The sequence below is a fragment of the Apodemus sylvaticus genome, chromosome 10, assembly GCF_947179515.1.
Source record: "Apodemus sylvaticus chromosome 10, mApoSyl1.1, whole genome shotgun sequence".
Lineage (NCBI taxonomy): Eukaryota > Metazoa > Chordata > Mammalia > Rodentia > Muridae > Apodemus > Apodemus sylvaticus.
Window position 1 is genome coordinate 38389131 of NC_067481.1, and position 64850 is coordinate 38453980.

Sequence of the window (64850 nt, forward strand, 5' to 3'; positions counted from 1 at the left end):
AGAGGAGTAAGACTCAATTCCTTGCACCTATGTGGGGGTAGCTCATAGTCACCTCTGGTAACTCCAGTTCCAGAGGATCAGACATCCTCTTATGGCCTATATATACAAATACATATAATACAAATAATACAAATACACATATAATATAAATGCATAATTAAATTTAAAGGACCAGTTAATGGGGCCAGAGGTTGGATCAGTGGTTAAGCGTCCCCATTGCTCTTATAGAGAACCTGGGTTTGATTCCCAGCACCCACATGGCAGCACATACATGCAGGTAAGACACTCAAACACATAAAATTTAATTTTTTTTGTAAAATAAATGAGTTCCTATCCAGCCATCCACACTCCAACTGGGGACAGTTTGTTACTTTGTTTCCATTCCTCTTTTCATCTTATCAATTTATATAAAGAAACAAAAACCTTGACTGTTGTTATTGTGTAGTTTGGCGAGGAAGGACATTTTTGGCAGTAAAACACAGTTGTTGAAACTACCTTTTTGTTGTTGTTGTTGTTGTTTGTTTTTAACTAGAAGCCAGGAATATTTTAAATGCTATTTTGTACAAAATAAAAAACAATACACAACAGAGTGCGTTGGTCACAGTGCTGAGAGCATGGCTCAGGTCCTCTTCCTGTCTGCCCAGTGTCTCCACAAAGCCTGTGTTAGTCAGGGTTTCTGTTCCTGCACAAACATCATGGCCAAGAAGCAAGTTGGGGAGGAAAGAGTTTATTCAGCTTACACTTCCACATTGCAGTTCATCACCAAAGGAAGTCAGGACTGGAACTCAAGCAGGTCAGGAAGCAGGAGCTGATGCAGAGGCCATGGAGGGATGTTTCTTACTGGCTTGCTTCCCCTGGCTTGCTCAACCTGCTCTCTTATAGAACCCAAGAGCACCATCTCTGTTTCAGGGTCAAAAACCTTCCATGAAGCTGGGTCAGATGAAAGGCTTAGAGTGGAGAATCCACTAAGAAGCTCTTTCCTTTTTTCTTTCTTTCTTTTCTTTCTTTTCTTTCTTTTCTTTCCTTTCTTTCTTTCTTTCTTTCTTTCTTTCTTTCTTTCTTTCTTTCTTTCTTTCTTTCTTTCTTTCTTTCTTTCTTTCTTTCTTTCTCGAGGCAGGGTCTCTCTACATAGCCCTGGCTGTCCTCTGACTCACCATGTAGACCAGGCTGGCCTCAAACTCACAGATATCTGCTTGCCTCTGCCTCCCAAGTGCTGAGATTAAAGGTGTGCATCACAACATCCAGCTTATTTTCATTATTTTATTTATTGTTTTATTTAGTGAAGCAACTTCTTAGAGATAATGATATCTGGAGGCTTTGCACTGATACCTTTTCCACAGCTGACCTTTGCTTGGGAAAAACAGAAGACTGATATTGTATAAATTTTAGGGTACCCAAAGAGAGAAGCCAGAAACTTTTTCTTTTTTTTCTTTTTTTTTCTTTTTTTTTTTTTTTTTTTTTTTTGGAGACAGGGTTTCTCTGTGTAGCCCTGGAACTCACTCTGTAGACCAAGCTGGCCTCGAACTCAGAGATCTGCCTGCCTCTGCTTCCCAGAGTGCTGGGATTACAGGCGTGCACCACCACCGCCCGGCAAGAAGCCAGGAACTTAAATAGCATTAGTAGTCTTGATATTAGTGTCAGAGGTACCTGTATGCTCTGTTAACTCAGCTCAGCACATGCTTACTGAGACATTCCATACTGGGACTCTTCTACTCACTGGATACTGAGAAGTAAATCAAAAAAAGGTAAAACTCGGGGCTGGAGAGATGGCTCAGTGGTTAAGAGCACTGACTGCTCTTCCAGAGGACCTGAGTTCAATTCCCAGCAACCATATAGTGGCTCACAACCATCTTTAATGGGATCTGATGCCCTCTTCTGGTGTGTCTGAAGACAGCTACAGTGTACTCATATAAATAAAAATAAATAAATCTTTAAAAAAACAAAAAAAGGCAAAACTCCCTACTGTTGGGGAACCTCTGTGAGAGCTGTGGAGAGGCAGTAAAATAAACAGCTGGGGGTGTATCTTAGTGGGACAGTGCCTGTCTCCCAGGTATGAAGTCCTGGGTTCAAGTCTTCCCAGCACTGCAAGAAGAAGAAGAAGAAGAAGAAGAAGAAGAAGAAGAAGAAGAACAACAACAACAACAACAACAACAACAACAACAACAGCTAGTTTATTTGAAATGTTAGAAAGTGGTATGTGCTACAGGAAAAAAATAAGGCAGAAAAAGACTCAGAGAAAGTGGTCCCTTACAATGCTCTTGAGGAAAATCAGAGGAAGTCTCCTTGGGAGGTACCACTTAAGCAAGATGAGGTGATAGAGAGGCCTAATGGTTAAGGTAAGTGAGGGAAGAACACCAAGAAGAAAGGGCGGAAGAGCATGGTGACACAGTGCTGGGGACAGAGTGGAGGGAGTGGGACAGGAATTAGTTCTCTGCATGGTAAAGGGAACAGGCCTAGAGTAAAATATGCAAGCTCCCCACATATGTTGGGACCGGGACAGAGGCTGGGGTGAAAAGGAAGCTTAAGGGTTAAAACAGCAGCGTTTGAAACTCTGAGGAGACTGAGTGAGAGAGCTTGGAGCTAGACAGGAAGAGGGGCAGGGCTTGGAGGCTGAAGCCCTCGAGGAAGAAACCTAAGGTACTAGCGACCTTTCTGGTAGTACTGACTCAAATTCAGGAAACTGTGGCAGACTAAATTGTAAGAAGGCTTCTAATAGGAGACCACCCTATGAACAAGGAGCCAAAAGTGAAGTAACTAAAAAACTCCTCAGCCTCCTCTTGGCGTCTGAGATGGAGCTAACTGTCCCGTGTGTAGTGGCTACAAACTGTCCTATAGATGTGAGAATGGAGAACTTAGTGCAATAGCCAGCACTTGTGATACCTGCAAGGATGGGGGTAGAAACACTGGCCAGCGAGTAACGGTCAGCAGACGGTCAAGGTTAAAGCTAGAGTCAGGGATGGACAGAGACCAAAGTACTTGTTCATCTCCTGGGTGGGACTAGGGACAGGCATAGAACATGCGGGTTCTCCCTTGGGTCAGCCCACAGCAGCCCAGAGAATTAAGTCACCTCAATAGAAGTCACCTAAGCCTTTGCTCAGTGCCTGCCATTGTTCTAAAATGTCCTCCACACAGTGGTTTCCTCCCCCTCCCCTCTCTCAGAAACCCCTTCCCAACTTCCCAAGTCTCCTTTCACTTTTCCTTAATTTCTCACTTTTCCTCAATTTGTATTATATTTTTATATATGTGTGTGTGTATGTGTGTGTATGTATGTATATATATGTGTATACATATATATGTATATATATATATATATATATATTGAGAGAGAGAGAGAGAGAGAAGAGGGAGAGAGAGTCTTATTTTGGGTCACTATTAGAGCGAACTAAAATCACTAAAAACCCTAAAAAAAAGGGGTTTTTTTTTGTCTTACACTTCCATGTTACTGTTTATCATCCCTGGGCAAGGGACCTGTCAGCAGGAGCTGATGCAGAGGCTGTGGAGGGTAATTCTTCCTGACTTGCTCGTCATAGCTGGCTCAGTTTGCTTTCTTATAGAATCCAGGACCAGTGCCCAGGGGCAGCATCTCTCAGTGGACTGTGCCCGCCTCCTTCAGTCACTAATTAGGAAAATGTCCTCCAGGATTGCCTTCAGCCCAGTCTTATGGAAACATTGTTTTTAACTGAGCTTCTCTCAGGGCAGATAACTTTAGCTTGTGTCAACTTGGCATAAAATTACCCAGCATGATAGTCGCTGCATTGTCGACTTGACACAAACATATCACAATAAAGGTACAGCATTTCCCTTCCCATCATCCCCAAGATCTCACATTAAAACATAAATAACATCAAAAGTCCCACAGTCTTTGCACATCTAAACACATTAGAAATTTAGTTTCTTTAAAATACCAGTCTCTTAAAATCCAAATTCAGCCCCAGTTATCCAGAACCACATTATCTTTTTTTTTGTTTTTTTGAGACAAGGTTTCTCCAGGCTGTTTTGGAACTCACTCTGTAGACCAGGCTGACCTCGAACTCAGAAATCACTGTCTGTCAAAGGAAGTCAGGAGCTCAAGCAGGGCAGGCTGCAGACGCCACGGAGAGTGCTGCTTACTGGCTTGCTTCCCCTGCTTTCTCATAAAGATTTCCTCTCCCTCTCTCATGGGCCCTCTTTGACACCCTAACATTGTCAGCCGTTGTGACAGAGTGCCAAACTAAAGTCCTTAGACATAGGAATCATTCTGTTGTTCTGAAAACTCCAAGGCTGTCACAGAAATGTCACAGAGGCTGGTTACCTGCCAGTCTTCAATAGTCTATGTACCATGTTATCAACACCACGCTGTGGAGTCTGGGCTGTTGTCTAAGGCTCTATACCTTGCTATCTCACTAGCTCTGCTCTGTGCTCTGATTTCCTATCACCCTATCTGAGCTATGAAAGTGGACCCTGTGTGCAGGCTTCTCTCAAAGCTCTATTTCCCTCATTTTTACTCTGCCCCCTCAGGACAGAGACTGTGTTGAGATAAGGGAATAAGATGATTGCATACACTTCCTGTATAGTTTTCTTTTTTCTTTTTTCTTTTTTTTCTGTGAGAGCTTTGCCCCATAATCCTTCTCTGCAGGGAAACTGGCTGGTCTCAAAAAATGGGAAAACTCTGTTCCAGTTCTAGGTCTACTGTGCTGTCTGTTCCCATTCATACTGTTATTCCTTCAGAACAGAGGTTTTGACATGGGAAAGCAAGGAAAAATCTACTCATTTCTTTCACTTAAAACATAGTCATATCTTTTAACATAGAATCATAACCAGGCCTTAGTTGGATGTGAGTTCAAGGCCCTCCTGGTCTCTGGCTAGGGGCTGGGGAGATGCTTGGTGGTTAACAACCTTTAAGTTCTTGCCAAGGGAGGCCCTGAGCTTGGCTGCTGGCACTCACATGAAGGGGCTCACAAATTGCCTGTAACTCCATCCTGAGGGATCTGACACCTTCTTACTGCCTCCATGGGCACTGCAGGAACATGATACACAGACAAACATACAGGCAAAACATCCACACACATAAAAATAGAGGAAAATTTGAAAAAAAAAATAGTAGAATAAATCTTGAATAAACAAAACAAAAAGAACCCCACTAGCTGCTGCCTCTTTAGGAGGAAGGGTTACTGAACAAGGACTGTGCCTAGCTGAAGCCAAAGCTGGTATCTTAACACAAAAACAAGCAGTATAAATGTCCCTATCTGGATAGTTACCTGAACACATAAAGAAATATGTAAATCAAATTGGAATTTGCACATTTTGAGTTCCTAAAATGTTTGCCTCAGGGATTTCTATAATAACTATATTTAGTATATTGTACTTATGAACTAGCTCCCTACTCACTTCGGTGGTAAATGTATTCATTCATTTATTTATTGATGTGTTTATTCAATTTTGGGAAAGGGTCTTGGTATATAAGCTTGCCTGGCCTGGAGCTTATTATGTAGACCAGGCTGGCCTTGAACTCAGAGATCTGCTCACCTCTGCCTCTTGAGTGCTGGGAATACAGGTCTGTGCCACCATGTCCAGATCCTCTAAAGTAAAATTTTATGATATACTGAAATATTTCCAAAGCCCTTCACACACACTAGAATGGCTATAATTTTTTTTTCAAAAATGGAAAATAGCTAGTCCTGGCCAGGATGTAGAGATCCTGGAATCTGCCTGCCTGGCCTGTGTGGATGGAAAGTGGGTACACATATATGGAAAATAGTTTGGCAGCTCTTCAAAAAGTTACCCATAGAATTGCCATATGGCCCAGCAGTTCTGCTTCTGAGTATATTCCCTGAGTATCTGAAAGTAGGTGTGCACAGAGCAGTGTACATTTCTGCTCATAGCAGTGGTAGTCTCACTTGCCAAAAGGTAGAATAACCCAAATGTTCACCAAGACAGGAGTGAATAAACAAACGGACGGGATATGTGTACTTAGTAGAATATTAGTAAGCCTTTTAAAAGAATGCAAATCTGGGCTGGAGATGTGGCTCAGTTACATGCTTACAGTGGGAGCATAAGGACCTGAGTCTTCAGAACACAAGTTAAAAACAAAACAAACAAACAACAGCAAGAACAATGACTAGGTACGGTAGCACAAGCTTTCAATCCCAGCACTGGGGAGGCATTCCTCTGAGACTCACTAGCCAGCCTCAATCACTTGGAAAGCTCCAGGCCAACGAGACACTCTGCCTCAGATTTCCTGAGAGTAACACATGAAGTTGTATTCTGGCCTCCTAACGTGTGGGCACACATTCAGGTTCACATGCATATATAGCCATTTGAAGTGTTCGCTCTCCAGAGACACAGACACAGACTCTCTCTCTCTCTCTCTCTCTCTCTCTCTCTCTCTCTCTCTCTCTCTCAGACACACAAGAATTCAAGTCTGATGAATGCTATAATACGGATAAAACTTGAAAACATCTTAATAATTATAAGCCAGACATAAAAGTACTAATGTTAAATAATTCTACTATACTAAATATTTAGTTTGTTTCGCTCTGTTGGTTTGACAGAGTCTCATGTTGTTCAGGTTTGTCTTTAACCTGAAGGGTAGTGGAGGATGGCCTTGACCTGGTCTTCTCCCTGCTTTCCATCCCCTGTGTTAAGACTAAAGGCACAAATCACATGGCCAGCTATATTAGGTATCTAGAGTAGGCAAAGTCAGAGACAGACAGTAGAAGAATGTGGAGTTAGAAGGCTCAGGATTTTTTATTAGAGTGATGATCAAATTTTAGAAACATATCATGATAATAATTGCACAACACCAACCACATAATCTATGTTAATGTTGTAGTGATTATTTAATCTCAACTGGGGCTTTCTCCACCTTAGATCGTTCAGTTCCCAGATGAAAGAGAAAACCTTTATATTTATGATAAGCCTTTAAAGCACTAGAGCTGGGCAGATATCTACCCTCTAAGCTATTAGTATCTACTTCTCTATCAATAACCCCGAGTTATAACTTGCCATATTCTGTCTGGGCCACTCTTAACTCTAATTGGCCAGTCCTCAAGGCCACGTTTTCATGATTCACCTACCCCATTATGTCTTTCCCTCTCTCTTCTTTCTTGGTTCTCCTGCCTCAGACCCCCAAGCCTGGGAACTGAAACTCCACCTGTCTCTTTTCTGCCCAGCTATAGGGTATAGGCATTTTTACTGACCAATCAGGGATAACTTGGGGGAAGGGTAAGGTTACATAGCATCACTTAGTGTATCTGAGGACCTCCTCATCCCTGAAGAAACCAGAACCAGTATTTAGCATTACAATACACAGCAACGACCAAACCTCAACAGTTTTAAATTAAGGAGCAAGGTATGCCCAACAAAGTCTGGTAAATGTGTGAATTCACCTTTGGGTACAGAATTTAGAATTACAATACATAGTAACAGACCAAGCCTCAATAACTTGTTCATTTAAAAACAGTGAAAGATGCCAGGCAGTGGTGGCATATGACTTTTATCCTAGCACTTGGTAGGCAGAGGCAGGTGGATTTCTGAGTTCAAGGCCAGCCTGGTCTACAGAGTAAGTTCCAGGACAGCCAGGGCTACACAGAGAAACCCTGTCTTCTCCAAAAACTACACACACACACACACAAGAAAGTGGAAGATGGCTCAGTAGGTAAAGATGCTAATACTCAAGCTAACACTCAAGCCTTCCAAGCAGAGTTCAATCCAGACTTGGTTCCCAAATGATCACACTTCCTGTTATGTCCTCAAGATTCTTATGGAGGAAAAGATGTGAAGGAGCAGAGCAGATGCAGAGACAGACTTGAAACATCTGACTTACTTCGTTTCTCTAAGTATTAACTCAAGGAACAGAGATATGGGTCCATGAAATTTAATCTTATTTTAGATAACAGATCTTCTCAGCCCACTCTTCCTTGTTCTCTTCAGATGAAGCAGGATCAGTGTTAAGAAACACATCAAAAGGGACTGGAGAGATAACTCAGTGGTAAGGAGAACTGACTGCTTTTCAGAGAGCCCAGGTTTGAGTGCCATAGCTTTAACCTTAACTGTTTGTTGACTGTTACTCCCTGGCCAGTGTTCCTACCCCACACCAGGTGGTTCTACCTGTAACTCCGGATGCAGGAGGATCCAACAAAGGCACCAAAGGAAGTGAGTGCTCTTGCAGATATGGACACACCCTGACCTTGACTTTCTGATCTCCTGTAGCACAACCAATGTAAGCTTATCCCTGACGAGCTTACAAATAAACGAGAGACTCAGACTATAGTTATTTTAGTTGTCTTTGTCAAATTACTGGGGGGAAGGGGGATAACCCCTAATCTATTCTTCTAACTGCGGGCCTGGCCACCTCCCCAGCGGTATACCCCAGATACTTGCCGTTTCTCCTGGTCGCATGCTCACTGCCCATCTCCCCTAATGGCGGCTCCCTCCTGTCTGTCCTCTCACACCCCCTCCTCCTCTCCTTGTTCATCTCTCTTCTCCACCCCCCCAACCAGGTAACTCAAAGCCCACCTACCTCTAATTCCTCTAGAAATTGGCTGTAGCCAATTTTATTTAAGCAATAAGCTTAAATATTTATTTAAACTTAATTATTTAAGCAATCAGGGAACAAAGTTTGCAAAACAAAAGCCTGTAAATGTGAGAATTCACTTGTAGGTCTAGACCTTTGGGTACAGATTTAGCACTACAATACCTAACAAGGGACCAAGCCTCAGCATCTCCCCCCCCACCCCCAGTGCTTGGATTGCAGGCATGTGCTATTAGCTATTTTATGAAACTATTAATATTTTCCCCTTTCTCTTTCTCCCTCTTGCTCTGGTCCTGTTTGCTCTAGCCCATAGGTTCTTTATTTGTTTCTCATTATGGATAGCTGTGAGCTACCATGTAGTTGCTGGGATTTGAACTCGTGACCTCCAGAAGACCACTGTGCCATCTCACCAGCCCCAAAATATCAGCTATTAAGGCTTTTTTATTTATTTATATTTATTTATTTATGTATTTATTTATGTATTTATTTATTGGTTTTCTGAGACAGGGTTTCTCTGTGTAGCCCTGGCTGTCCTGGAACTCACTCTGTAGACCAGGCTGGCCTCGAACTCAGAAATCCACCTGCCTCTGCCTCCCAAGTACTGGGATTAAAGGCGTGCGCCACCACTGCCCAGTCAGCTATTAAGGCTTAAAGGTAATTTGGTGAGCCATACATTTAGCTTTGTAACAAATTTTCATCAAAATATATAGCGCTACTAGACCAAAAGTATAGCTTATCAGGTCTCTTCTGTATCCCATGGTTCTAGAGCAATGACTACACAATTCTAGATCTTCTGGCTTGTCTCCTCTGGTCATATTGTCGTAGTCTTTCTGACACCCATATCTGATCCATTTTTCTTCCCTTTCATCTCTACAATAAAGTCCAAGGATGTTACCATCACATATAAGTCCCCTTATGAGCTGGCCCCAACCATCAGGCCCCCAACATCAGTCAAATTTTATGCTACAGTCCAAAATATCAAAGTCAGCATTACTGTCTTACTATTTGAATTCATTGGGATCTACTGAGACGTTGATCTCAGTAAGACAGGGCTGGTTTATTGGATGCGCACCCTGAGACTGATTGATCAGACTCAGGAGCTGAACTTCTACCTGGAGCCAACATCCTACAGAGCATTTAAGCCTGGAGTCTACAAACAATTATCCCATCAATCAGGCTGTAGGGATAGGGGACGTCCTTAGGAACATGTCTTATCCTGATCTCACTGGTTGGGATATTCAGCTGAGGTGGGGGACTTGCCTTGCCTAACATTATGTTGTAACTTGCTAACCAGGATGTCAATTACCCACATGCAGGATTCTTTCTGCCAAGTAGGATGTCAGTTCCCAGGGAGGTCTTGGGAACTCAAACTTTATTTGTCCTCTACTCAAAATGGAAGTTTTACTCCAAATGGCTTTTTAGGGTTCGGGGTAGGTGTCTCTCTTATGTTGGGGTCCATCCCAGGACAGCTTCTAAAGACAAGGAACCATAAAAGCTCATACGTAAGTGCGTGAAGTGCTGTTGGGTAGTTGCTTCAGGTCCAAGCTTATTGTGGCTAACTATACAAAGCAATTCTGACTGATCTCTATTGTGACTGGTTTCTAAGAACGCCAAAGCACAGAATATAACAGAATATGCAATCAACTCGGGCGTGAGAAAGTTTCCAGGGAACAACCCTTGAGAATGGATGGCTAGATAGACAGCAGTTACCTAGGCCTTAACAAGTTCAAAGCTTCTTCTGATTTATATATCCACTGGGAAACAAAAGTTTTCTCTCATTTGAGAACAGTCCACCCTAAAAACTGCCTAATTTCCACTGAGTTCTTTCTTTGGTCAATTCTTGGGGGCTCAAGCGTGCAAATGAATTCTAATTGTGGAGTCACTAGCCCTCTTTGGTTCTTGAGCCTTTATATGAGGGTGAGCTATGAGGGGTTTGGGGGATTGAACCTGGGTCCTCTGGAAGAAGTCAGTTCTCTTATTGACTGAGTCATCTCTCTAGCTCCTGCAACTCTGTAGATCAGGCTCTGATCCACGTGCCTTTGTCTCCTGAGTGCTGGGATCAAGAGGGTGCACCACTACTACTCACCCTACACCCAGGATCCAGGCTGTGTCCTCTTGACCAAGGTTCCCAGGGGCATCTCACATGTTTTGTTTTTTTTTTTTTTTTTTTAAGATTTATTTATTATTGCCGGGTGGTGGTGGCGCACGCCTGTAATCCCAGCACTCAGGGAGGCAGAGGCAGGTGGATTTCTGAGTTCGAGGCCAGCCTGGTCTACAGAGTGAGTTCCAGGACAGCCAGGGCTATACAGAGAAACCCTGTCTTGAAGAAAAAAAAAAAATCCAAAAAAAAAAAAGATTATTTATTATTATTTATTATTATATTATACATTATTTATTATTATATTATACATTGTAGCTGTCTTCAGACACACCAGAAGAGAACATCAGATCTCATTACAGATGGTTGTGAGCCAGCATGTGGTTGCTGGGATTTGAACTCAGGACCTTCGGAAGAGCAGTCAGTGCTCTTAACCGCTGAGCCATCTCTCCAGTCCCCATCTCACATGTTTTAATAAGTTCTGTCTCAAAGCCGTAAAGGAATCAAGAGGTCTCTTCCCAAAATAAAGGTGGAGTTCAAATCTAGGGCCTTGTGCACACCAGCCCCAGGCTTCTCCACCAAGCTACTGCCGGCTCTATTTTTAAATCTCTAATTTTGACTATTGGCATCTAAGATCTTACAGCGATGGATATGTTTGTCTGACACCCTTCATCTGCTTACAGAATCTGTGTCCCAGTTCTGAGTCTAACTAAATATCCTAAGAGATTTGCATTCTTTCAGGTATCCCTTGAGTACAGACGCTGGATAAAATATAGGCATTCATTTAAACTGGAATTGGAGATAGATAATAATATTTTAATATTATTTTTAATAATATTTTAATAAGTCATAATGAATAGTTATACAGTTTTATATGAAAGAGCTCCAAGAATATATTTGAATTTAAAAATTAATGTAGGATTTGCAAAAAGAACTATGTTTTTTCTTTTTCTTTCTTTTGTTGTTGTTGTTTTGTTTTTCGAGACATAATTTTTCTGGCTGTCTTGGAACTCCCTTTGTAGAGCATGCTGGCCTTAAGATCCACCTGCTTCTGCCTCCCTGTGCTGGGATTAAAAGTGAGTGCCACCACAGCCAGCAGGAACTATGTTCTTTACGATCCTAAAGGCATAGGTTAAACTACATCATGGCTCATACATTTTAAAAAACGTTAGGGCTGGAGAGATGGCTCATCAGTTAAGAGCACTAACTGCCCTTCCAGAGGTCCTGAGTTCAAATCCCAGCAACTACATGGTGGCTCACAACCATCCATAATGAGATCTGATGCGCTCTTCATAATAAATAAATAAATCTTTAAAAAGCAATAAAAAAAAATTCAACATAGCATGGCTGCACGAGACTGAAATCCTAGCTCTCAGTAGGCTGAGACAAGATTAACTGTTCTACAAGGCAATGGTGGTGCACACCTTTAATTCCAGCACTTGGGAGGCAGAAGCAAGTGGATTTCTGAATTCAAGGCCAGCCTGGTCTACAGAGTGAGTTCCAGGACAGCCAGGGCTACACAGAGAAACCCTGTCTCAACCAAAAAAAAAAAAAAAAAAAAAAAAAAAAAGATTGCTTGTTCCACATCAGTCTGGACTCTAAAGCAAAATTCTAGTTCTAAAAAACAAATACCCCCCCCCCCCAAAACCCAATAAAACAAAACAAAACCAACCAAACAAAAAATTTGAGTTCACTGCTAACTACCAGCCCTCCCCCATCCTGTCTTGGGAGATAGAAAATCAGTGCAAGTTTAAGTTCAAAGCCAACAAGGTATTGCTCCAGGCCAGGATGGCCATAGTGGGGGACCCTGACTCAAAATCAATCAATCAATCAATCGGTGTTTTTTTTGTTGTTGTTTTGTTTTTTTGTTTTTTTGGATTTAGTTTTTTCGAGACAGGGTTTCTCTGTATAGCCCTGGCTGTCCTGGAAACTCACTTTGTAGACCAGGCTGGCCTCAACTCAGAAATCCGCCTTCCTCTGCCTCCCAGAGTGCTGGGATTACAGCCGTGCGCCACCACCGCCCCGGCCTCAATCAGTGTTTTATAGGTTTCTATGTATTTTTTTTTTAACTTGATAAATCTGTCAACCCTATTTTGAGGCTGACTACAGCTTTCCCAGGTTGGTCCATTATAGAATAAGAAATCACAAAGACTGAAGAAATTAAAATGTGTGCTATGGTTAATCAGTTTTGCTGGATTTAAAGCGCATTCCTCCATTTGTTTGACATGCAATTCTCAGACTACTAGAAGAATTTGGTAAGTAAGCCAAAACATAAGTACGATTAATAGATCCTTTTCTCCTCCCAGTGTGAAACGGGGCTTGAATGAATGCTCAGTGGTTTAAAAATGCTCATGCTCATGAAGTGAAGGCATTGGTAACCACCTTTGATCCCAGCACCAGGGAAGCAGAGGCAGCCTGGTCTACAGATAGTTCTAGGAGAGTGCATGTCACATGTTAATTGACTGTAAAAATTTTTTCTACTTAAAAAAAAATTGGATAAATGAACATACTAAAAAGTTACAATGTAAATGGTTTTTACAATGAAATGCAAGCTTCCCTTTCTTAGTGACTTAGTTACAGAACAAGGCACTTAATAAACTTAAGCGGGGTGGGGGTAGAAGGGGAGCTGAGGGAACTGGGCCTAATAAAGGACTTGTAGCGTTAAGTGAATTCCTTGAATATGTAATTTTTCAATATTCATACTACCATATATTTTCTTTCTTTCTTTTTTTTTTTTTGAGACCCGGTGTCGCTATCGCCCTGACAGGCCTGGAACTCACACTGTAGACTAGGCTAGCCTGGAGCTCACAGAAATCCACCTGCCTCTGCCTCTGGAGTGCTGGGATAAACGCGATGGGCCACCACATCCTTCAATAAAGATTTTCTTTGTTTGCGACAGGGTTTCACCCCATAGCCCTTGAACTCAGGTGATGCCCCTGTCTCTGCCTCCCAAGTGCACCACCACGCCCGGCCCCTATTGCGCACTTTTGTGAAAAAAGATCAGTTCTAAAGTTAGTTGATTTAAAAGATCAATTCTTAATGTTGAAGAGGGCTCTCGTTTAAAAACTCACTGAAACGAGGCAGTACTGGAGAGCCCTAGCACGCTGGGTAAAATACCATCCCAACTATGGTCCAGTCTCCCCAGTGCCTCGCCCTTTAGGAACTCGCACCCAGCGCCCCTCAGGCGGTCCCGGTTCTTTCACCCCAAGTTTTCCGCCTGCCGCATTCCTTCCCGGGCGCGTTGGCGCGCGTTGACGTCATGACGCCGCACACGCAGCCCCGCCCATGCAGAGCTGAGCGCCTGGACGGAACTGAGCTCTCTCTCCTGTTGGGAATGTGAGGCTCTCGGATCAGTCGTGCTCTGCGTTCATCCCGATCTTCCTTGTCTGCCGCTGCCACCGCCGCCGCCGCCGCCGCCGCCGCCGCCGCCGCCGCCAGCACCGTCTGCCCTCAGTCTGCGCGCACGCGGAGGCCGGGCAGCCGGGTCCGAGAGGCGCGCGCCCGCGTGGTCGCCGCCCCTCGGAAGCCTCCGGAGCCGCACACGGGTTCGCTACGGAGGGAGGCGGAGGCCTGCGGGAGGAGGCGGAGGAGGAGCGAGGGAAGATGGCGGCCGTGGAGCTCGAGTGGATCCCGGAGACGCTCTACAACACCGCCATCTCCGCTGTCGTGGACAACTACATCCGCTCGCGCCGCGACATCCGCTCCTTGCCGGAGAATATCCAGTTTGACGTTTACTACAAGGTACACCCGATCTGCTCGATCGGACCCCGCCACCGCTCCGGGGCCGCACCCCCTTCCACGTCCACGGCCCGGCTCGTAGCTCTCGAGGCAGGGTAGGCTGCGGTAGCCGCTTTCCGATATCCCGCCACCCGCCACCCCCGCGTCTGCCTCCCGGTCTGTGCGGCCCCAGGGGGGTTCTTGTGCGAGTGCTACCCGCCATCCCTTAGGGGCCCCAGGGTAGGCCTGCGGGGAATGCCTGGCCCACCCGGGTCCCACCGTCCTCTTGTCGCTGGGGTAGTTTCTGCCCTGTCCTCTCTAGTTCTTGTGTTAGTATCAGCAGGACTTTTTTTGTTCCGCTCCACCCTCAAATTCTCTCTACTTTGTCATCTCGTCAGCCCTCTTTACCCGAGTAACTGCTTTCTTTTCTTTTTCATTTTCTTTTTCTTTTTTTTCTTCCCTGGTCCGAGTTCCGACCCTTTCCCCCTTCTCTCAATCCGAAGTGATTTAGTTAGGGATTATTGAAAATGGTCTGTGGGCTTCATTTGCATATCCTTTAAAGCTTTTTGTGTGGTTTTGGTTTTTCCATTTACACTTTGGGTTGAATTGGGAATTTTACTAATAGATTAGTAATAGACTAGGATCTTTAGAAAGGACGCAGTGAAATTCCCTGAAATCAAGAAGCAGAAATCTGAATTATACACCCATGTGTGTGAAAAGTGTGATTTTGTAGCATTCTTGAGTCGCTCCCCCTCAAAATTCTGAACAGAAAGTCCCAAGTTGCTTTCCAAGGAGTTTCAAGGGTAAGTGTTCTTAGACGTGGACAATTTTTGCAGTGTTCTGAGGGGAGGAGAGCTTTATGGACTTGGAGCCTCCCTTTTCCTCTCCCCCACATTTGAGTGTGAACACTGGCCTTATTCAGTGATCCTTCCTTTGAGTCAGCGAGAACTTCAGTTTCCAGTAGCTACTTTTGCAAAATTTGACCAGTAGAGGCTTTATTTTATTTTTAGATCTTTAGTATTACTTGATTAGTTAGTTGTCTCCCAACAGTGAAATTTGATATTTAGCAGATTTGTATGTTCATACATTCGTTTGGTGTTTTAGGGCGTTTGTTTTATTAGAGAGATTATTTGCTTTTTCCAGCTTGAGAACATTTTTTCAGAATTAGCAACTGACATACTGCAGTCTATAAACCCTGCTGCTTTGCACCAAGCCTTAACAGGTAAAATCATTTCCCTCCTAAATATCTGGAGAAGATTGATTTTGACAGCATGTGTTTAAAATTTTTGGATTTAGAAGGAAACCTCCCTCCATTCCAAATGGTTTTTTTACATTGATTATTTGTGTGTGACTAATGTTCATTTTATGCATTTAAGCTACATTGGTCCCAAGGACAAATTAATTTGCTTTTCTCAACCTGGAAAACTGCTGCAGTGTGTGCTGTTTCTTTGGATTTTATTAAGTCATATGCATGCCTGTACACCTTCTAGAGCAAACCAGTGGGAACCTAACCAGTAAAAATACCCTTACTTTTTGAATTCTGTCAGTACTTTTAGTATCTTTTAGTACCTTTCATATTGTTTTCTTGGAAACATTTTATTTTATTTTTTTTATTTTTATTTTTTAAAGATTTATTTATTATATGTAAGTACACTGTAGCTGTCTTCAGACACCCCAGAGGAGTGCATCTGATCTCATTACAGATGGTTGTTAGCCACCATGTGGTTGCTGAGATTTGAACTTAGGACCTTCGGAAGAGCAGTCAGTGCTCTTAACCGCTAAGCCATCTCTCCAGCCCCCCCCCCGCCCCCCCCCCCCCCGAAACATTTTATTTTAAGTCAGATACTTAGTGTGAACCTTGGTGAGGGCTTTGAAGCTCTGTGAAATCCTGTCACCTGTTACTTTGTTTCAGTCTTATGGCTAAATTCGCCTGTAAGCTACAGTGTAACCCTGTTAAAACCTTCTTTCCTCCTCCCCCCCCCCACCACAGGGTTTCTCTGTGTAGCCCTGGCTGTCCTGGAACTCACTCTGTAGACCAGGCTGGCCTCGAACTCAAAAATCCGCCTGCCTCTGCTTCCCAAGTTCTGGGATTAAAGACGTGCGATACCACTGCCCAGATATTTTTTTTTTTAAATAAGATTTATTTATTTCTTGTATGTGAGTACATGGTTGCTCTCTTTAGACACACCAGAAGAGGGCATCGGATCCCATTACAGATGATTGTGAGCAACCATGTGGTTACTGGAAATTGAATTCAGGACCTCTGGAAGAGTAGTCAGTGCTCTTAACGGCTGAGCCATCTCTCCAGCCCTTTTGTTTGTTTGTTTGTTTCTTCCTTCCTTCCTTCCTTCCTTCCTTCCTTCCTTCCTTCCTTCCTTCCTTCCTTCCTTCCTTCCTTCCTTCCTTCCTTCCTTTCTTCATCTTTCTGCATGCTTTTGCTGTTCTGGAAGTTGAATCTAGGGTCTAGCTCATGCTAGGCAAGCATTCTACTACATCCCCAGATTTCTCTTAACTTTTTACGTATTTATTTTGAGACAGGATTTGTTGACTGGCCTGGAACTCTATGAAGACAGAATGGCTTCTTGATTCAGAGAGATATACCTGCCTCTGCTTCCTGGTGCTGAGATTTAAGAGCCTTAGTGCCAGACAAATCTCTGTGAGTTGAGGCCTGGTCTATGTATATGAGGAGTTCCAGGCTAGTCAGAGCTATACAGAGAGACCTTGTCTTAAAAAACAGAGTAAATAAAAAATAAAGGACTAAGCCCCTACCATGGCAGCTTTTTATTTTGATAGTGTTTCATTAATTATGGCCTTGAATTAATTCAGTAGCCCTACCAGGCCTTGAAATGTTTCAGACTCCCAAATAACTAGGCTTACAGGCATGTACCACCATGTCCAGTTTAGGCTGCTTTTTAAAATAGCATGTATTCTGGCTGTAGAGATGGCAAAGTGATTAAGAGCCCTTGGTGGGAACCAGCTGTGGTGTTGCACGTGTGTCTTTAATCCTAGCACATGGACTGTGGAGGCAGTCTGGATCTCTGTGAGTTCTAGGCCAGCCTAATCTAGCAAGTTGCAGAACAACCAAAGTTACACAGAAAAACCCTGTCTCAAAACAAACAAAAATAACCAAACCAGCCAAACAAAAGATTTTACTTAGTATAAGAAACATTAAATTATCTTGGGAAAATGAACCAAGAGAAATTTGAAGCACAGTGTTGTGGAGAAGTGCACGTGAGGATGCCTGGGTGGAGTGGAAGCTACACATGCTAACACTTGATGACACAGGCAGTGACAGCAGAGGGAGAGTTAGAGTGTAAGACAGTCCAGAAGAAATGAAAACAATTTCAAGCTTTATAACATAACTAAGTTAAGAGACAGTGCTGTATTTCAAATAAAATGGGAAAAGATTTTTGAGATGCTTTATTTAGATAACTGGCTGTTTGGTAAGTTAGACCACTACCTCAGATTATGTACCAAAGTGAACTCCATGAGGATATATATATATATATATATATATATATATATATATATATATATATATATAGTGTGTGTGTATGTGTGTGTGTTTATTTTATTTATTTATTTATTTGTTTGTTTTTTTGAGACAGGGTTTCTCTGTATGGCCCTGGCTATCTTGGAACTCACTCTGTAGACCAGGCTGGTCTTGAACTCAGAAATCCACTTGCCTCTGCCTCCCAAGTGCTGGGATTAAAGGCCTGCGCCACCACTGCCTGCCTGGGCCACCACTGCCTGGCAAGGTTATATTTTTAAATATACCTATTAAAATCAACAGAATAAGTTACCAGGTCAATATCTTACTAAAATTTATTACTTAAAGTAATTTTAAAGGTAATTTACAAATTACAAAATTATTGCATAAAAATAAATGAAAGGTGATGGTTGCTTTTCTTGCCAACACTGCAATGCCACTTTGGCATGGAGAAGACTTTTCTGTGTGTGTTACCAGAAGCCAGTATATGACCCTGCTTTAGGAGAATGCTTCAGGTCAGTGTCCTGAGGAACAACACCCAAGATTGCCCTCTGTGACCCATGTGCACAATCAAAAGTTGTAGTTTTACAACTTGAGAGAAAAAAAGAATATTAACTAATAGAAGGTACTACAGTGTTTGTGGAGATACAAACTGACATATCTTTGTTGTTATTGTTGTTGTTTTTGTTATTTTGAAACATGGTTTCATTGTGTAGCCTTGTCTGTCCTGGAACTCAAAGCTCTGCCTATTTCTGCCTCCTGAGTGCTGGGATTAAAGGCATGTGCCACTACTGCCTGGCGGCAACATATCATTTTTAATGTTTAAAGTTTATACCTGTGTGTGTCCCATGTATCCATATACATGAGTATATATATGTGTGTACATATGATGAGTGCGGAGGCCAGAGAACAACCATTACCATCCCTCTCTGGACAGTGTCACGTTGGCTAGACTGGCTGACTACAGTGTCTCAGGGATTTCCCTGCCTCCACCATCAGGTGCTTCAGTTATTCAGCAGAGTGCCGTCTTTACATGGATGCCAGGAGTTAACTCTGGTCCTCATGCTTACAAGCAAGTAAACACTTCTTTGATTAAGCTGACTTCCCTGCCTCTATTTCCTTTCTCCCTTTGTTCTCCTACCTACCTTTCCCTTCTCTTCCCACCCTCTGATGTGTGAAACTCAGGGACTTCTAGCCCAGTGGTTCTTAAGCTGTGTGTCAAGCTCCTTTTCTGGATCCATAGCAGATATCCTGCATATTAGACAGTAGCAAAATAAGTTATGAATTAGCAACAAAAATAACTTTATGGTTGAGGTTACTACAACATGAAGAACTGTATTAAAGGGTTATAGCATTAGATTGAGAACTACTGATTTAGCCTCTTCCTCCTAAGTAATAGGATTTTTTCTTTTAAAGAACTTTTTTTTTTTTTTTAAACATTTATTTGTTTTAGAGAGAGGGAGTGTGTTTGGGCATTTGTTCACAAGGACAACATACTGCAATGATTTCTCTTCCACTGTTGAACCCCAGAGGTCAAACTCAGATCAGGTTTGGTGGCAAGTATCTTTTACCTGCTGAGCCGTATTTCCTGCCACACTTTATTCCTATCTTTTTAAATGATGTGTGTGTGCAGGTACACTGGGAGCACAGAAGTGCAGCATCCCCCGAAGCTGGGACTTAGGTGTGATTATAAATGAACTTATATCCTCTGTAAGAACAGTGTGCTCTTCTAACTGCTAAGCCAACTTTGCTCTGCTTCCCTGTTAGAAGTAGAGTGCTTGCCAGCATGTTGAGGTCCTAGCTAGATCCATAGCACCATAAAAGAAACTTTTCACGTTAAATTAAACACATACACAGATGGAATAGGGTGATGGATGGACCTACATGTGTCTTGCACACAGCTCTAAAAGTGACCATTTCTTATATATGTGTACATAACACACACACACATTGTTTATTGTGTGCATATGCATGTGGAGATGAGAGGAACCTTGCAGGGATTGGTTCTCTCCCTCCACTGTGTGCTCTGGGGCCTCAGCCGTGGCAGCAAGCCTTTGCTCACTGAAACATCTTGTTAGCACAGAGGTAGCATTTCTTATAATCCAGCATATGCCCGTAATGCCAGCAGTCAGGAGACGGGGTGGGAGTCAAGAAATTAAAGGCCAACCTGGTAGCCTGGTATAGATAGTGAGATCCTGGTGGTGGTGGTGGTGGTGGTGGTGGTGGTGGTGGTGGTGGTGGTGGTTGTTGTGGTGGTGATGGTGTTTCAAGCTATGTCCTAGTCATTTTTTTTTTTTTTCCTTTTCTGAGACAGGGTTTCTCTGTGTAGCCCTGGCTGTCCTGGAACTCACTCTGTAGACCAGGCTGGCCTCGAACTCAGAAATCCGCCTGCCTCTGCCTCCCAGAGTACTGGGATTACAGGCGTGCGCCACCACCGTCCGGCGCTGTCCTAGTCATTTTTATTATAGAATCTAATTTCTCACCCATTTTACCCCTTGTATTTGTATGCAAACCTAGATATTATTTCACCTATGATATTTTAATAACTAATACCCTAGCATAATGCATGTCTGATTTCAAATTGCTTGTTTCAATCAGAACCTTGAGTTCCACAACTTAGTGGTAGAATATATCTTTTTGTGTGCCTGTGTTGAATGTATGTAACATGAATGATGTGCAGTGTATGTGCATGTGTGTACACCAAGATTAGAGAAGACACTGGGGGGTCCTCTTTTATCACTTGAGGCTTTGCCATAGACCTGGAGCTAGGCTGTTAGCCAGCAAGTTCCAGTGGTCCAGCCATCTCTGCTCCACAGTGATGGTGGTGTCCTCGCTTACATGTGGCCATGCTGTCTGTCCTACCATGGTGATGGGGATCGGAGTTTAGGTCCTCTTGCATGAGCAGCCGGTACCCTACCCACTGAGCAGTCTCCTCGGGCCAGATATGTCTTTTTTTAGCTGTAAGTTCATTTTCTTCTTTTTTTCTTTTCATTTTTTTTTCATTTTTTAGAAATGGGTTATTTTATTCTGTGAACAGAATTTTTTGTAGTCTAGAGTTTTGATGGTCGCTATATGAAATGTCATTATCTCTCTACCTGGGTGCTTCTGTGTTTTTCTCTGGGAACTTCATGAGTTTCAATGGTTCATAGCAGATTTGCCTGGTTTTGTGTGGAGTGTAGTTGTAGGTTGTGTGCCTTGAAGGTGTGGTGTATATGTGGAGGGCAGAGGTCAACCTTGGATGTTAGTCCTCAGGCCCTAACCTGGCCCTAACCTCTGTCCTTTTGTTGTTGTTTGTTTCTGACAGGGTTTTACTATTTAGGACACTCTGTCCTTGAACTCTAGAGATATGCCTGCCTCTGCCTCCTGCATGCTTGGTTTAGAGATGTGTGCCACCATGCCCTGCTTCGCCTTCCTTTTTGAGAATGGGTCCTTTTTTTTTTTTTTTTTGAGAATGGCCATGTGCACAAGTGCATGGGTGCGTGCTTGCCTGAGTGCATGCTTGCCTGAGTGAGTGGAGGTGTGTGTTTCAGATTAGCCACCTAGGGCTTTGAAATCTTGTTTCAAAAAAGGAAAAAAAAGTGGGGGGGGAGGCTGGAGAGATGGCTCAGGGGTTAAGAGCACTGACTGCCCTTCCAGAGGTCCTGAGTTCAAATCCCAGCAACCACATGGTGGCTCACAACCATCTGTAATGAAATGAAATCTGACACCCTCTTCTGGTGTCTGAAGACAGCTACAATGTACTCCTATATAATAAATAAATAAATAAGTCTTTTAAATAAAAAAAAAAAAGTGGGGGAAGTAGGGCTAGTTGGCCAGGAGCTCCAGATGCCAGGCCCCCCAACTCCCGTCTCTGCCTCTCTGGTGCTGGCATAATAGGCAAGGCTGCCTTGCCTTGTATAGATGTTGGGGCCTTGAACTCAAGTCAACATGCTTGCTCTGCACAACTGTTTTTGATGACTGAGCCATCTCTTTAGCTCCTTTTTCAATGTTTTTGTTTTGTTTCTGTTTTTTCTTCAACAGCGTCATTAATTCAGAGTGGCCTGGAATTCAGAATCTTCCCACGACAGCCTCCTGATACTGGAGTTACAGATGTGCGCTGCCACACTTTGCTTGTAGGCCAGGCTTTTGTTCTGTAGCCCCAACACTCCTGGGACTCACTATATAAAACTCAGAGATCCATCTGCTTCTGTCTCCCAGGTGCTGGGCTTAACCACCACCAACTCAAGTTTTATCTTTTTTTTTGTTGTTGTTGTTTATTGAGACAAGGTTTCTCTGTGTAGCCCTGGCTGTCCTGGAACTCACTCTGTAGACCAGGCTGGCCTCGAACTCAGAAATCCGCCTGCCTCTGCCTCCCAAGTGCTGGGATTAAAGACCAGCGCTGCCACTGCCTGACTTCAAGTTTTATCTTCTTAATTTTTGGTAACGATAGATTTTTGGTGTTCAAATGCTTCAAACCAGTCAGGCTGTTGTGGTACACCTTTGATCCCAGCACTTAGGAGTCAGGTCGCTATGAGTTTGAGGCTAGCCTAGTCTACAGAGTGAGTTTCAGACAGCCAGGACTAAGAAGAGAGACCCTGTCTCAGGAGGGGGAAAAAAGGAAACACATATTTTTGTCTATAAATTAAAGCAGCCATATTCAGAATTTGTTGTCAAGCTTTCCATTTTTGTTATATTCTCTATATTCTCTAGTAGAAAAGTTAGACTGCTGTTCATCAGCTGCTAGCACTTGCTGTAAAACAGTTGCTTAGATCACATATGGCAGCTAACACAGATACACACTGGTTACGGTGCAGAGCATAAGGCTGTGGGTACTTAGCCCCTCTCCCCAAGACTCATAGGGGTCCATTGTGGAGTAGGGACCTTAAGCCTGGAGGGTCAGAGGGAGGACATGACCACAATGAGACAGCAGGGCAGCTCACATGTGAACTCGCAGCATCTGTGACAGCATGCACAAGTCTTGTTTCAGGCCACACTGCATACCCAGATGGTAGCCATTGAGAGAAGAGTTACTTCTCTCTAAGGTTGTGGCCCTTGGAGAACAGCCCAAGCACCAGTGGATGGCCTACCATCAAGAGGGTGTAGACACCACAAACTGAATTGTTTTGTTTTTAATTTTCTTTGAAGAGGGCACAAAGTTGTGTTGGCAAGGGAGGAAGCTGGATCTGAAAGGACCTAGGTGAGGAAGGATTGAATATGATCAAAATACATTGTACAGTAGTGTCAAAGAATTAATAAACATTTTTTTATGGCTGGAGAGATGGCTCAGTGGTTAAGAGAATTTACTGGTTTTGCAGAGGACCAAGGTTCAGTTCCCAGCATCCACTTGGTGGCTCAGAACAGCCTGTAACTCCAGTTCCAGGGGATATGATGCTGCCTTCTAAGCTCTGTGGCTCCTGTATGGATGTGGTGTACACACACACACATTCAGATCCATCCATATAGTCACATAATATACAAAAATATTTTAAAATACTTTTTTAAAAAAAGAAAACAATGAAGCCAAGTACTTAGAAGAATTTGAAAGTTACTGTGAAAAGTTAAGCATATAAGAGTCACTGTTAGACCTTTCTTAAAAAATGTGTTCATAGTATGGTTGGAATGACATGGCCTTCCCCCCAATTAGTCTTTGAAATATAAATATAAATACACATTTTTTTCATTTATTCTCCCTCCCCACCTCCCTTCTCTCCCAAACTCCTTCTCTCTTCTTTAAAAAGAGGAGAAGGAGGAGGAGGAGGAGGAAGAAGAAACGACAGGCCTGCAGGGATATCTACCACACAAGGCCTAAAAATATACAATGACTGGGCACAAACCCATATCACAGCAACCCAATAGGAAGAAAAGGGTCCCAAGCACAGGCAAAAGAGTCAGAGACACCCCCACTCCCATTGTTGGGAGTCCCACAGGAGCACCAAGCTATGCATCTAAAGGGTATATACAGAGGACCTGGCTCAGACCCATACAGGGTTCCTGTTTGTTGCTTCATTTTCTGTGCATCCCTATGATCCCTGATTAGTTGCTTCAGTGGCTTGTGTTCTTGTAGTGTCTTCTGGCTCCTCCAAGCCTTCCTCCCCCACTTCTGAGTGGTTCTTGTGACTCTCCCTAGTGTTTGGCTGTGTCCATGCATCTGCTCCCATCATTTGCCTCTCTGAAGACAATACAATCTGAGTATAGCAGTGTCATTAGGAATCACTTCATTGCCTTCTCTTTTGCCTTCCGCTAGTTATGTTTGGTTCTATCCTGACAAGTACCTTTTTAGGTTAAGACTTGATTGCCTTGGGCCTGCTTCTGTAGGAAAGCACACTGTCACAGGGAGATTTTGAATTGAGAAGTCTGAAAGAGCTCCACGAGCAAGTGACATGTTAGAGTCGACTTAAGTTATCAATTAACCAGAGGATTCTGGTGCTGGTGCTTAATTTGGGGCAGTGGGGATATACCCAACAGTCAGAGCAGAAAGAGCTAAGGAGGTAGGGATGTGGGAGACTAGGCTGGCAGACGGGGAAAGGGAAGGCGATGTCTTCAGGAGTTGGTTACAGTCAAGATTTTGCATTATGTTCTAAATGCATAGGGAGTGCAATTATAAGGAAAATAAAATGGGAATGACATTTTTAGGGTGGTTTTGTTGTTGTTCCTTGAGTTAGAGTCTCCCCATACAGCTTCAACTGGATTGGAACTTTTTGTGTAGACTAGGTTGGCCTCCAGACTCTGCCCTTTCAGATACAGGCATGTGCCAACATGCCTGCCCAGTTTACGGTTTTCGTTGTTGTTAGTTTTGTTTTTGTTTTTGAGACAGGGTCTTACTAAGTAGCTCTAGCTGGTCTCTAATTTGTTGTCCCCACCCCAATTTGCTGTTAGTGTGATTGAAGGGTCACAAGGATACTGGAGAGACTGCTAGACTGTTAGAGTAATGGAAATAAAAGGTGGTGGTGGAGGTGGAGGTGGAGGTTGCAGATCGAGATCCTCGGTGCAGGCCCGTAAACCCTTTAATGTGTTGGTAGTCACAGGACACGCGTATTGTGGATGTATTCACTCTTAACCATTATTCCACCCGGTCTGCTGTCGTCCCCATGGTGGCTCAACCTCTGAAGGAAATGGTACCCTCCTCCTTAGGGTACCTTTTTTTGTTTTTTTGTTTTGTTTTGTTTTGTTTGTTTTGTTTTTTCAAGACAGGGTTTCTCTGTGTAGCCCTGGCTGTCCTGGAACTCATTTTGTAGACCAGGCTGGCCTCAAACTCAGAAATCCCCCTGCCTCCACCTCCCAAGTGCTGGGACTAAAGGCGTGCACCACCACCACCCAGCTGTTGTCTTCAGTTTTATTGCAGAATGTTTACTTTGGTTCCTGGAAACCTTTGCTCTTAAAAAACTTGATCTTTATTACACTGTAATCTTAGTGCTCCTAATTCCAGCCACAGGATTGGAGGCTAGAAGTTCATAAGCTACTACACAGTGAGTTCAAAGCCAGCCTGGGTTATATGAAACAGTCTCAAAAGACAACAAAACCCAAAAATCCCCTCTTAATTGGGCAAAATTTTTTAAGCTAATAATTTGTAAAGTAAATATCTGTATAGAGGCAAGCCCGACTTTGGAAACTAAAACATCAAGGATGCTGTTTACTCCTGGGCCCTTGGGTGAGAAGAAAGAGAGGATGCCTTTGAAAAACAGGCCAGGAACAGGTTACACCCAGTGAAGGAACAGATTGGATAGTACAAACTTGAGAGGGAGAGGGAGGGGAGGGAGAGAGAAAGAGGGAGGGGGGAAGGAAAGAGAGAGGGAAAGAGAGAGATTGAGATTTTTTATTTATATTGGTATTCTACTTACATGTATGTCTATGAGGGTGTCAAATCCCCTGTAATTGGAATTACAAAAGTTGTCCTGTGGGTGCTGGGAAGTTTTCTTTATATTTTCTTTAAAGAGAAAAATCTATTTGAAATGGCTTTAGGGCAGTTGGAAGAGATGAAGGCCTTGGGAGCAAAGGAAAGCTGGGTAGTTAGAAGGCCCTTATATTTCTGTCCCCGTCCTCCTTCCTCTTCCCTCTTCACATCTAGTTAGAGTCTCTTTAAAAGAGCGCTACAGCATTGAGTAAGGGAGGGCCTAGAGGTTGGAGGTAAGGATTCCTTTACCCCTGCCCTTTGCTCCTGGGGTCTATCTGGGGCAGAAGCTTGATGGGCTATAGCCCCATTTCCAGCTCCATTTGGGACTCCTGGATCGATGTAGTGGGGTTGGGGGCCTCAGAAAAAGTGTGGGTAGGTGTGATATCAGGTAACTGCCAATGGGGATAATGAGACTCACAGTCACATTGTGTGTCTTGTCCATTTCCCCTAGCACCGCAAGTGAGGAACGATAAGAGTTGCTTTGCTGGAGTGTTGGATGATAAGGTCACCAGGATTGAAATTGAAGCGGGGTCAGAGAAATGAGCATTTGCTGAGGAGCTGAGACACTACAGTTCATCAAAGCTGTTGACCTAGGCTTCTAGTAAGGAGAGCCCTGAGTCAGGTATGGGCCCCAGAAGAGCCAGGTGGCTTTAGGTGTCATCTGAGATTTGGATACCTTTGTGCAGGCATGAGACTTGATGTTGGAGAACTTGAAATCTGTGTAGTTGGGGCTCATCTTCCAGATTTGTTCTTGGGTCATTTTTTCTAGTACTGTCATCTCTATGAGTGGTAAAGTAGAGGGCAGTCAGCGTTTAACCAGTATTCAGCCTCTGACTACATGATAGAGACAAGGCTTAATCATTGACCCCAGAGATGAGCTTTGAAGAGCAGTAGTACTAAAAAAATAAAAAATTAAATAAAAAAAGCAGGAAACCCTGGACTTCACAGAGAGATAGTAGTGTTGAGATCCACCAGTAGATTCTGGGCTGATAGGTGACATATGCCCTGTGACTTGTAGCCAAATTCTAAAACTGATGTGTACCTTAACCCAGATATAAGGATGATCACAGCTCAGCCTTTGGACCACTAGGAACACTGTCTCAGCCATGTGTCCCAGCACCAGATTTAAGTACAGCTCATCTTTTTAGAGAGCAAAGATGCCTTGATTTGGGTTTTACTGCTGTGAACAGACACCATGACCAAGGCAACTTTTATAAAGGACAACATTTACTTGGGGCTGGCTTACAGTTTCAAAAGTTCAGTCCATAATCACTCTGGTGAGAAGCATGGCAGCAGCTAAGCAGACACGATGCTGGAGGAGCTGAGAGTTCTACATCTTTATCCAAAGGCAGCAAGGAACAGGACTGGCCTCTGCACTTGGCAGAGCCTCAGCATAGGACCTTAAAGCCCATCCCCACAGTGACAGAACTTTCTCCAAGAAGGCCATACCTCCTAATAGAGCTACTCCCGAGGGCCAAGCAGGGAGACAGAGGCTGGGAAGGTGTGTAGAGAGTAGTGAAGAGGAACTGGACCTTATTGGAAAGGCAGGCAAGAAAGCATGAAGTTAGAGTGGCGCAGTCTGCACATCCCTGGGTACCCTAAGGCCGTACCTTCTTCCCACTGGAGTAGAAGAAGTGCCGTGGTCTCACAGTGTGGCAGTGGTTCATCTTGAATGTAACCACTAGCCACTGGTTCTTGAATCTTTTGTCCGAACCTTGTTGATGGGGACCGGTTTCCTTGTGCCTGGTATATTATTCCAAATGAGCCCTGTCACTTTGATATCTGAGCCACCTCTTAGTTTTGGTCTAGGGTGAATACCACTGTGGTCACCTTTGCACTGTCATAGGTAGCCCTTCTGGGAGTGGTAGGAAATTAGTACGTTTAAGGTTTCCATGCCTCCAGCCATGTCCCCTCAGCTAATGCCTGCTTCTGCCACCTAGCTGTGCTAGTGGCTGAAACTCCCTCCCCACATGACACCCCTATGACCCACCAACACCTGGACTGCAGGGCTCAGCTGCTGGGCTCCTGCTTCTTCCAGGTTCCCCCTCAGGCTCCCCAGGTCATCTTTTTATTGGTTCTCCATGTAACTAATTGTGTATGTTACTAATTAGTGTTACAGGTTTTTATTTAATTTTTTGTAGTATTGTAGTGTTTTATATTCATGAACAGTTTAAGTTTTTGAGATCAGAGTCTTACACTGTAGCCCAGATTGACCCAGAATTTACTGAATAGCTTTGACTAGCCTTGAACTCATGACAGTTGTCCTGCTTTTTTTTTTTTTAATTAATTAATTAATTTATTTTTTGGTTTTTTTGGATTTGGTTTTTTGGAGACAGGGTTTCTCTGTATAGCCCTGGCTGTCCTGGAACTCACTCTGTAGACCAGGTTGGCCTCGAACTCAGAAATCCGCCTGCCTCTGCCTCCCAGAGTGCTGCGATTATAGGTGTGCACCACCACTGCCCGGCTTTGGGGGTGTTTTAAGACAGAACTTCTCCATGTAACCCTGGATTGTCCTGCTTTTTGAGTGCTGAGATTACAGGTATAAACTACCACATTTTAGAATTTTATGTGATCATTTATCTCCTTGATATTTTTGCCTAGGATATAATGGTTACAAAGTTAATGTTACTAGGTTGATTTAATATTCTGATGTGTTTATATGTTCATATGTATCGGTTGCATGTGTCTGCACAAAGTGGAAACCAGAGTCTGTTTCAAGTGTCTTTTGCTCAGAAGCTCTCTAACTTGGGTTTCTGTTCTTTGTTGAGACGGGATTTCTTGGCTGGCCTGGAGCTCACTAAGCAGGTCGGCTAGCCTGGCCAGCCTGTGAGCTGAAGGGTCCTCCAGCCCCTCCTGCCCAGCCCTGGGATTACAAGCACTCACAAGCGCTCACCACCACTCCTGTCTTTCACAGGCTTCTGAAGTTAGAGTCAGATTCTGGTGCTTGCACTAGCTCCCACTTTACTGATGAGCTAACTCCAAGGCCTAATTTAATTTTTTAACATTTAAAAATTTGGAGTTGTTGAGTTAGCTCAGTGGGTAAAAGCCTTCTGTGCAAGCCTGGTGTTCAGTCTCCAGAACCTGTAGTGGAAGGAGAAAATGGTTCCTGGAAGATGTGCTTGCAATCACACACAATACTTATGAATAAGATTAAAAATTAAAACATTTTTAGGGATTAGATAATATTTTTATCAAAAGTTGGTATCTCTAACACCCTTTTGGTTGCCTACTGTATTAATTTTTACTTTGGGATAAGCTTAAGGGTGAAACAAAATGCAACTGCTAAGACATTACCCTGTCTGGTAGTTTAAATATAAATCCATTTTATCTACAAAAGTTAAATGTCTCAGCATTTCTACACTGAGAAAACAGCCATTGTTTGTGGTTTTCAAACTCCTGGAAGCAGCTCCCTACTGGATTTCAAGTCCTAGTTAGTAGGCTATACCAATTTTCAGTTAAAGGATATTGTGAACTGTACAATATATACAATTGAGTTTATTTTTATTTAACTGCCAAGTGCAGGCAAAATGGTTATATAACTAGTTTTCATTTTTTATATTTTATAAAAGAAAGTCTAAGTGATAATGATGAGCCAGTCGTTTTGCATGTTTGCATGTTTCTGTATGACGTGCATGTGTGAACGCTCACTGTACGTGAGTGTGTGCGTATGTGCCATGAAACACTTGCTGCAGAGTGTATATGAAGTCTGAGGATGACCTCGGGTGTCAGTCCTTCCTCACAAGCCTTTTTGTTTTTTTCTGCTGTGTGTTATTCTCCTGTCTCCACCTCTTGTCTTCCCCATGGGGTTGTTGTGATTTCAGCCTGGGGATTCGGACTCGCCTTCACGCTTGTGTAGCAAATGCTTTAGCCATGGAGCCATTGAAAAAGAGTTTTGGCCGGGCAGTGGTGGCGCACGCCTTTAATCCTAGCACTTGGGAGGCAGAGGCAAGCGGATTTCTGAGTTCAAGGCCAGCCTGGTCTACAGAGTGAGTTCCAGGAGAGCCAGGGCTACACAGAGAAACCCTGTCTCGAAAAACCAAAAAAAAAAAAAAAAAAAAAAGAGTTTTGTCTTAGTGTTTTGTTTTGTTTTTTTTGGTGTGGGAATGTCCGAGTATCTTGGTTAGTACATTTTTTTGGTTCTGCTTTACATTATTTGGCCCATAAAATTGGAATTTGGTTATAAATTCTCAGCTTTACTTCTCCTTAATTACTCTGTAATCCTTGTCAAGTAAATATAACTGATTATTGGTACTAGCTCTTATTTTTCTGTAGTACAAAAGTCTTTTCCAAGATTAGCAGTTTTTTACTTATGAACCAGGTTTTTGTTTTTTTTTTTTTTATTAAAGATTTATTCATTTGTATGTGAGTACACTGTAGCTGTCTTCAGACTCCAGAAGAGGGCATCGGATCCCATTTGGATCCGATCCCCATCGGATGGTTGTGAGCCATCATGTGGTTGCTGGGATTTGAACTCAGGACCTCTGGAAGAGCAGCTGGTGTGCTCTTAACTGCTGAGCCATCTCTCCAGCCCATGAACCACGTTTTAATGGTAATTTGAAAGACATCATCATTCCACGACCATCCCAGGTCTGCTCCTCTTCCTGAGCATGTGGTCCCTCTCCTCACCAGTGCTGGTTGGGTCTGTAGAAATGTGTGCACCTGTTTTCACTTTCCTCTCTCAGGTTGGAGATGGGACCTAGGGCTTAATCTGGCCTTTTTGAGTGGTTGATTATCTTATGCCCAAGAATATGCTTAATTTGTAGTTTGCTTTCCTGCACAAAGTAAACTGCCATTCTCCCTCTCTTTTATTTTTTGCAACTAATGTTCTCATCAGTTGAGTTAAATATTAAGGAGCCGTAAATATAAAGTGAACTAAGATGACAAAACTCTGTTTTGGTTTTTTGTTTTGTTTTTGTGTGAGTGTTTTGACTGCTTATATATCTGTGTACCTTGTGTTTGCCTGGTGCCTAGGAAGCCAGAATATCCTACGCCTTTGGAGTTACAGACAGTTGAGAGCCACCATGTCTGTAGGTGCTAGGAATCAAACCTGGGTCCCCTGAAGAGCAGTCACTCTCTTACTGATGAGTCATCTCTCCAGCCCTTTTTCATATGTGTTTAATTTCAGATGTTATTAATTACTTTTACTGTTATTACATTTGTGTGCTTATGTGCAGCTCAGAAGACAGTTGAAGGAGTCAGTTCTCTCCTTTCACCCCGTGGGTCCCTTTGCTCGAGTTGCTGTTGTTATCAGACTTAGTTACAAAGCTCCTGACCCACTAAGCCATCGTGGCAGTCCCTAAATTGTTCTTTTTAAAAAACCAGTTCTAACAAGTGAGACTTTATGAATCCTGTCATCCTGGATCTATAGATAGATGTACTATATAAAGTTAGTGCTTGTGAAATTTATGCAGAACTAAACTGAGGATTTGAAATGGGCTAAATAACCCAGTGTAGCATCCTGACAGGCTGTTTTCTAGATACTGTCTTTGCTGTTAGTGACTTAAAATTATCTAGTTTTGGTTAAAAGAGAAAAGGATTTAATTTTCTCAAATTACAGGCTTACATATAGTAATATACCACACTTCCTGGTACTTTTCCATGTTCCAGATGCTTCTGTTTCACAGTAGTAATCCTGAACAGTTATGTACAATTGTCAAAGTTTTTATATGTCATGGAAATTTATTCATTATATTTTTTTTTTTTTTATGGAACTGGGCAGTAGTTATGCATTACGCATGTCTTTGTCCTAGCGTAGGCAGATGGATCTGTGACTTCAAGGCCCAGTTGTTCTAGACTTGAGTTCTAGGAGACCCAGGACTACACACAGAAACCTTGTTAATAATAAAAATAATAATAATAATACCTTTATGATCCAGTTTTTTTTCTATCATAAAGTTGAAAGTTAAAAAGTTTGCAATAATTAGTTTTCTTTTTTTATTATTATTACAGCTTTACCAACAGGGACGCTTATGTCAACTTGGCAGTGAATTCTGTGAATTGGAAGTTTTTGCTAAAGTTTTGAGAGCTTTGGATAAAAGGTAAGTTTGTGTGTATGTGTATAAGTTTTCTTCCTTCCTCCCTCCCTCCTTTCCTCCCTCCCTCCCTCCCTCCCTCTCTCCCTCCCTCCCTCCCTCCCTTGTTACTTCCTTTTACTGTTTTTACATTTGTGTGCATATGTGCAGCTCAGAAGACAGTTGAAGGAGTCAGTTCTCTCCTTTCACCCCGTGGGTCCCTGTGCTCGAGTTGCTGTTATCAGAATTAGTTACAAAGCTCCCTCCCTCCCTTCCTTCCTTGTCTCATGTGGCTCAAAATGGCTTTGAAATTATCAAACTTCTGATCCTTCTGCCTCTATTTGAGTGCTTAGATTACAGGATCACCCCCCAAAAAACCCACCACGTCTATAACAACAAAACCCAAAAACGTAATAAAACATATATAACATAAAATTTGCCACTTACATCATTTTAAAATGAACTAGAGAGATGTCTCAGTGGTTAGGAGCACTGGCTGCTCTTCCTGAGGACCTGGGTTCAATTCCCAGTATTACTTGTCATCTCACACCTGTCTGTAACTCCAGTTCCAGGGCTTCTGACACCCTTATGCAGACACCCATGCAGGCAAAACACCAGTGTACATAAAAATAAATTATTAAAGATGCATTTAATTCCATAATATTAAGTATACTTACTTTGTTTAACCATTAGTAATAGACATTTCCAGGATGTTTTCACTGTCAAAACAAAAGTTCTGAGTGGACAAGCTCACCACTGATTGCTCTGATAGCAGATGCCCTGGCGTGGGGAGGGTTGCTCAGTGAGCTGTCTTGAAGAACAAACTGATAATGATAGCCGTACTTTCTGTATAGTGGGTGTAAGCCGGAGAACGTGCTTATACTTTGTAAATACACAGAACACTTACTGAGGTGTCAGGCAGTTTTGTTTTGTTCTGTTTTGAGGCAGGGGCTCATGTCTGGGTGCTGGTCCTTGCCTTACACCTACCTTTCCTGAGCCAGTACCTCTTTTAGTGTTCTCTGCTACGTTTGCCAGGCTAGCTGACCTGTGAGCCTCTAGCAAGTCCGTTGTTCATGCCTCCCATGTCCCTCTAGTGTACACTGGGATTACTGGTGTTTGCGCTATGTGTCCAGCTCTATGTGTGTTCTGCAGTCCAGACTCAGGTTGTCAGGCTTGTGAGGCAGGTGATGAGCCATTTCCCTAGTCTTTTTGTTTTGGAATGTATGTGACTTTGTTTTTTATAGACTTAGCCTTACTCACCTTATTCTGTTGAGGAAAACACACACACACACACACACACACATTTAATAGGTATATTTAATGGAGGAGCAGCTAGCTCTAAAGGGTTACAGTAAGCGACCTCTCAAGAACCACTTTTCTCTTTTCTGCAGACATTTGCTCCACCACTGTTTTCAGGCTCTGATGGACCATGGCGTTAAGGTTGCTTCTGTCTTGGCTTACTCCTTCAGTAGACGGTGCTCTTACATAGCAGAGTCAGACGCTGCGGTAAAGGAGAAGGCCATCCAGGTTGGCTTTGTCTTAGGTGAGTAATGGCAAAGGAGAGGGCATTTTACTCTGCAGTGGTCTTGTAGTTAAACCTTCTAACTAGAAAGTTTCTTCCAAGAATTCCCAGTTTGTACAGGCAGGTTGTGGGCAACTGTCATACCTACCTGTGGCCTACTCAAGCTCAGTCTGTAAGTCCTACCCCTTTCTGACATTCTAGCCTCGGGACAGTAATGACAGCATTTTCATGTGAGAAGTAGACAAGTTGAGTAAGTGAGCAGGCTCGTAGCTTTGAGTGAGCTGGGTTAGCATGAGTCACGGCTGTGGTCCGACGCATGTCATTCTGCAGTGTCAGGGCATCACCAACTTCTTTAGCTACTTACTATTTACTGTATGCTGTGGCGTGAGGCATAAATCTTTTTAGGGCCCCATTTTGTTTTCATTTCCAAAAGCAGTTATTTTTAATTTTGGGTGAGCTACTATAAGGATAGCAGAAACATCACTTTTATAATATCCTGGAAAGATTTATACATATAGAAAAATATTATTTGATGATTTTGTAACCTGAGTAGTTTCACAACTGTACAGAGTTAAAAGTATGTTTTAGGTAATTACTTAGTCAAATTATTCTTTCCTCCTCCTGTTCCAGAGATCAAACTTTTTAAAAGTTCACTGTATACGGTGTTCATACTCTGGAGGTTTTAGGTCAGGCGATTAATTGTAAGCCTGTCACTGCCGCTTTCAGGCATCTCCTGAGTCGCTGACTGCTGCTGCTTTTGTTCTTCAGGTGGCTTTCTTTCCGATGCAGGCTGGTACAGTGATGCTGAGAAGGTCTTTCTGTCCTGCCTTCAGCTGTGCACGCTACATGATGAGATGCTCCACTGGTTTCGAGCAGTGGAGTGCTGTGTGAGGTAAGCTGAGCACATGTGGTGATTAAGTGCTACTTAGTTCAGTGGTACTTTTAGTGCTAGTGCTGTTTAATTACAGTGGTGCTTAGTGCTAGTGCTTTGGGCTCAGAATTCTTCCCTTGTTCCTAACAGTTGATTAAATCTTAAATCTTTACCTATGGTCTCATTAGTCAATCTCCTATCTCCAAAATGTTATCAACGCGTCATATATATGTGTGTGTACACACACACACACACACACACACACATATATGTGTCACATACACACATGCATAATCCAGGCTGGCCTCAAACTCTGCCTCCCAAGTGCTGGAATTAAAGTGTGCAACACCACGTTAGCCTATTTTGTTTTGTTTTGTTTTGGGTATTTTTTGTTTTGTTGTGGTTTTTTTTAGTTTGTTTCTTTTTTCCCTGAGACAGGGTTTCTCTGTGTAGCACTGGCTGTCCTGGAACTCACTCTGTAGACCAGGCTGGCCTTGAACTCAGAAATCCACCCGCCTCTGCCTCCCAAGTGCTAGGATTAAAGGTGTGCGCCACTATTTTGTTTTTTAATAAAGTAAAAACTTCCTTGAATGTTGAGCAGGAAGCAACTTGAACATGGATTTAAAGAGAATCAGAATTTCATATTTCAATTTCCTCAAGTCCAAAGGTAAATAGAAATGAGCCGCTAAAAGGAAACAGTATCATCTCAGTGTTTGGAAGAAAATAGTATATGTACCTCACTGAATTTTTTAGGACAAATGAAAACATTTTCAAATCCGCCAAGACCCAGCAGGTCCTAGTATGTACTAGTAGATACCCTGTGAATCTTAGAAGGCAGAGCCAGAGCCTTTGGTAAGCCCTGAGTCAGTCACTAGCAAGGGGAATGGCATCCCTGCTCTATTACCCCTTCTGAGTCGTCGCAGCTTACCTCCCCCTCAGACCTAGGCAGTTGTCAGTGCTTCCGCAAGCTCAGGCTGTCATGGGGGGGGGGCGACTAGTAATGGCTGACATAGAGAGCTGACTGTGTGCTGCATCTTCACAGTTATTTCTTTATTAGCTTAAATCTGACTAATTGAAACAGAAGGAAGAAATCAGAATTGAGCCATGGCTGCTGACCTAGAAATTAAAGTCATAAGGGAATCTTATGAAAAGTTGTACATTATCAATTGGAAATTTAGATTAAAGGAACAAATTTGTAGAAATGTACAAGCTATCTAAATGATAAAAAAATTGAATATCTCAACAGACCCATAACAGGTAAAGATTGCAAATTTCTATTAATAACTAGAAATTGCAATTTTTCTTATATCAAAGAAAATCCAGGAGCAGAAGTTTGCTGGTGAATTGTTTCAAACATTTGAACAGTTAGCACTAGTGCATCTCAAACCACTAGACTAATGAAGAAGAGTCCCTTCCCAACTCATTTTATGAGATCATTATGGCCTCATTAATGATAGCCCAGGAAAAACATAAGAAAACACAATTAGAGACCAATATCTCCTTAAATCCAAGATCAGAAATCCTTAACAAAATACTAACAAATAAAACCTAAAAGAATACCTAAAGCAATTTATACTGTGTTCTTAATTAAAGTGAGATCTAAACCAAGAATGTGAGAGTACTTCCACATATGAAAATCAAGAAATATACTATACCATTATAATAGACTGAATAAGAGTTTTCAACAATGGACATTGAAAAAGTATTTGAGAAAATCAGCTCTCATTTTTTAGTAAAAGTATGCAGAAAGCTAGGACTCTTTGCTATGGCAGAGCATTTATGACAGACTTACAGGGCATGGTGGTCAGACCTACACCAGCCTGAGCTACATAGCAGAACACCATCTCACAGAACCAATTAGGGTGGTACTGTGGGGAGGAGTTGGGGAGGGGGAAGATAGAACAGTTAACTTGGTAATATTCTGGATGTTTTTTTTTTTTTATTGGATCAAAAGAAAGGTAAAGGATGTTTTCTACTAGAGGTAGTCAATGTTATGTTGTAAATTTTAGTCAAAGTAAGCAAGAAAAAGAAATAGTGTCTGTTTGGAAATAGGAAAAGGACTACATTCATTGAACTCAGAGACTTGTGACTAGGTGTAGTGGTGCACATCTGGAATCCCAGCACTCAGAAGGTAGAGGTATTGGCATTACTGAGAACAACCAAAACCCCTGGAAACTTTGCAAAGGACGCTATCAAGACAGTGTTTTATTTTTGTAATCTCGGCGCTCAGGGATGTAGCAAGATCCAGTCTTCCTTCCTGTCTTTGCACCCAGCCTGTTCTTACTTATTTCCTTTCAGGTCTCAGTATATGTATTCAAGGCTGGCCAGAAACTCAGTTCTCCTCCCAAGACTTCTGAGTGTTGGTACAGGGGTACACCATCATTCTCACTGATCCTGACTCAAGTAAAGACAGTCTGCAGAAGGGGAAACAGTATTTGCAAATCAGGTATTGGACAAGGGTCCAATATCCAGAGTGTGTCAAGAAGTATAAATCAGTAGCAGATGACCCAAGTTTTTAAATAGACAGGGACTTGAGTGGACCCTTTCCGAAAAACATGTGCAGATTGCTGATGTGCATGTGAAGAAATATTAGTAGCAGAACTGTATGTCTGTACACTTAAGGGAGCTGCAAATCAAACATGTTAGAGATACCACTTCATGTACCAAGGCCATGTAGGATTTTGATTTTGGGGTTTTTTTTAAAGATTTATTTACTTATATTATGCATATGAGTACACTGCAGCTGTACAGATGGTTGTGACCCCTCATGTGGTTGCTCTGAATTGAACTCAGGACCTCTGCTCTCTCTGGCCCAAAGATTTACTTATTATTATATATAATTACATTGTTTTTAGACACTCCAGAAGGGGGGGCGTCAGATCTCATTGGGGATGGTTGTGAGTCACCATGTGGTTGCTGGGATTTGGACTCAGGACCTTCAGAAGAGCAGTCAGTGCTCTTAACCTCTGAACCATCTCTCCAGCCCGGTTTTGTTGTTGTTGTTTGTTGTTGTTGCTGTTTGTTTTTTAGATTTATTTAATTGTTTTTATGTATATGAGTACACTGTAGCTGTCTTCAGACACACCAGAAGAGGGCATCAGATCCTATTGCAGATGATTGTGAGCCACCATGTGATTACTGGAAATTGAACTTAGGACCTCTGGAAGAGCAGTCAGTGCTCTTAACCACCAAGGCATCTCTCCAGCCCAGGATCTTGTTTTAATGAGCTAGAGATAATTAGCTCAGTGGCAAGAGGTCTTGCTCAGTATGTTTCATATCCTAGGATGGATTTCCAGCAATGCCAAAACAAGCAGAAAGTTAGTGGTATTGAGGATAAAGAGAAACTGCAAACGTTGCATACTATTGCTGAGTATAAAATGATGCAGCTGAGAATCTAAACACAGAATTACCATAGGCCCAGCAATTGCATTCCAAGGTATATATTCAAGAGCAGGGCTGGAGATACAGCCCAGTGGCTAAGAGCACATACTTGTTTTGTTTTTGTTTTTCTCTTTGTAGAGCCACCTCCCTCTGTCTCCAGAGGGCTGGGACTAAAGATGTGCTCTACCACTGGCCAGTTTATATTTTATTTTATGTAGGGCATGAGTTTGATTCCCAGAACCTACATCGTGCAGCTCACAACTGCCTATAACTCCATCTTTAGGATCGCACACACCTCTGACATTATACATGGGTGTACACATGTATATATAAATAAGAAAACATGCATAGACTCAAGATTTGTATATTGTGTCACAAGAGCAGAAGGTGAAAAGAATCCACATCTCTATCTGCAGATAAAAAGATACTTGTTCTGTGTATACAACATGAGGTCACTCTTTACTCAGGCTGGCCTTGAACTCGTTATGTAACCCAAGCAAGTTATTGTGCAAGCCTCATTGCCCCATTCAAGTATCTGTTGATTTTTTTACTCTCATATGCTTCTTCATACTTGAGTTCCCTGCTCAAAAACAGTCATTCCACCTACCATTCTAGAGCAGTGTGATTAATTATCCCTCCCCTTCCTCTTCTGCAGAGTGCTAAGGAATGAACATAGGGCCTCCCAAATGGTAGGCAAAGGTTCCACCACCTAGTTATGCCTGCCCCTTAGGTGGTTTTGTTTATTCTTAGTTTCATTATTTAGGCCTAGCTGTGCATCTAGAGTGCTTGTATAAATGCCCTGCTCGGTTTTCTTTGAAATGTCTTTTATGCCTTTATTGCCTCTGGGTTCTAAGCATTTTCAAAAAATTGTATTGGCCCTATAGATGATTATGGCATTCAACCAGCAGTGTAAGAGATAAGTATTCATTCTAACAACTGTTCTTCTTGTTTCATACAGTCTGTAGATGTATAGCCTACTACTGCCTAGACTTTAGTCTGATTTAAAGTGTGTTGATACTCTTTCATAATTTGATTGTCAGCAGGCTGCACTTTATTTTGTGTAGCGTACTCAGGATTTTCTGCCGCAGGGGTAGAGGACAAAGTTGTGTCATTGATGGTACTGTAGAGGGCCTGTCCTGTCAGCAGAAATGGGCCCTTAGGAAGCAGCATGGCCAGGGCAGTGCAAGTGCTGAAGTGATGCAGGTGCGAGCAGAGGAAGGCAGCGGCAGGCAGGCTAGGTCAGACGCCTCTGTCTTCACTGCTTTCTGTGTTAGATCTGAATTTGGAACAAAAAGGGTTTTTGTGTGTTTGTTTGGTGAGCACATGTTGAGTACACAAACTATTTGAATATTTAGAGAAATTGGATGAGATTAATCACAAAAAGCTTTCAGCACTATCAGTGCCATGCTAGATAAAATGGTTCTTTCAAATGCAGAAATGCAGAGTCTCTCAACTCTGCCGTGTCTTTTAGGTCCTGCTGCACCATTTTAAGATGTGGTTAGGGTCACTGTCCTGGCAGCACCAAAAGTAAAGGACTCTTCTTTTCTACAGGTTGCTTCATGTGCGAAATGGAAATTGTAAATATCATCTAGGGGAAGAAACCTTTAAATTAGCTCAGACGTACATGGATAAGCTCTCTAAACATGGCCAGCAAGCAAATAGAGCCGCTCTCTACGGAGAACTATGTGCACTCCTGTTTGCGAAAAGCCACTATGATGAGGTAAGTTGGCTTGCTGTTTTGAGACAGGGCCTGTTTGTGGCCCACGCTGGCCTTGAAAATGGGATATTCCCACATCGGTCTCTAAAGTGCCGGGCTTGCAGGCACGTGCCACACAGTGCATGGTGAAATGAGCCAGTCTTTCACATGCCTTCTAAATTGCATTTCTTGTTTGGGTGGTCTTCAGGATTATTTTTCTGTTTAGTTTTTCAAGACTAGAGCAGGTAGCCCAGACCAAGCGCAGGCTCATGACCCCTGTGTTTCTGCTTCTTGAGTGTTTCAATCAGGTTAAAGGCCTGAGCCACCATTCCTAGGTTTCTCTTGTTAGGTTCATGTAATAGATTTTTATTGCGAAGTGGAAAAATACTTAATTTTCTAATGAAATATCTAACAACCAAGTAAGAGTGTTTGTGAGGTGGACCTGAAGTATTGCAAGTGAAATATAGGGCTTTTAAAACTTTTGTACAAGTGTTTGTCTGCCCAACTTGCTTTAAGGGAAATCCTGATGAGTGAATCTTAATCAATGCATTTGGTTCTATGTCATTCTGAGTTAACTATTTAAACATGAGTTGGAACGTAAGTATTTAATTTGCCAAACACCTTACCACAGAAATGTTTTATAAAACTTTATTAGAGTTAACATAGTTCTAAAAATGTTTTTGTACTACTTTGAAACAAAATTAGCGGTCTTAGCATTTCTATCGCTGTGGTAAAATGCCATGACCAAGAAGCAACTTTATTTCATCTAAACATCAGGGTGAGAATTCCCGGCTGTAGCCTGGAGGCAGGAGCTGCTGCAGAGGCCGGCGAGTGCAGCAGCTTGGCTTGCTCTCCATGGCTTGCTCAGCCTGCTTTTTTATAGTGCTCGGGTAGATCAGCCCAGGGATGGTCTCACCCATATTAAGCAGTCATCAACCAAGAAAATGCACCATAGGCTTGCCCACAGGCCAGTCAAGTGGGGGCATTTTATTAAATTTCCTTTCTCTCCAGTGACTCACCTGTGTCAGGCTGACATTAAAAAACCAAACCAACCAACCAACCAAACAAACAAACAAACAAACTAGATAGCACAGTCTCTTAAAATTGTAAATCAGGGCTGGAGAGATGACTTAGTGGTTAGAGCACCACCTGCTCTTCCAGAGGTACTGAGTTCAGTTCTCAGCAACCATATGGAGGCTTACAACCATCTGTAATGGGGATCCCATACCCTCTTCTGGTGTGTCTGAAGACAGCAACAGTATACTCACACCAGGTTTTGCGATCCAAGTCTGGTGAAGTTGATAGCTCTTATTTTTGCACACACATGATGGCATAGTGGTTAAGAACACCTGCTGGTCTTACATATGAACCAAATTCATGTTGTAACAGGGGTCCAACAAACTTTTCTAGCCTCCTCTGGAATCTCTGTACTCATGTGTACATAGCAACACACAGACATACATGCAAACACGTAAGGACGTAAGAGCATGTATGTGGGCAAGTACACGTGTAGGCATTCACATGGAAGTCCAGGATTTAGACAGGAAATCTCAATTCTGTTCTACCTTGAGATAGGTCCTCTCAGTTAGACCCAGGCTTTATCAAAGTGGGTAGTCTAGTCAGTCAGACTGCTGGGGAGGTGAGCACCCCACCCCCACCCCTATTTAAGACATTCTCTCAAGGGTACCTGGTGCTCCGTGACCAGGCCCAGGTAAGCTACCCTAGGTCCCCTGCGGGTAAGCTTACCCTAGGTGGGATAAGTGCATACCACCTTTTGCTTGGGTTTTGGGGATCAGGCTCTCGGGTCCTCAACTTGTGCAATATGCACTTTACTGAACTATCTCCCTTGTCCCCCAGATCATTTTGTTTCTTGATATAATAGCAATTGTCACTATCCAGGATAATTTATTTTGCCTTTATTTTTAGCCTGCTAATCACTAAGAAAAGATCATTTTTGTTTATTTTGCCACATATTACCCAGTGCTAGCTCATTGCCTGCCACTTGTCCTCTATGACGGAGGCCAGCTCCGGCATTCTGGTTCTCTCTTGAAAAAGCATAGGAAGGGGTAAGAATTGGTCTTGTGAGAAATTAGGGTTCCTTTTTAATAATAAAACAATTACCTATCTTAAGTCTAAATTACTTTGCCGAGGTAGCTGGCCAACCTGTCTGAGTTCCTCCGAGTCCAAAAACTGCAGAGTCTTTGGTGTTTAGCACCATAAAATCGTGGGGGATTAAGTAAAGGGTTAATTGTTAGGATTTTTTTTTCTTGTCCGGAACAGAAGGAGGTTTGGAACAATAAACTTTTAATTGAACCAGAAGAGTCAATTGCAGAAGGAAAAACTTTTACACAAGTAAATATGCATAAACTCACATTCGTATACAAATTTATGAACACGCACTCATACACCTTCATACAATCCGGTTGGGTCCGGCTACTTACTTATCTCATAATTACATGCTTAATACCTACATGTGCATATGGAGCAAAAGTGCAGAAAGGACTCACTCATTCTGGATGGAAAATGAGCTCCAGTCTTTACTGCATCGAGAAAGAAAGTGTCTCTACCCTTTTATTGCTAAATGAATTAAACCCACGTCTGTAAGAAGAAAGCTTTGTTCTCTTTAGTAAGAAGACCTGTTCCGTCCCATGGTGAAGAGAAGCCTGCCATCTTTCTGCCATCTCTGCAGTTTCTTCTTTGTCCCTCTTTCTCTCTGCAGTCTGCCTATTGCTCTCTTCTTCTGCTCCTGCCCCAGTGTCCTCTTTATGTTTACGGGAAAATGGGGGAAATCTGTGAAGTTATATGCTCTCTAAATTTCTAAATTGCTTTCTTACTTTCTAAGTTACTCTACCCTACTGTCTTCCCCTTCCTCCTAATCTTACTCTCGCTCCTGCTGTGCTAGAACAATGCGGTGCGATGTACTTGGTCCTAGTCTTTGTACCCTTCCTTCCTTCCTTCCTTCCTTCCTTCCTTCCTTCCTTCCTTCCTTCCTTCCTTCCTTTTTTGTTTTGTTTTTGTTTGTTTGTTTGTTTGTTTGTTTGTTTGTTTGTTTGATTTTTTTGGATTTGGTTTTTTCGAGACAGGGTTTCTCTGTATAGCCCTGGTTGTCCTGGAACTCACTCTGTAGATCATGCTGGCTTCGAACTCAGAAATCTGCCTGCCTCTGCCTCCCAGAGTGCTGGGATTACAGGCGTGCGCCACCACCGCCCAGTGCGCCACCACCGCCCGACTTTTGTACCCTTTCTAGGAGAATAGATCATATGGTTTTTCCAAGAATCCTTTTTTTTTCTTACAAAAGTTCACTGAAACTTCAAACATAAATTCAAATCATAAATTGAATAAGAAATTTACAACCTAGATGTATACATGTGTTTATATTAAGACTAGAAATTATCTCACTAGCTTCATAGGTTCATGAGAGTTAAAGGTCTTAATTTTTGTATCTAAGTGGACACTGAAGTTTTGTATAGATAAACCCAGTCAATATTTTATCTTCTGTCCTTGTACCCACAATAAATTGTTAGTTCCCCTTTATGACATTTGGTTAATTGTTTTACAACCTCTCCTAAGTTGTAAATGCCTGCTTTCTATCTCAGAAGCAATTAACTCTTAACACTTGAAAACCATTAGAGTTCTAACTGCAGTATTCATATCAGAGAAGGCTTATAATATTACAAGGGGCTTAATAATTACTTGCATAGTTTTAGGAATTCTTAAAGGATCATCATTAAAAATTAAGAAATCATCTATTTGTCTATGTAGCATCACTACAAATCATTACATCTTAATTTACAGAAATCTGCCTAGTAGAGTGAGCTAACATCTAGTGACTGTCTTATATATTTAATAACAACAGGAAGGCATATTAATAGCAGGAATATTTCCTAAGATGGCCTCAGCCTTGCCTAGAAGGGCTCATTCACCCATTGTGCTGTTAGAGTGCACGGTGAACTGTCTCAGGAAGATCACCCCCTAGTTTTTAGCCTGGCTAAAGGCAGGTGGGTTTTCCTGAGTTCAGTGGAGATAATCCTAGGAGTCCTGATGGCTCCTGGCACCTTTCTACTCCAGGTTTGTATTTGTATTTTTGTTTTTTCTTTGTGTAGCCTTCATTATCCTGGAATTCATTCTGTAGACCAGGCTGGCCTCAAACTCAGAGATTTGCCTACCTCTGCTGGGATTAAAGATGTATGCTACCACTGCCTAGCTGTATCTTAGTTTTTTGTTTTTGCTTTTTAAGTAATAATAGTGCATATCATGATGCTGTGGTATCAGTTAAATATATTAATATGAATTGCTTATTAGAACAATAACATAAAGGAAGCCCTACTAAACAGACAATAAGAGCTGGGTGTAATAGCACATACCTTTAATCCTAGCACCTGGGAGACAGAGGCCAATTGGCTTGGATTTCTCTGAGTTTGAGGTCAGCCTGTTCTATATAGCAAGCTCCAGGCCAGCCAGGGCTACAGAGTGAACCCTGTCTCAGAAAGAGAGGATGGGGACAAGAGTGTGAGAGAGATGGGGGCTGGGGAGAGAATGATAAAGTGTTACAGGAGGGAAAGGAGAATAGAGTAAGTGGTCTAGGACTTCCGTGTAAAGGATGAGCATGGTGGACCAAGGAGCTGGGAGCAGGGGCTGCTTCCCTGCGGACCCTGTACACAAAGGCCCCTGGGAAAATAGAATACGCCTCATTTTCTGAATGTGTCTGTAATATTGTAGTTTAGAAGAACTGTGGTTTTGAGGGGCACTGTTTGTAGGACTCCTCAGGTCCTCTCCATTGCACTCAGGAAAACCCTTCTGCCTTGGCCTCCCTGAGTCAGGAATTACGAGTACACACCGCCACACTTGGCTTCAGAAAACTTGTGGATGTAAAAATAAAACTAGGGTGATCAGCTCATACTTCCAAAAAATTGTCTCAGAGAATTTCAGTTGTAAATATTTTGTGTGTATGTGTTTAAGTAGTTGAAATCTTGTGGGGTAACTTCACAGTTTCGTTAAATACAGTCATTTATTGTGTCGCTGTTCTTTCTTTTTTCAATTCTTTCAAAGGCATACAAGTGGTGCGTTGAGGCAATGAAGGAGATCACAGCAGGCTTACCAGTCAAAGTTGTGGTGGATGTTTTAAGACAAGCTTCTAAGGTGAGTATGATGTTTATAACATTAAATGTATTATAAAACTTATTGGGCTTTAAATAGTTAATAATAACTTACTTAGTTGATCTATGGACTAGATCTGTTTTCTAAGCTTCTCTGCTTAGTTTTAGAAGCTTAGTTTCTAATCAAAACTGTGACCTATGCCTTTAATCCCAACACTTGGGAGACAGAGACAGGTGGGTCTCTGGGATTAACCTGGTCTACATAGTGAGTTCCAGGACAGCCAAGGCTGCATAGAGAGACCCTATCTAATAAAAAAAATAAATAAATAAAAATAAAATTTAAAAAAAACTTAAAAAAAGAAAACTATCTCGTCTGTTTTATCTAATTTTCCTTTATTGAAAAAAACCTATGAAAATAATTGTTTTACCTCACTAGAGTTCACCTGACTGCAATATTTGGTGCTAATTTGATTCGAATGTTTGCTTTTCCTAAATGTGTGTAGTAACCTCAATGTCTTATTCAGAAATCATGTGGGACCTGAGGACATTTCTGTAGGCTGAAGGCTGGGACTTTTAGGGTATTTAGCTTCTAGGATTGTGTTTCACTCAAGATAGCTTGTTACATTCGACCTGCTAGACTAGACTGTCCTTGTTTTTTTTTCCTCTCTAGTTTCTTTTTCTGTAGATAACTACATGAACATTTTGAAGCTATTTATTAGTATCTCAAAGTTACTACTTCAGTGACTTAAAGCTTTGATGAACTTTCACACGCTCCTTGTCTAGAAGTTACTCACAGTTGAATATTCCATTTTGGTTGGTTTTATCTTGGTTCAAAATTTTGGCTTAGAAGACACCACTGTTTTTGTGAAATACTAAAAAGTTGTTTATTGGTTTGTAGCCTTGGCTGGCCTTCACCTTGCTGCGTAGTTACAATTGCCCTCAAGTTGTAACTTCCCTGAGGCTTCAGGCTGTCCCTCAGATAGGGTCTGTATGAGAGAAAGAAGCTAGCATGCTTAATTTAAACGTGAAATATGTGTGTGTGTGAAATAATAACATGCAAATTTTATATTGGAGTTTAGAAACTGGTAATTCTCATGCTTCAAAATATTTTTTAAATAATTGAAAACTTGAATTTCTTCTGTACATATAAAAGTTATCATGTGAGCCTGTGGCCATAATAACCTTATGTCCCAGATCGTGTTTGATCTCATAAACTAGTGGGGGAAAGCCCTGAATAGCCCAACCTGTAAACAGCAGGTGGTATTTAACAAAAAGGCCTAGTGAGATGGCTCAGTGGCTAAACTGAGTTCAACCCTACAAGACTCAGTGGTAGAAGGAAAGAACCAACTGCTGTAACCTGGCTTCAACCTTCAGATTCTTTTCAGTCATGCTTATGTGCATGTGTGCACTATAAATAATTAATAATGTTAGAGTGTGGGACTGGAGAGGCAGCTCAGCAGTTAAGCACTGGCTGCTTCTCCAGAGGACCCAGGTCTGATTTTCAGTACCCACATACAAACACCCGTCACTCCAGTTCCAGGAGCTCAACATCTAGCATACTGTTGGCAGAATACCTACACACAGGAAACACACACACACACACACACACACACACACACACAAAAGTTTATTAGAACCCTTTCTGTAAATGGAGTGTGTGCATGTCTATACTTAAAAATATTATACTGAGTCCTCCCTGAACATTTTTTTTTTAATTATAAAATGCACTAGCTTGTGGATTACCTTACCTTTGTTATAGCATGGTTAATTTTTGGTTTTGGTTTCTTTCTTTTTTTTAGGCAAGGTTTCTTTTTTAGCCCCAGGTGTCTTGGATTTGCTCTTTTAGACCACTGTAGCTTGGCCTTGATCTGAGAAATCAGCCTGCTTCTGCCTTCTGAGTGCTGGGACTAAAGGTGTGCACCACCACAGCCCAGCTGTTATAACAGGTTCATTCTGGAAATGTCTGCCGGAATTTCTCCTAATTGTTTAGAGATTTGGGAAGAAATTAAAAATGGAAAGAATTATTGAGAATTTTTTAAATTATGAATTATTATAATGTGAACTCAAGCTGTAGCACACTAACGAAGCATTTAAGAGATGTTTAATAATCTCCCTCTTCATTTTTAGGCTTGTGTAGTCAAACGTGAGTTTAAGAAGGCAGAACAGTTAATTAAACATGCAGTGTATTTGGCACGGTAGGTGATTGTTATTCAATGTGCTGCTTTAATGTGTTTTTCAACTTTAAATGCTAACACTTCTATATCCTTTCACAGAGATCATTTTGGATCCAAACACCCAAAATACTCTGACACCCTGCTAGATTACGGGTTCTACTTACTCAATGTAGACAATATCTGCCAGTCTGTTGCAATCTACCAGGTATGTTAATGGTTACTTCTCTTTGCTTTTAACCTAAGTCGACTCGTTTGCCCTCTGGAAATCATATGTAAAGTAACTCTTTGAGGAACTGAAGAAATGATTCAGCAGTTAACAACACTGGATGCTCTTCTAGAGGACCAGGTTCAATTCCCAGCACCTACATGGCACTTCACATCTGTCTGTCACTGCAGTCTGACACATTCATACAGACACGTGCAGGCAAAACATCAGTACATATTTTTAAAAAGCAATAGCAAGCCTGTTGGTTTTTCCATGCAGTTCACCTGCCTGCACGCCGCGCAGGTCACCTGTTTGCCCGCCGCGTGGGCCCTGGGGATACGGTGGAGATGCCGGCCGCAATGAGGTCACACCAGGCCAAACAGTTCCACGTGGGGCTTTATTTAAAATGGGGAAAAGGTGTAGCAGGCGGGAAGAAGGAAGGAAAAGAAAGAGAGAGGTGAAATGCTACCCAATTATATACGGGTGATGACGTAAATTACAGGTAAAGGTGGGCCATTGAATTCTGGGTATATTGGCAACAGGCCTGTAGTCGCACTGTGCTGATTGTCGCTTATATGACAGGTCTCACAGGTCTTGGTACTAACAAAACCAATTTATAAAAATAAATAAATGTGGGCTGGAGAGATGGCTCAGCGGTTAAGAGCACTGACTGCTCTTCCAAAGGTCCTGAGTTCAAATCCCAGCAACCACATGGTGGCTCACAACCATCTGTAATGAGATCTGATGCCCTCTTCTGGTGTGTCTGAAGACAGCTACAGTGTACTTACATATAATAAATAAATAAATCTTTTTATAAATAAATAAATAAATAAATAAATAAATAAATAAATGTGAGCCCCGCCTTTTTCCTGTAGGTTTCACCATCACTTTACTGAGTGTTCCTCCATGAAAGGCTTAAGACTCAAATGTCGTTAAGAACCATCCAGGACTAAGGCCATCAGGCTGTGGGTCTGTGTTCCACAGCACTTCTGTCTCTAATTTGCCCAGATGATGGCTTAATTTTGTGGAGGATTTATCAACTGTCAGTCTTTCAATAATTTTAGATCTTGCAATTGTTATTTCAGGTAAAAGTCTTCTACCATGACACTAGACAAGATGTCACTGACTTTACAATTGTTTGTTAAAGAATGGTGTAGAAGGGTTGAGGCTGTGACGCTGTGGTGGAGTACTGCCTTACTGCAGAAAAGTAGCCGATATGGTGGTTTCCCAGCAGGTGTCTTCAGAAAACCAGGTCTTTCAGGGAAACTTGCAAGATGTGCTAGTTGGGCAGGTCTTTCCCATTTGAAGTTTAAGGGATCGGGCACATAGAGTGCATGTAGTTCATTTATCTTAGGTAGCATACCATATTATTAAATGTCTTTATGATTCTTTTAGGCAGCCCTCGACATTCGACAGTCAGTGTTTGGTGGCAAAAATATTCACGTAGCGACGGCTCATGAAGACCTGGCTTACTCTTCGTATGTTCACCAGTACAGCTCTGGAAAATTCGACAATGCGCTGTAAGTTCCACCTTTTTCTCTGAGGACGTTAATACTGTTCCTTAGTCTAATAGTCCTTTAGTATTTGTGTGGATAAATTTGTCTTTCTGGTGGGATAAAATATTTTTGAAATCATTTAAAAACCATCCTGATTTTTAAAACATCTATTTATGTTTCTCTTGATTTCATATTAAGATTTGTATATTTCACAATGAGCTATTTTTCAATATTTTCTTCATATTTTTTGTGTATGTTTGTTTGTTTTTTTGAGTGACTAGTAGTCTCTGTGCCGATGGTAACTTTAACAACCTACAAACTTATTGCTAAAAAAAAGTGGGGGGGGGCTGGAGAGATGGCTCAGCGCTTAGGAGCACTGAGTGCTCTTCCAAAGGTCCTGAGTTCAAATCCCAGCAACCACATGGTGGCTCACAACCATCCTCAATGAGATCAGACACCCTCTTCTGATGCGTCTGAAGACAGCTACAGTGTACTTATATATAATAATAAATAAATCTTTAAAAAAAAACCAAAAAACAAAAAAGTGGGTCAGACATGCTCATTTATTCTTGTTTCCTATGATTAGTTCATGCCGTGACAGCAGAGTTAAATAGTTGTGAAAGAATATTGCTAACATAACAAAGTATTTACTGAATAGCCCCTAAAAATTAGCCTTCCGGATCTGATAAAAAAGAAACCTGTAGCCAGGCAATGGTAGTACATGCCTTTAATTCCAGCTCTTGGGAGGTAGAGGCAGGCGGATTTCTGAGTTTAAGGCTAGCTTGGTCTACAGAATGTGTTCCAGCACAGCCAGGGCTATACAGAGAAACCTGGTCTCGGAAAAAGAAAAGAAAGAAAAAGGAAGAAAAAGAAACCTGTAAAATTTTGGAGGAAAATTGAAGCCAAAAATCAGCCAAGCATTGTAGGACACCGCTGTAATCCCAGCCCTAATGCTGGGTCTGGAAGATCAAGAACTCCAGGTACTTGCTGCTGAGTTCCATCCCTGACACCCGTATGTGGAGGAGAAAACTGACTAGCTAGCTCTCTCTAACAGGGCCAGCCTGGGCTGCACAGTGAGTTCTACGCCATCTTAGGCTACACAGCAAGGCAGACATCTTCCTCCAGAAAAAAAAACAAACATTTCCGAAGGCAGAGTTGACTTTTTTTCAGGGCTCTAGCTGTGGCCAAGGCTGGCCTTATATTCTGGCCTCCAGCAATCCACTTGCTGCCTCTCGAGAGATGGACATTTTAAAGGAAACAATATAAGGAGGATCACATTCTATGTGATTTAATCTGTTTATGTCCAGAGCGACAAATCTAGAGACAGAAAGGGACTGATTCTCAGAGGTGGGGTGTTGGAAGGATGTGGGGATTGCTGGATGGATATATTCAGACTTTTCTTTAATAAAAGTACTCTAAATTGATCGCAATGTGGTTGCACTCTAAATATACTAAAACACTAGTGCTCGTGCTAGCCAGCACTCAGGGTGAGGTGGTAGAATTGCTGTGAATTTGAGCCTAACCTTGGCTGCTAAATAAAATCATGTCTCAGAGAAAGCAGTGGAACTGAGGAAAAGGCATTGTCATTGTCATTTCAACGCTGCAGTCGAGTTAAACAGGCTTTAATCAATAACTGAAGTCAGCTAGGGAACTGAAAACAAGTGGAGATCAGAAAGTTTGAGGAGCTAGAGAGGTGGCTTAGTGGTTAAGAATGACTGACTACTGTTCTTTCAGAAGACCCAAGTCTCATTTGAAGCACCTTTATCTGGTGACCTCCAACCTCATGGAACCTGGCCACAGGCAAAGAACTCCACCTCACCTCTGTGGGCTTCTTGCATGCACATATTCACACGCAGATACATACTTTAAAATGTTAAAAATAACTAAAAAGTTTGAATTGTAATGTATAATAGGCAAGTAGTTTGCCTTTTGTTTCCTGGGCTGGGCTGTGAAAGATAACCAGATGTTACTGTGGACTGATAGAAAGGTGAGTGACTGGGGGACTTTATGTGCTCAGTTAGTGACAGTGAACTACAAGTGTGTGGAGGGGAACGTCTCCCACAGAGAGAAGAAAGCAAATGCTGGAGTGAGCGGGCAGGGACCCATCCAGACACGGCTAGGGAGGGCATTTGCTGTGGGGGTGGCAGGAGATAATGGCAGAGAGATTGAGTTTTGTAGACCACAATGAGGACTTTTATCTTGAGGGAGGTGGGAATACATTGGTATTAAAAATTTAATTTGCCGGGCAGTGGTGGCGCACGCCTGTAATCCCAGCACTCCGGGAGGCAGAGGCAGGCGGATTTCTGAGTTCGAGGCCAGCCTGGTCTACAGAGTGAGTGCCAGGACAGCCAGGGCTACACAGAGAAACCCTGTCTCGAAAAAACCAAATCCAAAAAACCAAAAAAAGAAAAAAAAAAGAAAAAAAAAGTTTAATTCACAAGCTGGAGAGATGGCTAAAGAGATTAAGAACACTGGCTGTTCTTTCAGAGATCCTGAATTCAATTCCCAGCAACCCCATGATGGCTCACAACCATCTGTAATGGGATCTGATGCCTTCTTCTAGTGTGTCTGAAGACAGCGACAGTGTACTCATATACATTAAATAAATATTTAAAAAAAAGTTTAGCTGGGCAGCGGTGGTGCACGCCTATAATCCCAACACTTGGGTGGCAGAGACAGGTAGATTTCTGAGGCTAGCCTTGTCTACAGAGAGAGTTCCTGGACAGCCAGGGCTACACAGAGAAACCCTGTCTCGAAAAAACAAAAACAAAATAAAACAAACAAAAAAGTTTAATTCACAACAAATTGAAATTTTGGCTCTGAGAGTGAAGCTGTGTTTACTAGCATGTGTGAGATCCTGAGTTTGATTTTTCGTCTATCAAAACAAAATGGATTCTTAAAACTTTTTTTAAGGATTTATGTGTATTGGGGTGTGTGTGCACGCGCACCAGCATGCCAAATGACTGATTGCAAATGCCCATTGAGGGTAGAAAAAGGTCTTATCCTCTGGAGCTGAGATGACAGCTATTGTGAGCCACAATCAGTGCATGCTGGGACCTGAACTTGGGTCCTGTAGAAGAGTAACAAGTGCCCTTAATTGCTGAGCCGTCTTCTGGCCCAAAAACTCTTTGATTCATTTTTATAATTTTATTAGTACTTTCTGTTAATGTCATAATATGTGTTGTTACTTTTAACTAAAGACAGACACTAAACTATACGTGTATTACAGATTTCATGCAGAAAGAGCCATTGGTATCATTACCCACATCCTACCTGAAGATCATCTTCTTTTGGCTTCTTCAAAGAGGGTGAAAGGTATCCTTTGTGATCTAGTCTCCAATGATTGTAAATTGATATGTGGCATAAATAACTTACGGCTGTTAGATTGTTTGGATAAATGGCTAAGATAGTTCATCAGCTCTGCTTTGTGTCTTTGATGCAGCGCCCTTTTTTGTTCTTGTGTCTTCCTCCTGCCTCCATCCTTCCTGAGTCTGGCAGAGGGTAATGCAGGCGACGTGTAACTTTTTTGCTAATCCTCATCAATGCTTTCTCTTAATCTATTGATTCTGTTTTCACTGGATCACCCTTGTGGTACTTGTGTGCATGTGGGTGAGTCTAACCCTAATTCTGGGTTGCCTTACCTCAGTTTAACACTAGCAAATAAGTTAGATAGAAAGAGAAAAAATAAAGTTACCCAAAGCCTCACTGATACTAAATCACCATTTTGTTGATTAGGTTCGTTCATCTGTCCGTCCATCTGTCCTTCCTTTTCCCTCCCTCCCTCCCTTTCTTCCTTTAAGTTAATAAAGGTTCAGTGAGATGCTAAGGACTGAGTGGTCAGCTGCCAGGCTTTTAACCTAAAGTGAGTCCCTACCACATACATGTGGCAGGAGAGAGCTCACTACTTCCACTGTTTCCTTGACACACACACACACACACACACACACACTAAATGTTGAGGGAAAAGTTAGTAACTCTTCCAGCTTTATAACCTGATATTTTACCCCTCTTGTCTGTTTTTCCATTTCAACACACATAGGGATGTACATTTCCTCTAGCTTCCTTAGTCTGTTCTCTGGTATTGAAACTGTTTTAAACCTTTTTTAAAAATGCTGCAGTGTTCACTGCCTTTATATAAGTCAGTGCTAAGAAATAAAATTAGCTGCTATAATATCTATATTCATAAGGTGTTGTATTGGGTTTGAAATTCTTGAATGGAACTTTGAAATTAAAATGTCTTCTAGCCTAGTTGGGTTTGTTGAGTAAGTGCGAGGAAGGGGGCTAGGTTGTGGTCCCAGCCCCCATGTTCATGTCCCCTCCTCCTCCCCGCTATGCTTGGTTAGAGATTTTGTTCTATAAAGGCTGGTTTCAGAATTGTCAGAAGTACTTAAAGTACTCCTTGGCAGTTGGATAACTTTAACTTTCATGTCTTCTATCAGTTTTACTCTTTATTTTTTGTTTGTTTATTTGGTTGGTTTGGTTTTTGGAGACAAGATCCTCATATAGTCAAGGCTGCCCTTGAATTTGTCTCACAGCCTGGGCTCTCAGTCCTGCTTCCTTGGCCTCCCAGTAGCTGAGGCTATCCTTAAACTTCCAGTCCCGCTGTAGTGGCCTCCCAGTAGCTGAGGCTATCCTTAAACTTCCAGTCCCACTGCAGTGGCCTCCCAGTAGCGGAGGCTATCCTTAAACTTCCAGTCCCACTGCAGTGGCCTCCCAGTAGCGGAGGCTATCCTTAAACTTCCAGTCCCGCTGAAGTGGCCTCCCAGTTGCTTACACAGGCATCACAGTCATTCACGACTTTTCCCAGGTGGCCATTTTCTTTTAAAAGCAAATTTCCATCTATAAAGATAGGTTAATACAGTAGAAGCTGATTCTACCAAATAATTCAAGGCACACCCTTTTCCCCATAATTTAAATGAATATTCTGTATAAATAGAACAACTTTCCCAAAAGTGTACTGTTGAAGGAGTCACGGGCTTGACCACAACTGCACACACGTGGAATCCTAGCATTAGAAAGAAGTTGAAGCAGGATTGCCATGAATTCAAAGCCAGCCTGGGCTACAGATCAAGAGCACAGCTCAAAAATAAAACAAACCCCGGAAATGTGGAAAGCTTTTTCTTGGCCAGTTCTTAACTGCAGTCAGTATTCAGTACTACAGTCCTTAATTTTCAGTTAAATGTTGGGCCCTCGGGATGTGGGTTTTAGGTTTGTTGATGTGCCACTTTCTTTGTACAGCACTTATTTTAGAGGAGATTGCAATTGACTGTCATAACAAGGAGACGGAGCAGAGGCTGCTTCAGGAAGCACATGACTTGCATTTGTCCTCACTGCAGCTAGCTAAGAAAGCATTCGGAGAATTTAATGTACAGACCGCAAAACACTATGGTAACCTTGGAAGACTTTATCAGTCAATGAGAAAATTTAAGGTAAAAAAGGTTTTATATCTTTATCTCCAAATAATTAGTGAATTTAAAGTAATAAATCTTTAGTAACCTTAAAGAATAAAGCATACAATTGCTTTATCTAACCTCAAAGGAGCCGAGAAAATAGCTAGTGTAAAACCCCTGTAGTGAAATTTTTGTTTTTTGTTTTTGTTTTTTGTTTTTTTGGCTTTTTTGAGACAGGGTTTTTCTGTGGAGCCCTGGCTGTCCTGCAACTCATTCTGTAGACCAGGCTGGCCTCAAACTCAGAAATCTACCTGCCTCTGCCTCTGCCTTCCAAGTGCTGGGCTTAAAGGTGTGCACCACCACTGCCCAGGTCTGTAGTGAAATTATAAGTGAGATTATAGAGGCAAGACCATGAAAAAAGTTTTCAGATCCAAAAAGCTGGTATTGTTGTAGATAGGCTCAGTCAGAGCTCTTAGCGCAGTGTGTTGAGGTTTAGCAGAATGTCTGACATGGAGGAAGTGTTCAGAGATGCCAGATTCTAGTAGTGTGCTTGCCATTAGGCAGTAAGATCAAAGAGCGTCATGCCTTTTCTGAAAGCTACTAAAGAAAAATATTACTGGTTTTGGTAATCTGCACTAAATTGATAGCATTGATGGTCCTAAAGCCTAAAATGATAATGGTAGAAATTATACGACATTCAAAGCCAGGTGTGGGGGTACATGTCAGCACGTGTGTGTGCATGCACATGTCTGCATAAGTCAGTACCACCTTAACAGGTTTAAGTTAATTTGGGGGATGTGGTAATTCAAATTATTATTATTATTTTGTTTGTTTTTCTTTTTTTTTTTTTTAAAGATTCATTTATTTATTATATGTGAGTACACTGTAACTGTCTTCAGACACCAGAAGAAAGTATCGGATGTCTTTTCTCTTTTCGGATGGTTGCGAGCCACCATGTGGGTGCTAGGATTTGAACTCATGACCTTTTGGAAGAACAGTCGGTGCTCTTACCCACTGAGCCATCTCTCCAGCCCCTTGTTTGTTTTTCATATCAGATCTCACTGTATAGCTCTGGCTGTCCTAGAAATCACTATGTAGACCAGGCTGGCCTCAAACTCAGACTGGTCTGCCTCTGCAGGAATTGAATATATCTATTTTGTGACCACGCCCATCTTCATGTTCATTTCAGGAAGCTTTTTTTTTTTTATATTGCCAATGGGCTCTCAGCAGGTTCTGAAGTCAGTTTCACCTGTATGAATTCCTAGAAACAGGCACACCCAGGTGTTCCAGGGTTGGAAACAGCACTGCTACTTTTGGGGGTATGTGGCCTTAGAGTGCCACCTTGCACCCCATATATTAGCTTCCTTTTTTTTTTTTTTTCTTGGATTTGGTTTTTTTGAGACAGGGTTTCTCTGTGTAGCCCTGGCTGTCCTGGAACTCACTCTGTAGACCAGGCTGGCCTCGAACTCAGAAATCCGCCTGCTTCTGCCTCCCAGAGTGCTGGGATTACAGGCATGTGCCCCCACCCTCCCCACCCCCCCCACCTCCCCACCCCCGGCTGAAGCTTTTTTTTTAAAGAGATTTACTTATTTCTTTTATGTATATGGATACACTGTAGCTGTACAGATGCTTGTGAGCCTTCATGTGGTTGCTGGGAATTGAATTTAGGACTTCTGCTTGCTTTGGTTGGCCCTGCTCTCTGCTGTCAACCCACTTGCTCTGGATAACCCTGTTCCCTTAGGCCCAAAGATTTATTTATTATTATAAGTACACTGTAGCTGTCTTGAAACACACCAGAAGAGGGCGTCAGATCTCATTATGGATGGTTCTGAGCCACCATGTGGTTGCTGGGATTTGAACTCAGGACCTGCGGAAGAGCAGTCAGTGCTCTTATCCGCTGAGCCATCTCTCCAGTCCATCAGGAAGCTCTTTACTGCTCTTTTTTATTTTGATGGTTTTGTGTTTTTGTGACACTGTCTTCTCTGTGTAGCCAGGTTGGCTTTGAACTGTCAGTCCCGCTACCTCTGCCTGCCTGTTATTGGAAATACAAATCCCCACACCTCATCACCGTCATCAGCTTGGTGCAGTTTACCAAACCAGTAATGTTTTTCATCAGCAGCTTTCGGAAAAGGCAAATGATATTCTTTGATCTTAACTTCCTAATGACATGCATAAGCTGTGGCGATGTTTAGAACAAACTTGCTCATTGAATAGAATTGTCTCAAGAAAAAGTGCAATCTAATATTCCACTTGGCCTGTTTTTCAGGAAGCTGAAGAAATGCACATAAAAGCAATTCAGATTAAGGAGCAGCTCCTTGGTCAAGAAGATTATGAAGTGGCCCTTTCGGTGGGACACCTGGCATCTCTGTATAATTATGACATGAATCAGTATGAAAATGCTGAGAAACTATACCTGCGGTCGATAGCGATTGGTATGTCACCTTAGGTTAACCTTCAGGTTGTCTTCCGGAGTCGGCTCAGGAGAGCATGTCTGTGCTCTTAGGTCCTGCTGACCTGAGTGTCGCAGGAGGCAGCCGCGCCTGAGCACAGCCCTTTGCGCTGCTCCAGTTGGGCTTGGCTCTTCCTCAGCACTGAAGCCAGTGCTTCAGTGAGCGCGGCCTGTTTGTCCTGCTGCTGCCCCTGTGCCTCCTGCCATCTGGAGTGCTTACGTCTTTTCTTCAGTGTATTGCTGCATCGCAGTCACTTGGTAACTTCCATGACTGAGGAATGTTTCAGTGGATTTATGTGTTGTTGAATGAACACAGCATTTGAATTGTCATTTGACAGTATTACCTCATTATATGAAACTGCTGTTGTGGGCCTTGCCCATTTTGAATTGTATGGCATTGTTGATTTAGGAAATTCCTCATAGACTATTATTGACCCCTCTTGGTCACCTGTGCTTCTTGGTCTCTCATCCTGTGCCTTGTTTTCTTGAGAGCACCCCAAAAGGATGGCTCATTTCACTTCATTTTGTTTTGGTTAGTTGGTGTTGACTCAGGGACTTGTAGCTCCTAATTCTGGGATCCCAGGCACGTACTACCACAGCCAGCCTAAGGAAGCCTGCCTTTTTGTAGAATGTCTTGACATGTTTTAATTTATCATTAGTGCTTTTTAAATTTTGAGGAATTTTGTTTTTCCTACCAATTATGAAGATATTCTGCTAAAGATCATATTCTGGATACTTAACTAACATTCATGTTGTGATCCTGTAATCTTAAAATTAACTTGTTCATCTTAGAAGAAACTTTACTTTTTCTGTGCACATAGGCTGTCTCTGTCACATTGTGTGTTAACCATTATATATTGACTGACTTGATAAATCCAAGTATTGGAAATACTAATGCTCTTAAAATCAAAAGTTCATAGGCAAGTGCTTTCCTTGTGATGTTTCCTTAATTTCTTCTACCTAATTCTTGACACCTGCTTTGGGTGACCAGTCTCATTTGTTTATGGTTTATTTTTGAATAAGTATTTTCTTATATTCCCTTTTTATACAAAGTAAGCATCTCGTGGATGTCCTATGCTTTTGTTTTTTCTGTTGCTGTGACAGAAACACCATGACCAAAGACAGCTTGGGAGGAGAGGGTTCATTCATTTCAGCTCATACTTCAGTTTAAACCCGTCACTGAGGGACGTCACTGCAATAGCTTAAGGCAGGCGCCATGGAGAAGCCCTGCTCGCTGGCTCACTCATGTCCAGCCAGCCGTCTTTCCTAGCCAGAGAGACTACCTGCCCATATTAGTCATCAGTAGACATCCCTAGGCAGTGTCCACAGGCCAGCCTGATCCAGGCAGTTCCTCAGTTAAGCTTTCTTCTTCTTAGCTGTGACTATAAAGTTGTATCAACTTGAAAAAGAAAAACAAACACTTGCTTTAAAAACAAAACTTACTGGGTGGTAATGAGGCACACCTTTACTCCCAGCTCTCAGGAGGCAGAGACAGACAGATCTCTGTGAGTTGGAGCCCAGTGTACTCCACAGATTGAGTTCCAGAACAGCCAGGGCTACATAGTGAAAACCTGTCTTGAAAAGCCAAAAACAAAAACAAAATTAGTTAGGAACGATGGTGCACACCTTTAATCCCAGCACTGGGGAGGGAGACAGAGACTGTGATAGATCATGAGTTTGAGGCCAGTGTGGTCCGCATAATTAGTTCCAGAACAGGCAGGGCTACACATAAAGATTCTGCAAATCCTCCATATTATTTTAAAATATCCTTAAAAACATAGTCCTAAGCCTGAACTGTTGGACTGGTGATGGATGACTCATCAACCTAGATGACTTGAATTCTTGAGAACTCAAATGATAGGAGGAATACCCAGGCCTCCACACACGTGCTGTTGCTTGCGTGTGTGAGCACACACAAACACACACATGAATTAAGTGCTACCTTTTTTAAACCTGTGAAATTTATTTGAGCATTCTAGTAAAGCCAATTCCTTGAAGTCTTAGAGAGATTGCAGGGATGAGAATAGTTAAGAGGCAGTGATAGAGGGACTGGATCTGTAGGACTAAAACCAAACCAGCCTACTTAAAGAATGGAACCTGCCAGGTGGTGGCTGCGGCAGCCACACCTTTAATCCCAGCATTTGGGAGGCAGAGGCAGGTGGATCTCTGAGTTCAAGGTTAGCCTGATCTATAGAGCAAGTTTTAGAATGGCCAGGGCTACACAGAGAAACTCTGTCTCAAACAAACAAACAAACAAGACCAATTGTATTGAAATCTAAAAAAAAAAATTATTGCAATTATTTGATCTAAGTCTTTTTGTGCTGCTTTAGGGAAGAAACTGTTTGGTGAAGGCTACAGTGGACTAGAATATGATTACCGAGGCCTCATTAAACTTTACAACTCCATTGGGAATTATGAGAAAGTGTTCGAGTATCACAACGTTCTGTCTAACTGGAACCGGCTTCGAGATCGACAGTATTCAGTAACCGACGCCCTTGAAGACGTCAACAGCAGCCCGCAGTCCACTGAAGAAGTGGTGCAGTCCTTCCTGATGTCTCAGAACCTTGAGGGACCAAGCTGCTGAGGGACAGCCTCAGCTAACAATGACCTTTTCCCAGATTCCGGGGAATTCATACTGTGAAATCAAAACCATGTTGTTTTTAGGGCTGGCGTTTGCATTGACACACTGGTCCAGTCCACCGAAGACCCTGTTCGGGTAGTCCTGTATTGCAGTTCCTGTAGAATAAGCATATATTGAGTTATATCAGCATGTGCCGCGTGTATAAGTAGTCCCACATTCTCACCCTAGTAGAACAACAGGAAACCGTTTTTTTTTTCTTTTTAAAAAATAATTCGTTTTTCAGAAAGTCTGAAAGAAAAAAAAAAGAACCCCTAAATAAAACTATTTAAGAGTTTAAAAGAGTTGCATTCTTATTATGTAAGGATGATTTCAAAACTTTTTAACATATAATTACTTCTTCCATGTGGAGGTATTCAATACTGTATTGTAAGGGAATTTTATGGACAACTCTTTATATGTAGTATAGAAAAGTAACACAGGTCCTAATAAGGGGGGAGGGGCACCCGCAGATCAGGGCATACAGCCATTCCTGAACTGTGTGTCGGGTACAGACTGTCAGATAAATCTGACTGGACCAGTGTTGATCTGTCAGTCTCGGAACACCAGGTAGACCAGCGGTTCTAACTTTCTTTGGCACCCTGGTGAGATGCTCTAGAGTGTTTGCTGACAGGACCAGAAGGACCTAAAGGACCAGGCAGCTGTGGAAGGTGTTACTTGGACCAGAGGCTTTTGATTGTCATGTTCGTGACTGCACTTGCCTTTTCCAGTAGGATGATTTCATTTAGGTAGAAAACAGAGGACTAATGCAAGAGTTTTATTTGCATCATAGCTACCAATCCATGGGATGTGGGCGAAGGCAGTGGCCAGTCTTCAGTCTGGTACATAGATGGCAGTGCCATAGGCACGGCTGTAACCATCTCTGCACCACCCCATTTTAATCTTTGCCTTGATAGTCCATGTAGTTAACAGACATACTGGCTAAGAGTCATGAAGTAAGTCATGTTCAGATGAGAATTTTAGGTTTACTGTATGGTTTGTGGGGATTAAAAAGAGGAATGCACACAAAAGAAAATCTTAGGAAATTCATTTTTGTTGAAAATAATAGTACAATTGTCATTTTAATTGAAATCTGGGACTCCTATGGAAAGATCCTCTGGTTACAATGTCTGTTTCACTGATCGGGGCTTTGATTTTTCTAAGTTTTTAAAGCTAGCCAGATTATTTAATGTGGAGCTAATACTCAGTTCCTAAGTTGTGACATATAACAAAAAGAGATCTTTTGCTGTTACCTCAATTCTTAGCACAGTGGACATCTGGTCTGGTCCCTCTGTAGTTAAGAATCTGGGTTTCTCCCCTATTTTCAGGGGCTTCTGATTTGGCTGTTAGATACACTGCTCCTGGTAGTACCTGGGGTAGTCAGTGAGTGGGTGAGTGTCAGATGTTGTTCTTTAGCATGCTTGTTGGGTGAGGGGAAAACAAAATTATCATGGAGAGGACAGAAACATTACTTAAGAATTTATCTTAAAACTTTTTTTTTTTTTAACTTCCCAATTTGAACTTTGTTTGAAACTGCTGTTTGCAGTCTTAGTGATAACCCAGTGTGGTCAGGCCTTCAGAAGGGGTGCATGCCGGCAGGTGTGGCAAGCTCTCGTCCTGACGCAACAACCTTGGGGTCAGAGACTTGAATTTATTCCTTGAACTGAATTTCCTTTAAAATTCTTCAAAGAATTCAATTTGGCACCCTTGCAGTGTATGCGGCTGGCTACCGTCCCTCTTAAGTACAGTCTTGTGAGAGTCACCTTCATTACCAAGTAGTCTGTGACCAAGGAGTAGCCCTTCTGAGTTCCTCAGCTGGAGTCTCACAAGCCCGTATATTTAATACCTCCAAAGACAGTTTCAGGATCGGCTTTTTGTATACTTTTATTGGATATTTAGAGTCCTGTGGTATGTTTGTGGTATAGGAATGTCATGGTAAATTGTTTTTCAATAAATGTTTTAAAACTTAAGTTTCCACATGAATTATTTTTATTTAATCTTCATTTTTGGTGTTGTGCGCATACAGGGTTTTGTATGGTCAGATAACTTATCTTCCTTAGCTCAGTTCAAACTTAACTCATACTCAGTGATAAAGTAACATGGTCTCAGAAGCCTTGATTACAGGGTGATAATGTCAGATGACAAGAGTCCCCCCCTCCAGCCTCATCATTTTCAGCTGCCCCATCTGACCATTCCTTTAATAGAGTTTTCTGTAAGATAGTAAAGGTTAATCTAACGGCTACACTCCAGCACTCTGTCTTCTTAGTGTTATGACTTGATATGTTTTGATTCTAGTGAAAATAATGCCATAATCATTTCAAGGGTGGGATTCATCCCTTAGCAAGGATGATGTAGTGAGAGGAATGCCACCATAATTTTATTTTAAAAGTTTATTAAAGCAAAGATGTGGTACGAGTAAGGTAAGATATTGAGTCCCGGGCAGCCTGGGCCACAAAGGGAGATTGTCTCCAAACGTTCAAAGGAAGAACTGAATGAAATTTACCTCAGAATAATCAGTAGCTTGCATATAACTTTAAGTAAGGGCCTATGCTCTCAGCCTTCCCTGGATTCTCTTGTTCCTAAATCTGGTGCTATTCCATTTGGGGCGTGAGGAGCTTGTGCATGGGACCCAGCTGAGTCACTCACATTTTCTTTAATAGCGCCAACTGAGTTTCTAGTGCACAATATCTATGGGTCCTCAAACTAGACTTTGCCCTGAGGGCTTAGACCCTTTCTCTAAGACTGTGCATTCTTTTTTTATAAACAACTCACCAGCACCCTGCCCAGGTATTGCTGCTTGTGAGAAATGACGATTTGAGCCTTTTGTCCTAGAGTGGAGAGTGGCTCACAGTCTTGTGAGCATTCAGTACAGGAAACTGCCCGTGCTGGCACAAGGCTCAATCCCAACTCCATGGGAGGCTGAGACAGGAGAATCACTTGAGATCCCCAGGACAGCCTAGTGATAAGACCCTGTCTCAAGAAAATGCAGTAGTGCACCAGCTGCCAGCATAGAAGTCTTGAGCGACCTTTGAACTTGTCTTTACAGGCTAAATGTGATGCAAGCTTTTGGCCAAAACTTTGCAAATTCAAAGAATGCTTAGTAACAGGTATTGTTAACTGCCATCTTTTTTCTTTTTATATATACATATACATATGTTTTCCCCTAGGGTTTTTAGCCTTGCTGCTTCCAATTTTCTTTTTCTGGATGGCAAAGTTACTACTGGAAAAAAATTATTTATAATTACTGAATTTTAAGAGTTTTATTTTGTTTTAAAATTTAACACTTTTCACCTCTTGGCTTTAGAGGACTTCAGATTAGCTGGAAAAAAAAAAGATTTAAGTAGAACATTTGGATTAGTGTACAGATCTTAACACTAGTATTTCTTTTGTCCCCAAATCTCAGGAATGTTTTAGGCAGAAAACTGGCTTTTCCCCTAATGGTAATTTGAAGGAGAGTGCTTTAGGATTTATTAAATAACACTATTGTTAATTGCAGTTCTAGGTATCTATCGCATGAGTGGCCTTAATGAGTTTGTTGAAGTGCACATGTTTTTCAAAAGTAAAATTTAAGATTAAATATATATGCTATATATAGATATCTAGGAAACTTGGTTGTGGTGCACAAAGTGTTGGATCACTGAATCGCAGGTACCATTTGTATAACATCACTTGTTTCTGTATATTCCTTTTATGGGAAAATATGTTGCCATGGTGACTAAAAATTTTTCAATTTAGTTTTACTTTTATGTGAATGAATGCTACATTTTATTAAATATTACCAGGTCAGTACTATTTTTATACCTTATTAAGTAATGGGTTTTAGTTTAATAGGCTCAAAATAAAAGAAAAACCCTTAATGGAATAATTACAAATGAATCACTAACATTCTTTACAGGAAAATCCCCACTACTAGTGCCACAGTAATTTCTATAGGAATTTCTCTGGTCATTAATAAATTCTGAAGACAGCTCATTGAGTCAGAACGGCCTTTCATACCATTCTCACTTGTAGTGCCCACCATTATTTGTAACTATTAAACCACACTAAGTATGTTTGTAACCAGCATTGTGATATATTCTGTACTTGTATTGCTAAATGAATTATTGACCTAATAAATAGTGTTCCTGCATTCATAGTGTATGTTTCCGATTGAGCTGTGATTGCTTTGGGTTAGAATTTTAGTTTTTTAAAAGTTAGTAGACCGTGTGAGAGAAATTTGAAGCTAGAACAAAAGTGCTGTTGTCAAGAAAAGGAACCTGTGCTGCAGAGGCGCATGGAGACCGCTCTCTAACCATGCTCACGGCAGCCCTTTAAACGACAGCTTTAGAGGAGAGTGGCCGTCCTTGAAGCAGAAGCCTTCCTAGTACAAAACCTGTGCATGGTTAAGGCTTGGTGGAGTGCAATTGAAACGATGACAGAATTGTCCAGTCTCCCTATGTCTGGGTTTCAGTTCCAACTGTCCCTCAGCTGGAAGGATTTTAACCTTTCCACACGTGAAGTATGTCTTTTAAAGAGAACTCTACCATGAAACAACCAGTCAAAAGAATTACAGGAAATGAGGCCACATTTTAAATGTTGTGAAATGTATGTGTGTGCGTGCCATCTGTGTGTGGGTATCTGCAGGACAGAAGGTGGTGTCAGACACCTGGAGCTGGATGTTCCAGCAGGTGGTTGTGAGACGTGACGTGGTGCGGGGCACCAAACTTGAGTGCTCAGGACAGCTTCTCAGCTTCTTACCTCCTCTGCCACTGTGCTGTCTGCCCAGCCCCAAGGCCTCAGTTTGAAATACTGTGAAGCCAAATACTCTGGACCAAAGCCTGCTCTTGCCTGCACTGCTTGCCTCCTCTGCAGTGCTTAAGACAAAATTTACAAGGTTGTCTTTAATTGTCATGAATGCAGCATGCTACTCCAAACTTTGTTAAAGCACTGCCTGTATAGTCTCAATGGCAGATAGTATTCCTGATATCTGTATTATTTAACAAATAACATATAGTTTATTCTGTGATAGATATGTCTAAGTATATTAGCAAACTACAGATACTTCAAATATATAGCTAAATTCAAGATGTATAGCTCAGTTACAATGCATGAGGCTCTGGATTGAACTCCAAGGCACTGCCTCCCAGATGAACACCTGTCAGCAGAGCTGTTTTGAGATGCATGGTGGGGATATGGAGGAATTAGGCCTGTGCAGCTAATGCTTGTGGGAATGTGAAATGCTCGGTACTATGGAAACAATGTGGAGGATCCTCAAAACTGTTTAACTGTCTGCCGTGTGATACAGCAGTTCTACTGGAAGGATTTTTTTTTAAAGGTTATTCATTTTATGTATATATGAGTACACTGTCACTGTCTTCAGACACACCAGAAGAGGGCAGCAGATCCCATTATAGATGGTTGTGAGCCACCAAGTGGTTGCTGGGAATTGAACTCATGACAGTCATAAGAGCAGCCAGTGCTCCTAACCACTGAGCCATCTCTCCAGCACCTACTGGAAGGGTAAACTATCTTTACATCCAGGTCTATAGCAATATTAACAGTCAAAGAAGGACCTCAAATATCTGTTCCTGTATGAACATATAAAATGTGGCATCCTAAAAATGAAACCTATTTTTTAAAACAAAGTATGGGCCGGCAGGATGGCTCAGCAGGTGAGGATGCTTGCGACCAAGCCTGACAAATCAAATTCCAGCTCTGAACGACACCTCAAGTCCTCTGGCTAACGTGTCCCTTGCCAGACCTCCCTCCCACCATATGTGTAACATGCACAGACTTCAGTGTGCTAAGAAGCTAAACAGCTGAGACAGAGTCAAGAGACAGGAGAATCATCCTTGGCTACATACCGAGTTGGAAGCCAGTCTAGGTTATGTGAGATTTTGTCTCAAAATGACAACAAAGCCAGTTAAATTGGCCATATAATTTTAGTCTTATGTTCACAGAAGCTGTGGAGAAGGGAAATGGGAAATGCTTGCTTTCCGGTTTCCATTTCGCACCCACGAGGAAGCTAGGGAGATTGGCTGCACAATAAATGGAAACATAATTGCAATAAAATTGTTAAGATGCAACACATTGAAGGCAGGAGGTTAATATGGTGCATCTTATGTATAGTTAGAGGGTTTTTTTTAAAATGCTTTCAGTCTCTAGGCAGGGCGGGCAGAGGTGGTTCAGTGGGTGCAGACCCGTGTCATGAAGCCTGAAGGCTGATCACACCCTCCAGTTCTCACACAGAGAGAGCAGTAACTCCTGTAAGTTGTC

At 42.1% G+C, this 64850-nt stretch overlaps 1 protein-coding gene across 1 annotated transcript; it reads left to right on the plus strand.

Annotated features, from left to right (window-relative positions):
* Positions 1 to 13874: 13874 nt before the first annotated feature.
* On the plus strand, positions 13875 to 60565 carry Appbp2 (amyloid beta precursor protein binding protein 2). Its single transcript, XM_052194646.1, has 13 exons — positions 13875 to 14351; positions 31637 to 31725; positions 33090 to 33241; positions 33989 to 34112; positions 39024 to 39192; positions 44218 to 44307; positions 46392 to 46459; positions 46538 to 46643; positions 48039 to 48163; positions 51369 to 51454; positions 53378 to 53568; positions 55796 to 55961; positions 58309 to 60565. Exons 1-13 carry the CDS (start codon positions 14214 to 14216, stop codon positions 58560 to 58562), a joined length of 1758 nt encoding a protein of 585 aa, XP_052050606.1. The 5' UTR covers positions 13875 to 14213; the 3' UTR covers positions 58563 to 60565.
* Positions 60566 to 64850: the final 4285 nt, after the last annotated feature.

What these genes read in the sequence shown, in the direction of transcription:
- Appbp2 (XM_052194646.1), top strand. Translation starts at nt 14,214, where the DNA reads ATGGCGGCCGTGGAGCTCGAGTGGATCCCGGAGACGCTCTACAACACC. An exon ending in AGTTTGACGTTTACTACAAG is followed by an intron (nt 14,352 to 31,636) that starts GTACACCCGATC and finishes TTATTATTACAG; the next exon opens with CTTTACCAACAGGGACGCTT. An exon ending in CCAGGTTGGCTTTGTCTTAG is followed by an intron (nt 33,242 to 33,988) that starts GTGAGTAATGGC and finishes TTTGTTCTTCAG; the next exon opens with GTGGCTTTCTTTCCGATGCA.